This window comes from Diabrotica virgifera, chromosome 8 (genome assembly GCF_917563875.1).
Source record: "Diabrotica virgifera virgifera chromosome 8, PGI_DIABVI_V3a".
Taxonomy (NCBI): Eukaryota; Metazoa; Arthropoda; class Insecta; order Coleoptera; family Chrysomelidae; genus Diabrotica; species Diabrotica virgifera.
The window spans coordinates 207,038,891-207,110,979 of NC_065450.1; the positions used below are offsets into that span (position 1 = coordinate 207,038,891).

Genomic DNA, 72,089 nt, shown 5'->3' on the forward strand with positions numbered 1-72,089 from the left:
GAAAAATCGCTCTAAAGCATGCATTTTCTTTCCAAAAATTAAAATATTTGATCTTTAATAACTCAAAAAGTATTGATTTATTTTAATCACATTATATAACAAATTTTGCTTACAATTTGTCCCTCTCTCGATTTGTGGGGTTATTTTTAATAAAGTAATTTTCACTCCCGAGAAGGGGTGACATATACCCCAGGCTAAAACCCCAAGTTGTTATTGCCAATTCGTGAAAATAAATGGAGATTTACCGAAATCGAAGGTACTAGTTGATTTTTACCTTCAGTGACTGCACTATAGAAAGAAAATGGCAATTCAATAATTGAGATGCGTATATTTTGCAAGCTCATAAATTATTAAACGATATGTAGTCGCCAAATAATTAATTTAAATTATTTTCAGAACAACTTTCTCTTAAGTCGGGAATATGGGGTCGTTTTCTTGCGAAGGGGTTGTAGCTCTATAATCGAAAGACGCGTGATTTAAGAGTTTATTCTTAGAATATAAGCTATACGAATTAAACTACTATTAACTTTTTTGTAAAAACTTAAAGTTTTTCAGTGATTTACAAAAAACCTTTTCAAAACATGCATTTTTTTCACAAATAATTAAAATCTTTGATCTTTAATAACTTAAAAAGTATTGACTTATTTTATTAACTTTATATAATAAATTTTGCTTTTAATTTGTTCTTTTATTGATTTGTGCATTTATTTTTTATAAAATAATTTTCACCCCCGAGAAGGGGCGGTATCCACCCTCAGGGTAAAGGCGCAAGGTGGTACCATGTCACCTTTGTTTCTTGACGTATCCTCTAACCACTGACCAATTTTCGTGAAAATCGATGAAGGTTCACCGAAATTGAAGGTAATCGTTGATTTTTACCTTCAGTGACTGCACTATACAAAATAAATTGCAATTTACTGATCTAAATGCGCGTAATTTGGAAGCTTATAAATTATTAAATAATATGTAGTCGCCAAATAATTAGTTTAACGCATTTTAAATACAACTTTCTCTTAAGCCGGGAAGATAGGGTGGTGTTCTGGCGAAGGGGTTGTAGCTCAATAATCGAAATGCTCTTGATTTAATAGTTTATTCTTAGAGTATATAAGCTATAGGAATTATATTCGCAATACGATATATTTTAAGTTTTCTCAGCATCTTTCTCTTAAGTTAAATCAATTAAAGGGTTGTTTGGGGGTGAAGGGGATGAGCTCAAAAATCGAAACTATATAATTTCAAGAGCTCATAAATAGCTCGTAATTCTGCCGCAAAAACCGATTCAATATTCCTATTTTTAAGTAGTGGGGGGGCTGACTCAGCCCCCCCCCACTAGGGTATTAAATTCCTGCTCAGTGGAACGAGCTCAAAATTTTTAGTTTGCGGAATATGAGAGCTCATAAATAGCTCATAAATCAGGGCTATTTGTTTTTTAATTTTTGCAAGTGGGGGGGGCCAGCTCAACACGGGTCTATTCCCTACCTTCTGTAAAAATTTCAACTAAATCCATGCTGGACGAAAAAATTGCGAGCCAAAATGCTTCATTTCCTCGACTATTTTGTTACTTTTGTATTTGAGTGCCGGTAATCATATCGAGAATCGTATTTCTCAGTAGGTAGGTATTTTGTATAGGTATTCCGACCCAATATAAAATTATAAACTCATATAAATCAAAGAAAATATTTAAAATGGTATGCATAATATTTATATACAGTGCTAGTCAAAAGTCCGTACCCCCCTCGTAACTTTTGAACGGTTATACCTCTAATAGTGAAATTTGGAGGGAGAAAATAAACGGACGTATGCTTCTTAACTAGTCATGACAGGTGACGTAATAGTGACAGATGACGTTACAGAGCCACTGTGACCAATAATTTTAAATGGGACCTTATGGCAAGTGATACCTCGTTTGAAAGGTATTCAAAATACCTATTCAGCTGTACTAATTTTGTTTGATTTTAAGCTCATTTTGATGAATAAATGAAATAAATATAAAATTGTAGTTTCGCATTTAATTAATAAAAATTCAAAATTTTGCCTATGGTTCCTTATCAAAAAGGTTGACGTTGACGTAAAAACTACGAGAAAAACGTCAACTTTTTTGACAAAAAAACCATAGGCGGACATTTGAATTTTTATTAATTAAATGCGAAACTACAATATTATATTTGTTTAATTTATTCACCAAAATCAAAATCAACTTAAACCCCAAAAAATTAGTATGACTGAATAGGTATTTTGAATACCTTTCAAACGAGGTATCACTTGCCATAATGTCCCATTTAAAATTATTGGTCACAGTGGCTCTGTAATGTCATCTGTCACTATTACGTCACCTGTCATGACTAGTTAAGAAGACTACGTCCGTTTATTTCCTCCCTCCAAATTTCACTACTATAGGTGTAAATGTTCAAAAGTTACGAGGGGGGGTACGGACTTTTGACTAGCACTGCATAATAATTATAATTATAATTATAACTTATAATTATAAGTTATGCATAATAATGCATAACTTATAAAATATGAATTTTTAGTATATGAATTTTTAATTATTCAATAAAAAAAATTAAAAAAAGATGCGTACAGTTGGATTCGAACCCGGGTCCTCTCGATTTGCAGTCTAATGCTCTACCACTGAGCCACCATCAATTTGTTGATATGGATTTGTTGACGTACTTTAAAATGGAATCTAAATGTCATTGCATTAATCACATTTTTAAAATAGTTTAAAATTAAAAAAAAAACTCGATTTATCCATATAATAGCAGTTAAATATTGCATTGTTAGCTAGTTAGCTATTACTTGAGCTATTTAGCTGCCTAGCTAGCCTAGAAGTATGTTTAAAATGGATTAAAAAAATGTGCGGACAGTGACATAGTAACAAAGACCAAGCCCAGTATATAAAAACGTTTTAAAATGGGGGTTCCTATTTAAGATTTTAAAGTTACCCCCCACCCCACCTCCAGAGGGTGGGTGAAGGGTCAAGTTGGATGTGATTCGATAGGTTTTTGAAAGTATTAAACATGTATTTTTTGGTTTTTTGGAAGTGTATTGCTCGAGATATTAGACCGTTTCTATAATTTACCTATGGTAATAGTTTTTTCCGATTATAGCGCCATCTGTCTGCAATTCGATAAAATGTCTCGAATAAAAGTTGCTTATTTTTACATAAGAAATCCAAATCTGTAATAAAACCTTGGGGTTTCCACTTAAGATTTTAAAGTAACCCTCCACCCCCACGGGGCTGGAATGGGGGGTCGTGTTTGGTATTATTCGATAGATTTTTGAACATTATTAGATACGTATTTTTCATTTTTAGATCCGTTGTTCATTTCGCGAAATATTCGACCGTTCCGCTACTTTTGGGGCACCCTATACATACAGGGTGTTTCATTAAGAATTGTCCATATCGTAACTGGACAAATCTTTTTCCATAATTTTTTATGACTATCTTTCACATTATAATCAAATTTAATAGTCTCACTACTCTTTATGGGTCCCGTTCATGTCACATTTCCATTATAATCTCATAAACCTCTAACACTCATCCCTCTCTCCTATGGTTGCCTATATTATATGACGGTCTGTTTTGTCGAACCCTTAGAGTTCTGATTGGGTAGCCTGCAGGGACCTTGGGAAATGGTCGCATGAATCTGAGCTTGTCTTATACATCACTTCCTGATTTTGAGACTTTTCTACATCTGTGTCTCCCCCATTGTGATCTTTTATGGTACTTCCACATACTACGGCAACTTCCAACCATTCGAATAAAATCGATAACTTGATATCAACATAAAATTGCTTTTCTAAGCCCTAGATGTCCACATAAAGGCCGTGTCCCACCATCAAATAATTTGATCAAACTGGTTTGAGCAAACTGAAAGTGACAGTTAGTGACGTCACATCCTGAGTGTTCATTGTGGATAATAATGAAAAATTTTAATTTTAAGTAAAGTACAAACAAGTTAGACAACTCAATACAAAAAAATTTGATCAAACTAGACTGATAGTGAGTGCACAGATTTTTAGAATTTCAAAAAAACTGCAATTGTGACGTCACTTTGACGTACTTCCGGATTTTGCTTAAACTGTTTGATCAAATTATTTGATGGTGGGACGCGGTCTTAAGAGGGCTTGATAACGTTTATTACGTTTTAGTTTCAACGTGTAATGTGGTTTGCCTATCTCTTTCATTACAAATATTCTAAGTTTTACATTAAGTTCATTTTCATTTTAACAGATTATTTACCACAGTGGGAGCGACTGTTTTTATTGTATATAATTTAACAAACTTTACAATAAATATCACAAAACCAACAGGGAAATTTTAACTTCCTGTGGAACTGTCATTATTATCATGTCACCATTCAGGATTTCCGCTATCAAAGTCACTTGCTTCCACACAGCCATGATGTGAACAAGTCAAATTTAGCTCAATGGTACCTCGAGCGTGAAACATTGGATATTTTGTACATCCATGTGTAAAGTCACATCATTTTTATATGTTCCTATGACGGATTAATTTTAAAGGGTTTTAACCCTAATATTTTTACTTTGGTGGTTAGCATGTTTGATTCAAGTGAGTATAACCTATAACTTTTTAAAATCATAGTCAAAATTTTAAATACTTTGCATCATTTTATCAGGTTAAACACATTTTAGGAAACACTGATGATTAGAGAGCGGAATATATGCAAAGTGCATATAGATGCATATATTGCATATTTTCAGACAACAAACACAACATTGCATATTTAAGCTACACATGATTTATTTTGCATATTTTAAAAATAAATTATATAAAAGTTTAAAATTTTCCTCTCTTAGTTGGAATTTTATAACTTCAATATGAACGAGCTCGTTATTTATCTATCTATCGCTCATTATTATCTATCTGGACTTTCCCATTACTACCTGAATTTAACAATTATGGGTGTTCCCAAAAAAATATTATTTTATTAGCGTAGCAAGTCGTAGGTACCTACCTGCTTTTAAGGGTCTAATATTTATTTTGTCAGTTTCCGGCCAACATTTGTTTTAAGTAAACGTTGTATCGTATTTAGTGTTTTTGAAGTGATTGGTATATGGTAAATTTAAATATGTCTACCTTTCAAAAAAGTGCTTGGATAAAGTGTTTTCCCAAGTTAAAGCTAAGTGGAGACAAAGTAATTTGCAAGGCCTGTTCCAAAATCGTAAGTTACATTCATTTTCACATTTCATTTTTTAAATGAGGAACTGACAAACAAAAATGTTTTAGAAAAAAATGAGGGCTTCAATTGTTTGAGGAAAGTTTTTTTGAAGGCAACTTTTCTGAAGATCTTACGACTTGGCAAATTAGTTTACTGCCTAAATTAAAATATTGTCCAATAACATCAGTAGATGTAGAACGAACTTTTTCTGTGTCCAAACACGTTTTTAGTGATAGAAGGCAAAAGTTTCTAGTTGAAAATTTTGAAAAATATTTGATTATAAATTCATACTATAATTTAGATTCTTAATTTAATTATAATATCAGTTTTTGTGTGTCATTTCATTTGTTTTTATGTGAAAAATAAATATGTATTAAACATAAATGTAGGTTGAATTTTTTAAACATAAATGTTTATATTTAATACATTGTTTTATTTTTGAGTATTTTTAATATGCATTTGCATATTTAGACAAATTTAGAAAAAATACCTGCATATTTGTAGTAAAAGTAATGCATATATATGCGCATATTTTGGTAATATTGTGTTGCATATATTCCGCTCTCTAAGTGATGATGATCGGTCAACCGATTGAAAACTAGTTCTGTTTGTTTTATGATGTAGCTCTGTATAGAGATTTTAACAAATATACCTTTTATAAAGGATTTCATGGTTTTTTGTAATAAATGGTATACAGCCAACTACAGGAAATTTTTTTCCTCGTGGATTTTTTCAAATTGTATTTCTTTCAATTTAAAACCCACTCAACTTACAATCGTATTAAATTTGAAATAACTGAATAATGCAAGCAAAGGCAATACGGCCGTAGCGTTGTTATAAACAGTCTCCGCGACCCAGATAGCTTCGCTTTCGCTGCAATTCCTCACATTTCTGCAATTAGTTTCCGTATTTTTCTATCGAACCCTTGTTTCACGTACTTTGATTTCTACGAATCATACATTTTTCATGACAGCGTTGCATGTTTGTATTCATCGACAAATAATTGCACGGCGGTGCATGAGGCCGTCTGCTAAATATTTGAAGAGGAAAAGAGCCTCCTGCTTTTGTGCCAGTCTACTTACTTACCCCAGTTTACCTCCCTGATGGTTTCCACGAATATTAGAGAGTAATCGCACCATTAATTCATGAATTATTAATGTCGAAGACTACTTGAGGATGTCAATAAATCGTTTAAAATGGCGCCAGCCGCTGGATTGCCTTCCGGCGTCTTGCAAGTCGCTAGACGTCGCATAATGCGACCGCAGAAAGACAGTGCGTATTTCTTTTATAGTCGCAAGAAACATTATTAGCCCAGTAAATGAACGGGAAATTCGACGATACCGTGTAATTTTCAGGGGCAACTCCCAATTGCATGAAAATTTGGATTTAGGTTCTACTTACCCTCCACTTCAAAGTTGAAATTGTGCGGTTGGTTGCTTTTACTTGGGGAGTGACAGTCACCCCTTCTCTGGGGTGAAAAAACTTACGTTCAAGATAAGACCGAAAATAGATAAATTGACTGATTTTAAGCAACTTTTGTTCTATAGAGTTTTTTACTTAAGTCAATACTTTTCGAGTTATTTGCCATTGAAAATGTTGATTTTTCGACAAAAACTACGTCTTCAGACGGTTTTTCGCAAATAACTCAAAAAGTAAATATTTTATTGAAAAAAATATCCTTAGCAAAAGTGTAGCTTATAAAAAACCCAAAAAATGGTGTATCAGTAAAGTCTATCAATCAAATAAAAACAAAGTTGTAGCTCATGAAAAATACGTTCCCATTCGTCTAATTTCAAATCGAATATTTCAAGGTGAAATCACCGAAAAATTAAGCACTTTTCGGGAAAACCCCATTTAAACTTTTTTAAAGTGTTTATAAAAAGCTTTGTTTTAATTATTAACAAAATTTTAACATTAAAAATAAGCGAGTTACGCTCAAAATAAAGTTGCCCCTCTTTTTTTTTGTAAAAAATCATGAAAATCTCGCCGTGTTTAGCTCCCCAAATGAAATTAATCGCTACCGCTTTACAAACAATTTAATTACCTATCTATTTTTTATATGATCTGTCAGTCTCATCGGTTTAAAGTGTTTATTTTGGAAAGGGTTATAATTGAGAAAGCTTGAATGGGCCACTAATCACGAGTGTATGCAAATTTTGAATAGCCATATCTTAACCAATTTTTGTGTTACGAAGAAACAAAATGAAACTAGCATATTTATAATAGCAAAACCTACATTTTTTTACCCTTTAAGATTTTTCTTATCACTAACACTTTTTAAGTTATTTTGAAAAAATGAAAATGTTCAAAAATTTTTAGAAATTTTTTTTTACTATAAAACCAAATGTTTTCAAAAATAAGCACTTCAACCAATCAAACTTACAGATCATATAAACAATACACATACAGTTAACATAGATGGTAAAGCCGAACGATTAATTTTATTTAGGGTGCTAAATAGAGGGAGGTTTTCACGATTTTTTTTTTTTTACCAAAAAAAGGGGCCAACTCTTTTTTTCAGTGTAACTCGTTTATTTTTGATGCTGTACACTTTTGTAAAAAACAAATAATAAGTTTTTTTTCGATACTTTAAAAATGTTTTCCCGAAAAACGCTTCTTTCTTCGGTGATTTCGCGTTGAATTATTCGATTTGGAATTAGACGAATAAGAACGTATTTTTCATGAGCTACAACTTTGCTTCTACTCAATTTGTGGACTTGAGTTTTTTATAGGCTACACTTTTGCTCAAAATATTTTTTTCGATAAAATATTTACTTTTTGATTTATTTGGGGAAAACGGTTTGAAAACGTAGTTTTTTTGTCGAAAAATCAACATTTTAAATCGCGAATAAATCGAAAAGTATTGACTTACGTAAAAAACTTTATACAACAAAAGGTGCTTAAAATAAGTCAATTTATCCATTTCCGACCTTATTTTAAACACGCGTTTTTCACCCCCGGAGAAGGGGTGAATGTCACCCCCCAAGTAAAAGCAACCAACGGCACAAATTCAACTTTGAAGTGGAGGGTAATTCCAAATTTTCATGCAATTCGGAGTTGCCCCTGGAAATTACACTCCAAAACGGTCATTTATTGGGCTATATAGAGCAAAGCATTTAGCACTAAAAACACCGAAATAAGTCGATTTTTAAATAGAGGACTAGAGACTTACAAGTTTTCGTATTGTTCAGGATGATGTCAGGAAAAAAGTCTACGATATAAAATATGGGTGTAAATGCCTAGATTGCATTTTAAAGTGAAGAAAATTCATCCAAAAGTGCATAAACATGTCAAGATAAGTATAATAAGGACTAGATTTTGTTACTCGGGTTTTTTGGGGTTGCTGAACACGAATACGCCATCAGAACCGACCCCAGGAGCACCTGCTGCCCAGTATCACCCAGGCACGTCATTTTCTGGACTTTGTAACGGTTAGTTCTTTCAAGGACGACAGACTCAGTAAAACACAGGTTAAAAATAAAGTAAATATATTTAAGATAATTGTATACAGTTTAAAACAAATAAAATAAAATACAATCTCATCTTCTGCAAAGGAAAAACAATATTAAACTTTATTACAGTCATCCGATCATAATAGCAACATTAAAATAATACGATAAACAATATATACAATAACAATCTCGCTACGTTTAATCAACAGCCGGAGTCACCGCATTTCAGCTCAATGCGGGACGGTTGAACAGCGACACGCGGTCGCTCGTTCCTCGCTACTACCGCCCACTGCGATAGCGGTCATGGCAAGACTGCACGTCACTACTGTGGCGTCCGCCTAGGCATAGTCCGACCTCACATACGGTGCATCTTTTGCCCATCGAGCTTATTGCTAGTTCAACTCGCTAGCAACAGCTCTCGAGCCATGGCTAGTTCAACACGCTAGGTACGACTGACTTTCTCATTCTCCTAGCTCGCCTTAAATATGCTCTCGATGCCACTACTCCTTCGATTTCCCCCAGCGGTGCTATGCGCCAACATGGATGCTCCTCCGTTCGTCTCTGGTAGATCAGCTCATCGCTTGCCGTTGGCATCATATAGTTACAACTTTCGAGGGTTTTCGGCATTAAATTGATGCAAGTAGATTTTTGGAGTTGCTTAAAACGAATACGCGATCAAGACCGATACTCAGAGCACCTGGCGTCCACGGTCAATGCTAAGGCACGTCATGCTCAGAAATTTCGAAGATTTTCGTCCTTGAATGCATGCAAATAGATTACTGGTGGTTTTTGGGGTCGCTGAATACGAATACGACATCAGAACTGACACCCGAACCACCTGGTACTAAAGGCCACTGCTAAGGCATGTTATCTTCTGGCATCTCAAGGGTTTTTGATTGCGTATTCTTGTTCAACGACACCAAAAACACCCAAATAATCTGTTTGCATCAATTTAGTGGCGAAAATCCTCGAAACTTTAAATGACGTTCCTTAGCAGTGAACCTGGGCACCAGGTGTTTAGGTGGTCAGTTCTTAGGTCGCCTTCAGAACTGACCACCACTGTTTAGGTGGTCAGTTCTGAGGGCGACCTCAGAACTGACCACCTATGCACTTTTGGATGCATTTTTTGCACTTTAAATTGCCACTATGTATTGCCACCCATGTTCCTATTAGTAGACTTTTTTCTGGCATCATTAACAAAATAAACGTCTTTTAACAGAATTAACGTTTGTTTAGAAATCTAACTTCTAAGTTAAGTGCATGGATCGGATCATATTCGGAACTTTCTTTAAGAGATGAAGAGCATTTTGGTAATTCCAAAAATGGTATTAAAATTTTAAATACTAGATATTACCGTTAATAAGGACCTGAAAATTGACCACTAAAGGGTCGATTTCTCATACCTGCGGTAATCTATGGTTCAGTTGAACCAGGTTCACCGGTGATCTACGGTTTTGTTCGGAATGCATTTCTCATTGCACGTTCATGTCAGCGCTCGTTCTACAGCTTTCGAGAAATGCCAATAGATGGCAAAAGGTAAAAAACTGTCGCCATTTTGAACTACCTTTTTTATGCTGTTTTTGAATAAAGTTAAATTTAAGTATTTATAGTCAAATAGTCATTATAATAATTATAAATAAATATTCTAAAAACAAAAATAATGTTATCGTTTATCGTTAGGCTTAATATAATAAAATAGGATATATTTATTTTATGACAGCGTTTCGTGTTAATACAACGCATGCGTAGTCCATGAAATCATCTGAACTGAGTTCTGAAATCTTTGAACGGCCGAATTCCACCGTTCAAGCATCGTTCAAGTTTAAACTGCCATCGGTTGAACGTGCGAATTGAGAAAGACGATTTTGACTTTAAACTGACGTTTACTAGAAGTTCAGGTTAAACTGGAGTTGAACTCGATATGAGAAATTGGCCCTTAGACCCGTTTGCCATTATACTAATTTCAGTACTAAAAATATTGGTTAGTTGCGCGAGTCGATTTAGTATGAAAAATGTCAGTTTGTGTCAAGTTTGTGTTTGCACCTATCCGAATTATAATCAGCATGTAGGCATGCGCTCTACTAATTTTATTATAGGTTTGTTCCAACACGACCGAGAACCGTCACGAAACGGTAATGCTCCTGCGCAGTAAACAAAATCCGTTCCAACAAAAATATGATCGTCATCGGATCGTCCTTCCCACTGTTCCAACAAGAATTGTGATCTTTCGGTGACGGTTTCGTGATGATCATTTCAGTAATCGGGCAAATGCATAATGTGCTGGTTGGACTGACTTGCGCACTAGGACTTAATTCTTTAAAGTTTTTGAGCCTTTGATCGACTAAAAGCACACAAGCTGTCACCAATAAAAATGACAAATAATAATTACCGTCATGGGACGATAACTGGGCGATACAATTACGAACATGCGCACAACAAACGGTACAAGTAGTTTCGTGACGGTTTCTGGACCGTCCAAAAGTTCATGTTGGAACAAACCTATTGATAATATTGATGTTGAAGAAGTATTTTAAACCTTTCTAATCCTATTTTTGCATCTATTCTTGAGTAAATAAAATAAAGAGCTAAAAGAGGCAAATAATGAATGCGAACAATAACAGGAAGCGAAAGCTGAAATTATCTGCAGCAGCTGTAATTACAATGATGCTAGCAATTAAGAAAAAAAACGATACACTTCTATTATGTATAAACAAAACAAAAGTAATATACAATATATCCTCACTTTTAATATTGTGTCAATTTTAGTACAAGAAATTAGAACATGTTTTAATTTTTAGTACTAAATCGGCGCGCGCATCTAATTTGTAGATACAATATTTTTAGTACTAATTTCAGTACTAAATTTAGCATAGTGGCAAGCGGACCTTAGAGAGGATATTTAGACAATTTGTCAGAATGTAATCTGAAATCTATTATGAAAATAGACCCATCGCAAAGATCTTAATATAAGCTAAACAATTTTTTTAAATACAAAACATGATGTTTTCAAATTAATTTTGAACGACAACTAAGTCAAACAATTTACTTTTTTCTTCTGTTGACAATTTCTTTCTACCGTATTTATTGACAGGTAAACACATTATTTTGCGTTTTAACGTACTGTATTGTTTCGTGGTCGATATTGTACCTAATGGCCTATTTCCAAATCCGAGTGTATATTTTTTTACCTCATAAATACCCAAATATTGTGATTACTTGGACAAAGATTTATATAACGCAGGCACGCCTAGACGAGTCATTTTAGAACTAGTCATGCCATCTGTTGGTGGTTATGGGCAATCTACAACCTCTTCATTGATTTTATCTGCAGGAATACGGAAGGATATTTAAAAATGTTTTGCTGAGATGGTGCTGGATAGAATATAAAAATAAAATACCTTAAAAATCAGGAATTTTTTACTCAATTACCGTAAATAATAATATACAGTGTTTTGTGGAAAACTGACAAATATTTGGAAAATTATCAAAATCAATGCCTTCATTCCTCCAGCTAGTAGGACCTTATGTCCACTAGGAGACGCTGATGCTGAAATTTCTCTATACTATGCATTTTTTTCAGTCCTTCCCGTCCAAATCCTTTATTTATTTCCTCTTGCTACCAATTTTGAATTTTGTTGACTCTATATTTTCCTGGGTGCAGGCTCGTTTACATCGATTTTTTGTTCTTTTTGCTACGTATAACCTTTTACCAGTCTAGTATCTTGCATTCTGCAAATATGTCCATACCAACTTAGCTGGTTACTTTCAATAATTAATTATTGTATTGAAGATGGGTTGTTTATTTCCGTAACCCTCACAAGTTTCATATAATTTAATTGTGTCCTTCGAATTATGAAACTAGGTATTTGTAATAATCCTTCTTCTTCCTTTATATAGGAAATTGCTTGTTCATTTTCGAGTTATTGATCCTATGGAAAATTGGCACTGTTGGCGGATACTTCTTTTATCACTTCGACCCGTACAACGAAGACTATCGTAACTCAATAAACGTTACATTTGACTTACTATTATGGTATTATTAGTTTTTTAAGCTTTATTTGGTGTCAAAGTATGGTAAATCAGGTATGAATTTTAAGGCGACCAGTAAAGCATTTGCATGTTTATAGTAAGTTTACTGACCCACACTCCTGCAGGCGAAAAAATATAGTCAGTTGAGTTACTGTAGTCTTCGTTGCAAGAAACAGCGGAAGGTATTCCAAGTTTGAGTTAAACTGTTTGACTTACTATAGTTTTCTCTAGTTAGACTCTAATTTTAATTATTCCGATTAACTATAGAAATGTTTTGTATTACAATTTTTTAAATAGTACTGTTTTGCTTCAATAAATCTGTTACTAGTAAGTCTACTCTAGAATAAGTATTTTTTCGGTAATTGTTTCGACGAAAACTATAGTAAGTCTACAAAATTTAGCAAGAAATCTGTTTTTTGTTATGTTTAATCTGTAAAATCCCTTAAAACCATTTATACATAATATAACAGAAATTCAAATTTGTAAGACGTATTTCTTCCAAAGATAACGTCATTTACTGTTACTAAGTCTAGAGTAAGTATTATTTTTTCCTTAATTGCTTCGACGAAAACTATAGTAAGTCTACAAGATTTAGCAAAAAAAATGTGTTTTTTGTTATGTTTGATTTGTGAAATCCCAAGGCTATGGGTACATAATTCGCAAATATTTTACGTGTATCCCTACTTTTTCTGTCTTTACACGGCAAATTACGTGTAGTAAAATTCACACTGGTATGAATCACGGTTCTTAGACATTACTACGGTTGCCTAAATCGACTAACCAATGAACATTAAGGGTGAGATTACGTCACGAGAGTTTACTGTCATTTGAATCGTAATATGATTTTTTTCGAATCCTGAGAAAACCAAGTATTTTAGAAAAATTTAAACGCAGGATGCAAGATTACATTATTACCGAGGGCGGAAAGCCCCTTAGAATAAATAAAAAGTTTCTTTTGAATGAAATATTTGAAATTAAATATCACACTTCTCTTTTATTTTCAGCCCTGTAACTTATTAAAATAAACATTATAGAAGTTTTCAGGGACTTTCAGCCCTCGGTAATAATGTAGTCTTTCATTCTGAGTTTAAATTTTTCAAAAATATTTATTAGTTTTCTCAGGATTCGAAAAAAATGAATACAATTCACATTGAGAATTTTGACATGCGTCAAAATTTTGCATTAACTCAATGTAAAATTCTGAACTGTTGAATTCCAGCTTCCCTAATAATTATTGTACATCAGAAGACATTGGAAACTATTTGTAGAGGATTGAAATCTGTATTGGAAATAACTGTTAAAATTGGTCTACATAATTAAGCATATTCCAAAATTTTGTAAAAATGTAATACATTTTAGTTTTCAGCCCAAACTTAGGCCACACACAATGCAATAATGTTCACATTTTTGAACTGTCAATATTTTTATTTTATCATCTATTGTTTAAAAACAATACAGTTGATAAGATACTCTCAGTTGCGGAGAAAGGATTAATAATAAAGATTTTTTTATTCAGTCAATGGTGTGAGCACTGTTAGTTAAATAGTAACGTGTGGCCTTACTTTTACGTGCATACCTATTGTGGTAAATGTATCATATTTTTTCAATATTTTGGAATGCATTTAAATCGTAGAACAATTTTAACTTTTGATTTTAATACAGATTTTAATTCTCTAAGTATTCTCTCATGACTTTTGATGTAAAATAATTAGGGAAGCAGGAATTCAACAATTCAGAATTTTACATTGAGTTTCCTATGGCCCTTTTTACGATTCACCACCCGGTATAAGAAAAAATGTGTACTATTTGTCTAATTATTTCATAATAACACAAATAATACACATATATACACAATAACACACATTCAATGATTGAAAATCATTTAAAAATATGGGAATGTAAACTCTTGTGACGTAAAGTCAAAAATATAAGTCTTCCCACCACCGTCGGACAAGACAACCGTAATAAAGTCTAATAACCGTGGGTATGAATAGGGCTTTTCATCGATTGTCATTTGTTTCGAGCTTCTGTCATGTGTCACATAATATTAATATATCTACGACATACGTCTTTGATTTGTATCATTGGTATTACCAATAACGTATGACGTAGATATATTAATATTATGTGACACATGACAGAAGCTCGAAACAAATGACTGTGAATGAAAAGCCCTATATGTAAATATTACTAGAATGTCATTCTACTTGAAAATGTCATCATTAATTTAAAGCGATGGGTTTTGAATGTTCTTGGATAACTGTTATTTTTATAATTGCAAATTATTAATTCAGTTAATAAATGTGATAATTTTTTCACTAACTATGTATTCAGTGATTGTAATAATTTATTTGTACAACAAAAACTAATACTCAATCGAGAAAAGAGGAAAAGTGTTAAGAGGATCGGTACGTATTTTCGGCTGCAATGCTATTCAAATGGGGATTCATTTTTTTCGAATCCTGAGAAAACTAATAAGTATGTTTGAAAAATTTAAACGCAGAATGAAAGATTACGTTATTAGCGAGGGCCGAAAGTCCCTGAGAACTTCTATAATGTTTATTTTAATAAGTTACAGGGGTGAAAAACTTAGAGAAAATTTAGTGTGATTTTTAATTTCAAATATATCATTCAAAATAAACTTTTTATTTATTCTAAGGGACTTTCGGCCCTCGGTAATAATTTAGTCTTTCATTCTGCGTTTAAATTTTTCAAAAATATATATTGGTTTTTTCAGGATTCGAAAAAAATGAACACAATGCCGTGGTAATATTTTCCAAATCTATCTTTGTCTTACAACGCACTCAGCCGAATATAATATTGTCAGCATATATTGTCAGTCAGACACTGACAATCAGTGACAATTTTAAATATTTGACATTGCATCGGGAATATGTTGAGTTATTCATTAAATATTATTGATATGTGTATTTGAAAAATAATTGATTTAAGACGTGAACTTCATAAAAATTTATTTATTGTGTATTATTTGTGGAAGATCCAAGCAGATAATACATTAGGATAATATATTCTGTAATCCAAGTATTTTGTTGTTAAAGATGTTCAAAATTATAAGCGTTCCATAACAATATATTATTAAAAAATCACTTTAACACTTTTCCTCTTTTCTCGATTGAGTATTATTAGTCTTTGTTGTACAAATAAATTATTACAATCACTGAATACATAGTTAGTGAAAAAATTATCACATTTATTAACTGAATTAATAATTTGCAATTATAAAAATAAGTTATCCAAGAACATTCAAAACCCATCTCTTTAAATAAATGATGACATTTTCAAGTAGAATGACATTCTAGTAATGTTTACATATCCATACCAGTGTGAATTTTACTACACGTAATTTGCCGTGTAAAGACAGAAAAAGTAGGGATACACGTAAAATATTTGCGAATTATGTACCCATAGCCTTAAAGTGATTTTTTAATAATATATTGTTATGGAACGCTGACAATTTTGAACATCTTTAACAACAAAATACTTGGATCACAGAATATATTATCCTGATGTATTCTCTGCTTGGATCTTCCACAAATAATCCACAATAAATTAATAACTTTTCATTAAGTTCACGTCTTAAATCAATTATTTATCAAATAATAATAATATATCAATAATATTTAATGAATAACTCAAAATATTCCCGATGCAATGTCAAATATTTAAAATTGTCACTGATTGTCAGTGTCTGAGTGACAATATATGCTGACAATATTATATTCGGCTGAGTGCGTTGTAAGACAAAGATAGATTTGGAAAATATTACCACGGCATTGTGTTCATTTTTTTCGAATCCTGATATTTTTCGAAACCAATAAATATTTTTGAAAAATTTAAACGCAGAATGAAAGACTAAATTATTACCGAGGGCCGAAAGTCCCTTAGAATAAATAAAAAGTTTATTTTGAATGAGATATTCGAAATTAAAAATCACACTAAATTTTCTCTTAGTTTTTTACCCCTGTAACTTATTAAAATAAACATTATAGAAGTTCTCAGGGACTTTGGGCCCTCGCTAGTAACGTAATCTTTCATTCTGCGTTTAAATTTTTTAAAAATACTTATTAGTTTTCTCAGGATTCGAAAAAAATTAATCCCCATTTGAATAGCATTGCAGCCGAAAATACGTACCGATCCTCTTAAAACCATTTAAATATATATCAGAAATTTCAGTGTGTAAGGAGTATTTGTTCCAAAGGTATCGTCATTTCTTACAGCGAACTCTTTGCGAAAAATTTTCAAACGCGATTATCTCAGTTCAACCAAAATTGACGTACCTACAATAAATAGTCTTCGTTGCATGGATCGACTTGTCCTTTGCTATTTTAACGACCCTAGTCAGCCATTCTGCTGATGTGATGGTTCCATCCCGGTGCCGCCCAAAATCCCGACAGGCACAATCCCGACGGCCAAAATCCCGACACGCCAGAATCCCGACAGGCCAAAATCCCGACATGCAACAATCCTCGCATAAGTAAAAAATTCCGACTTTTGTTTAATACTTTTAATACAAACTACTTCTGTTTAGTAACAAAAAATAAAAAACAGATGGCCATAAACAAGAAACAAGAAATAAATGTAATTATATGTTAAAAAGAAACTTATCAAACTTGTCGGGATTCTGGCCTGTCGGGATTTTGGCCTGTCGGGATTCTGGCGTGTCGGGATTTTGGCCGTCGGGATTGTGACTGTCGGGATTTTGAGGTAGACCCGTTCCATCCTAATTTTATTTAGTATCCATTCATTTATATCCTATACATTACATTTTGTTCTGATCTCGTTATAGGTCTGGATCCCGCGTATGAAAAAAAAGTTGATTAATAGCAAGCTGAAAATTTGTTAATAGCTTAAGGGTGTCTAATTGAATAAACTTTGATATATGGGGACACTGAAACAGGGGTAGTTTTAATTGTGGAACAGGTTAAAAATTTGGAACGGTTACAGCACGAAAACGGCACATTTATTTTGTCCGACAGAACAGACTTAAACTCTCTGAACAGAGATTAAACTCTCATGAAAAAATCAGACTGCTATTTATTACCTGTCATAATTCCTGTCATTTGACATATTCTACATGTTCGACTCATTAAAACGCCCATTTGGTGATAAATAGCAGTCTGATTTTTGCATGAGAGTTTAATCTCTGTTCGAAGAGTTTAAGTCTGTTCTGTCGGACAAAATAAATGTGCCGTTTTCGTGCTGTGGCCGTTCCAAATTTTTAACCTGTTCCACAATTAAAACTACCCCTGTTCCAGTGTTCACACATATCAAAGTTTATTCGACTAGACACCCTTAAGCTATTAACAAATTTTCAGCTTGCTATTAATCAACTTTTTTTTCATACGCGGGATCCAGACCTATTACTCCTTACTCGGTCTCTTAGCGTGTTTCCTGTGATTCTTCTGCTGTTTCCAGCATTCTCTATGTTTTGGCTCTGTCGGGTCTTATTTCTGATACATACGTCATTATTGGTCTTCTACTAACCTTACAGATTTTTTATTTCATCTCAGTCAATGTGTCGGCTACACCATGGTGTCAATAAGGCATCCTGCTAATCTATTTGGTCTTTATATTTAATTTGTTACTTCTTTTTCATAGCCTCCATAGCTGGACAATGTAATCCCTAAGTACTTTATTTTCATTACTCGTTCAATGCTAACTCCATCGACTTCAAGTTTGCATCTCATTGGTTCTTTACTGATTACAATTGCTGTAGTTCTCTGAGTTGATATGGTCGTTTAATTCTTTTGCTTTGTTATTAAATATGTGAACTAGTCTTTAAAGACTAGCTTTATTTTGGGTTAACAATATTATGTCGTCTGCGTAACAGAGAAATTTTATTTCATTGTTCTCGGTTCTGTATCCTCTTCCTTATGGACGCTCTTTTTTATCATCATCATTCTCTTTGCCTTATTCCTATGCGGGGTCGGCTTCCCTAATTGCATTTCTCCATACAATTCTATCTTGGGTCATATCAATGTTAATTCCCTTTACCAACATGTCCTGCCTTATCGTCTCCCCCAGGTCGTCTTTGGTCTTCCTCTCCTACTCCTTCCAGGAATCTGCACTTCAGCAATTCTTCGTATTGGGTGATTAGCGTCTCGACGTTGAACATGACCAAACCATCTCAACCTATGCTCTCTCATTTTGGCATCAATTGGTGCCACACCTAGACTTCCCCTAATATACTCATTTTTAATTTTATCCTTTTTTGTCACTCCACTCATCCATCTAAGCATTCTCATTTCCGTCACATGCATTCGTTGTTTCTCTTTCTTTTTCACTGCCCAACATTCAGTTCCGTACATCATAGCCGGTCTTATGGCTGATTTATAGATTTTCCCTTCAACTTCATTGGAATTTTCCTGTCACACAGCACACCACTCGCTTCCTTCCACTTCATCCAGCCAGCCCTAATTCTACTGCATACATCTCCATCTATTTCTAAATTACTCTGTAATACCGATCTCAGGTACTTAAAACTATAGCTTTTTACAATCAGTTCACCATCCAAAGGTACCATTTTATTTGTAGTAACTCCATCTTTAAATGAACATTGCAAATACTCTGTCTTTGTCCTACTAAGTTTAATACCTTTTTCCTCTAGAGCTTATCTCCACTCTTCCAGTTTTTGTTTACCGCTCTACCGCTTTTCCTTTCTTTATTTTTTTGAAGCGCTTGACCCACTTCCTCGTTTGTTATTTTGGTGACCATTGCTGCTACTGTCACCGTTGACGCTACAGGCTGTCTGTCAAATCCTTCATTTAATAAGCTGTCAAAGTACTTTCTCCATCTCTTTTTGACATCCTTTTCGTGAACTAGTATTTTATTCTTTTCATCTCGGATACATCTACTCTGATTAAAATCTTTTGTTTTTTTTTGCTCTGTGTTTGGCTATTTTATATAATATCTTCGTTTCGCCTTCCCTGGTATCAAGTTGATCGTATAGGTTTGAATAAGCTTCTGCTTTGGCTTTTGCTACTGCTACTTTCGCTTCCTTTTTTGCCACCATATAGTTTTGAAGATCTGTGGCGGATCTGGTTTTTTGCCACTTTTTATATAATTTTCCCTTCTCTTCTATTTTTCCTTGTACTTCGTTTGACCACCAGCACCAAGTATTTCAATAGCAGTCTCTCTAATACTACTGGCCATTTTTCTCCACATTGTATTATGGCTTCCTTTCATGTTCCAATATATTTTGTCTACTATTCCTTCCCTGAATAGACCTTCTTTCTCATCTTTTAGCATCCACCACTTGATTTTTTGTGGTCCTCTCCGATATTTTGGTTTAGCTTCACTTTTTACTTCAATGTCCAAGTGACGCTCTTTTTCATATGTATGTATATTGTTTATAACGTCCTGCGACGTTGTCCGATGCCTAAGCGCCGGTTCCCTCGTTTGTTTCAATCCTCATCGGATAATCCTCTTTCGCTCATAGATCTTCGTATACCACTAATCCAAGATTTTTTCGGTCTTCCTCTTTTTCGTTTTTCTCTTGGTACCCATCGCATAGTCTCTTTTGAGGGAGTCTCTCCTCGCTCATCCTTTGAACGTGCCCGTACCAGGTTAATTGTTTTTCCACTATGCAGTCAGTAATTGTTTTTGTTACACCCATAGTCCCTCTTATCATTTCATTTTGGATCCTCTCCAACTTTGATGTTCTGTTTGATCGTCTTAGTGCGTCCATATCCGTAGTCTCTAGTATTCTCTTTTGATGTTCTTTAATCCTCCACGTTTCAGAACCGTATATCAAAGTGATTTTTATCAACGTACTATAAATTGTTAATTTTTGGTTGTTTTCCCATGTCTTTACTCCACAATATTGCATTTAACGATTTGACTATTCTTCTGGCTTTATTTATTCTGTTTGTAATGCCATCATCATCTATTCCTTCTTTGTTGAACAGTACTCCTAAGTATATATAACTTCCGCATGTTTTTGTTGTTTCATTATTCTCCGCTCCATAATCAAATCGGCTGTTTCTTCACCATACATAAATATTGTGTTTTAGTGTTTTGTCCATATTCATGTGTAAACCACATTTTTCATATTCCTTCTTTAGTTTGCGCGCCATATATTCCAAGTCTTTCTTATCATTTGCACAAATTACTTGGTCGTCTGCGAACTGAAGCGCATCTTCATCAATGATCTTTTTCATTCATGATTAAATTAAATAGCATAGGACTTATAGACCTGTCTAGTTAGACTCAAAAATAGGAGTGGGCCTACAATATTACCATCAAGCTGAAAATTGGCAGGATTGTTCAAGATACCATCATAAATGAAATCTAAAAAGTCCTCATAAATCCGACCCCTGCTAAAAATTTTACGCGGGGTCAAAGGCCACCAAATATTGTTTTTAGCGATTTTCAGCGAAACGGCAAGTTTTATCGTGAAATTAGTTCCAACAAAAAATGTAGGTTAGATAATTATCTATAAAAAATATCTTAATAGTTTTTTCCTAAGAGCCACTGTTTTTGAGATACAACGATTCAAAGAGTTGGAAGACTTCTAATCGTCATAATATGTATTAGTTAGTACACCAGGTATATACATCACTGAAGCTGTAATACAAGTAAACATAATATTCTATCGGTCAACTTAACTTATATTACACATAATAATATAAGATTATAAATATGATAATGTTTCTACTATACAGCTTGCGGTCTACCGAGGGATGCAATGTATAAGCTGTATTATATTAGAGTGCCAACAAAAAAATCTTTACAAAGTGAATGTAACGCGAAAATAATAAGAATTATTTGAATTTTACGGCTTAATCCCAACAAAAATAGTAAATTGATATGACAAAGTATTACCTTAAGAGGAAACAGTAGCGATCAACAGGTAGCAAAAACGCGTTCCAAGATTGCGGCTGTAATTTTGAATATTTTTTCGAGATATTTGGCACACGTATTCGTAATATAATAAAGAATGGCGGTACAGAGCCCAATTTGAAAAATATATTAATATGTGGAAATTACTCTGTAATTAAATACAATATTAAAAAAACGAGCCTGTACCGCCATAAAGAAGAACAAAAAAATAAACTTTCTTCAAATAAACTTTTTTATCCAATGCCTAGATTTTGTGTCATTTTGGAACTACTAATGAAATAAAAAATTTTAGTAGTTCCAAAATGACACAAAATCTAGGCATCGGATAAAAAAGTTTATTTGAAGAAAGTGTATTTTTTTGTTTTTCTTAATGGCGGTACAGGCTCGTTTTTTTAATATTGTATTTAATTACAGAGTAATTTTCACATATTAATATATTTTTCAAATTGGGCTCTGTACCGCCATTCTTTATTATATTACGAATATGTGTGCCAAATATCTCGACAAAATATTCAAAACTACAGCCGCAATCTTGGAACGCGTTTTCGCTACTTGTTGATCGCTACTGTTTCACCTTAAAGTAATACTTTTTATTTATGCGCCTTAGTTCAATTTGTAAAGATGGGTTTTGTCGGAATAAACACATTCGTCGGCTAATCTAATCACCCTACCTATTCTTTTCTCAGAAGGGTTTGAACATAATAATGAAAGACAACTTTATTTTATGGCTATAATGATTTTACGAGAAATATTAGAGCTGCAGAACAACGTCGTAGAACTTCAGCAACATCTTCATCTTCTAATATTTTATTTGATCAATCTATGACAGTATCTACCACTCAACAGAAATTTCTTGCAAATACTCACAACAAATCTCGGTTCATTTCAATGCTGAAAGCTAAGTTTATTGCTGAAAATATATCGGTAAAACAAGCTAATAATGATGCTGACGTAATGATAATTGAAACAGCCATAGAGCAATTCAACTTAACAAATACAACTATTGTTGTAGGTGAAGATGTAGACTTGCTCGTATTACTCACTGGTAGAACTCCAATCGAAAAAACTATCTTTTTTTTAAAACCTGGAAAATCTCAAAACCAATCGGAAATATATTCATCGAAAAGTTTATCTACTTTTGCAAAATGTCAAAATCATATACATACTATTTTTACACGCAATAACTGGCTGTGATATGACATCTGCATTTTTCAGGAGGGGTTAAACGACTGTTTTGAAAATGTTTGAAAAACAAGATTTACTTGAATGTGCTGTAGTTTTTAAAAAAACTAATTCAACTCCACAAGAAGTTATTTCCAACGGAATTAGCTTTCTTCTCTCTATGTATGGAGCGCCTAAGAAAGCTAAGTGCTTAGATAAGTTTCGATATGCATGTTTTTTTAAAAGTACTCGAAACAAAAAACAAGTGCAGTTATCTTGTCTTCCTCCAACCTCAGCGGCTGCTCATCAACATCTTTGTCGGGTATATTACCAAGTTCAAATGTGGCTTGGTTATCAGCTAGATCCAAAAGACTGGGGATGGAAATTAGTCGACAGTTCATTAGAACCAATTCAAACTTTACTCCCCCCTGCGCCGGAAAAACTCCTGAACACAATTTTTTGCAACTGTAAAAAGGGATGTAGCGCTAAATCTGGTTGCAAAAAAGTTGGACTGTTTTGTTGGGTAGCATGCACTAATTGTCAAAACCGGTCGTGCTCCAATGTTGAATCACCAACAATTGAGGATTCATTTGATTCTCTCGAGGAGCCATGCGATGTGTCATTATTAGGACAATTTACTTGCACCCAGGATGAACAAGAAGAAGAAGAAGAACAAGATGAAAAAGAAGAAGAAAAACTAGAAGATGAAGAAGAGGAAGAAGAACAATGAGAAGAAGAACAAGTGAAGCAGAAGTATTAGAAAATTATGAACCAGTTTGATAAATTTCCCTTTTTTTTTAATTTATACCGCTTTATATAACTTTTATCATTTTTAACCCTTGCCAATATCAATTATTAAATAGCTTTAAATTAAACAGAATCATAATAGATCCGTGGAATAGGCCTACTGGGGAAACCACGTTAAAAAAAACGCGTTAAGTACACTACCTCAAAGGTGGTGTGGAAACGTGTTCGCATATTATGACGATTACCACGTTTTGAATCGTTATATCTCACAAACGGTGGCTCTCAGGAAAAAAAGTAATAAGACATTTTTTATAGATAATTATCTAATCTACATTTTTTGTTAGAACTAATTTTACGATAAAACTTACCGTTTCGCTGAAAATCGCTAAAAACCATATTTGGTGACCTTTGACCCCGCGTAAAATTTTTAGCATAGGTCGGATTTATGAGGACTTTTTAGATTTCATTTATGATGGTATTTTGTACAATCCTGACAATTTTCAGCTTGATGGTAATTTTTGTAGCTTCGGATGCGTAAGTTGACCGGAATATTACTGAATTCCCCTATCTTATTCCATTGCCTAGAAAAACCTATAGAGGTTCTTCAAATTGTTCATCTATACTGACTTCCACCTTATTGTTTGATAGATGTTTTGAGTGGACTAAGTCGCTTAACAGCACTGTTGCCGGTTTCAAGCCCGGATAAAGGAGGAGGGAATTTTCAGCAAGGTTAGCACCCTACTGATGGACTATACTTTGCTCATAGAGACAGGATTATAATTCGGAATAGGAATAATTAACAGAATAAAGAATTAAGATCTCAGAATATGATATTTTATTTACATCTAGTGGACCTAGAGTAGTCTTTTTTGTAAAACTTTCATCAATTATCTAACTACTGTATTTTAAATTCACTTTTTTTTAATTGTGGAGGTTCACTAAACTTATCTTGAATTGGAGTAAAATTACCAGATATATAGCTATAGTAGCAATGCTCTAAAACAGAAATAATAACTTTAACACTGCAACTTTACATTCTGTATATTGGCGTAACTTACAGATGTGACCAATCTTCTATTCACATCTGAAAATCCTCTCAAAGATACTGTTGGTGGATTTAGGCGTATAGCTGTTAAAAAGAGTTCAATCTACAAAAAAAAATGATAGGGTATAAGGAAAGGTATATTGGTGATACAAGTAATTTGGTGATAAATTTTAATCAGATTACTACACAGCTAACTAGGCAAGCACATTCATGGCACAGCGCTAGTAAGTTGTAACAAGTGTAAGCAGGACAAACATATATTACGATTTTGCAATGCTCGCACCCGCTTTTAGTAAACAGACTGTTTTGACCGTTGCGTTGTGTGACAGTCGACAGTGGAGCCATTTCTTATTGAATGTGAGAGACGATTACATATTTATTGGAATAATTGCTCTTTTCTTTATAAAACTTTATAAAACCATTCAATAAACTAATTATCAATAAAAAAAGCTGCATTGAGTTCGTGATTTAGCCAAAATCGTCATCCTTAAATTGCGGTTGTTTCACCAAATTTTCTAACCATTATCACCAATACACCTTACCGTGTCACCAACTTGCCTAACATAAGTTTGTATGTCAATTTGACATTTACTATCATTATTATTCATTTTTTGTTAAATTAACTCTTCTAAACATTTACTTCAAATAATAAGTAATATAATAAAGCAGAACTTATTTCTTGCTTACTTGTCAAATTCCTATATTATTAGTATTTTTCATTTTTATCACCAATATACCTTTCTTTACCCTACATGTTGGAATTGTTTCAAAATAGTCCAGGGTAATAAGATTTTTTTCATGACACTAGAACAGCCAGTGTACTGCAGCGTTTTTTCGACAGGTAATACCTATAAGAGCAAATTGTAACTATTTCCTGCGTAGGATCTGGCGGCCATTTTTATTTAAGTATAAACAATTAAGTGTCAAAAAATGACATTTTTCACTTTTTTTCAAATCAATGGAAAGCAGGGACACTTATGGTTTTTTTAGTACAAATATCTTCGAGATTATGGAAAAAGTTTTAAAATGACGTATTACAAAGTTTGATATACTCGTACATTGTTAATATAATTGCGAACAAAAGTCAGAATTGCAAAAAAAATTATTTTCGCAATAACTGTTGTAAAAATTAGTGTACAGCATTGAAATTTTTGTCAAATAAGGGTTCTCGAGTGCTTAATATGTGATAAAAATTTCAAAGCGATTCATTCAATTGTTTAAATTTTATTCAAATTGTTTTTTCCAGAGAGCATTTTTTTGCAATAACATAAGTCAGAAAAAAATGACGCTAGAACCATTCCACACATGTCAAATGAAAGAGCATGAGCTATATTTTCAACTTGGTTTAAAAAAAGTGAATAAAAATGCATTTATTAGTAATAAATAATTATGCAAAAGTATCTTAAATCTTTCCTTTTAAACTTTTTATTTTGTTATATAAGAAATTATATATATTTATTACAATTTTTTATCAATTATGATATAAATAACATTACTTGGTAGTTGTACACTTAAAACAGGGTAAAAAAGTTTTTTTTTGGAAAAAGTTATTCAAAAAGTTTATAAAGAAAAATTGACAATACTTTTGCATAATTATTTATTACTAATAGTTGCATTTTTTATTCACTTTTTTAAACCATGTTGAAAATGTAGCTCATGCTATTTCATTTGACGCCTGTGGAATGGTTCTAACGTCATTTTTTTCTGATTTATGTCATTGCAAAAAATGCTCTCTGGGATAAACAATTTGAATAAAATTTAATCAATTGAATGAATCGATTTGAAATTTTTACCACATATTAAGGACCAAAGAACCCTCATTTGACAAAAATTTCAAAGCTGCACACTAATTTTTACAATAGTTACTGCGAAAATATTTTTTTTTGCAATTCCGACCTTTTTTCGCAATTATATTAACAATAAATGAGTATATCAAATTTTGTAATACGTCATTTTAAAGCTTTTTCCATAATCTCGAAGATATTTGTACTAAAAAAATCACAAGTTTCAGTGTTTTCCATTGATTTGAAAAAAAAGGGGAAATGATATTTTTTGACAGTTAATTGTTTATAAATAAAAATTGCCACCAGATCCTACGCAGGAAATAGTTATAATTTGTTCCTATAGGTATTACCTGTCGAAAAAAACGCTTCAGTACCCTGGCTGCTGAAGTGTCACGAACAGGGTATGTTTTTGTCTTATTACCCTGGCCTAAAACGTTTTTAATATTCTTAATGATAATAATTCTATTCAAATTTTATCCTGTGTCTAACTGAATTTATTCAATTTTTTTAAAATGACCCTTTCGGGCTACATAACAGAACGTTTTCAAAATAAAAGTTCCTTCTTCATTGCTGCTACAAGATATACTTGGTTAAAACCACTAAATATATGGGTGAAAAGTGAAAACCCTTTAAATGTTATAAGAATTATTATTATCTTAAATTGTTTCTGATAATATTATACCTTATAGGCGCAAAATCTTGGTCCAATCCTATTTAAATGCATTCATTTTGTCGAATCCTGAGAAAAATAATAAGTATGTTTGAAAAATTGAAACGCAGAATTAAAGATTACATTATTACCGAGGGCTGAAAGCCCCAGAAAACTTCTATAATGTTTATTTTAATAAGTTACAGGGGTGAAAAACTAAGAGAAAATTTAGTGTGATTTTTAATTTTAAATATCTCATTCAAAATAAACTTTTTATTTATTCTACGGGACTTTCGGCCCTCAGTAATAATTTAGTCTTTCATTCTGCGTTTAAATTTTTCAAAAAATTTTATTGGTTTTTTTCAGGATTCGAAAAAAATGAACACAATGCCGTGGTAATATTTTCAAAATCTATCTTTGTCTTACAACGCACTCAGCCGAATATAATATTGTCAGCATATATTGTCAGTCAGACACTGACAATCAGTGACAATTTTAAATATTTGACATTGCATCGGGAATATTTTGAGTTATTGATTAAATATTATTGATATATAGTGTATTTGACAAATAACTGATTTAAGACGTGAACTTAATAAAAAGTTATTTATTGTGTATTATTTGTGGAAGATCCAAGCAGAGAATACGTCAGGATAATATATTCTGTGATCCAAGTATTTTGTTGTTAAAGATGTTCAAAATTGTAAGCGTTCCATAAGAACAATATAAATATTAAAAAATCACTTTAACACTTTTCCTCGTTTCTCGATTGAGTATTAGTTTTTGTTGTACAAATAAATTTACAATCACTGAATACATAGTGAAAAAATTATCACATTTATTAACTGAATTAATAATTTGCAATTATAAAAATAACAGTTATCCAAGAACATTCAAAAGCCATCTCTTTAAATTAATGATGACATTTTCAAGTAGAATGACATTCTAGTAATGTTTATTTTAATAAGTTACAGGGGTGAAGAAAATAGAAAATTTAGTGTGATTTTTAATTTCAAATATTTCATTAAAAAGAAACTTTATGTTTATTCTAAAGGAGCTTCTGTCCTCGGTAACAATGTAGTCTTTCATGCTGCGTTTAAATTTTTCAAAAATATTTATTAGTTTTCTCAGAATTCGAAAAAAATAGAATAAATTTAAATTTTTATTTGAATAGCATTGGACTAAGATTTTGGGGGAGAAGCACTTATAACGCGAATATGTAGCCTGTTGACGAAAATCTGGGAGCGAGAGGAAATGCTGGAAGTATGGAGAGAGGTCATAGTATGTCCCATTCATAAGAAGGGAGATAGAGCAATGTGTGAAAACTATAGGGGTATCACTCTCCTAGACGTAACATATAAGGTACTCGCCAGAGTCGTAAGAAGCAGACTGGAAAAGCACTTAAACGAGCAGATTGGTGAATACCAGGGAGGATTCAAAAAGGGCAGATCCACCATAGATCAAATATTAGTGTTGAAAATGATTCAGAGCAGTACATACGAGCAACAGTTAAAGTTAAACCTCCTCTTTATAGATTACAAACAAACTTACGATTCTATGATAAGAAGGCGTTTGTACCAGGCCCTAAGAGTACTTGGGATTCCGGAAAAGATGACCAGACTCGAAAAAATGACCTTAGTAAAGACTGACAATAGAGTAAGGATAGGAGGAAGTCTATCAGGAAAATTTGAAGTTAAAAGGGGATTAAAGCAGGGAGATCCGCTGTCCACAGTACTTTTCAATTTATTGTTAGAGGTAATATTGAGAGAGAGTGGAATACGAACGAAAGGTATGATCTTTGACAACAGAAACCAGGTTCTAGCTCTAGCCTTTGCGGACGATGTAGTGCTAATGGCAAGACCGAATAGGGAACTGCTGAGGATTTTCAAACTCTTTGAAGTAAAGGCTAAGCAGTATGGACTGAGAATCAATGAGCAAAAAACAAAGTATATGGAAATGGGACAGACCTCAGATGAAGATACACAACTGAAAACTACCACAAACAACGAGAATAAAAAAAGGTGACGGAGTTTGAGTATCTAGGAGTAACGCTAACGAGTAAAGGGGAAGAAAGCCAAGAAATTGAAAAAAGAATTTCGAGAGGAAGAAAGACAGTCGGAGCCCTACACAAACTACTAAGAGCCAAAAACATCTCCAGAGAGGCAAAATTAAGACTCTACCGAACAGTGATCTAGCCCACAGTTCTTTACGGGAGCGAAACATGGTTCATGAACAAAAATCAAGAAAATATGCTGAACATCTGGGAGCGGAGTGTTCTAAGGAAGATATTCGGGGGAGTAAAAAACGATGAAGACGTTTGGAGGAGACGAACAAATGCAGAGATCGGAGAGCTGTAAAGAAAACCAGAAATAAGCCAGATGGTCAGAACAAAGAGACTAAGTTGGTTAGGTCATCTTGCGAGAATGGCTGACGGAAGGTGGGCACAGGACTCCCTGCTAAGAGGGGAAGGAAGGAGGAGAAGAAAACGATCCAGGAAAAAGTGGCTAGAAGTATGTAAGGAAGACCTGGAAACAATCGGGATATCAAATTGGAGAACTGCGGCCATGGACAAGAGAAAATGGAGAAAAACCGTGGAGAAATTCCAAGCCATGGGCCTTTAAGGCCTGTTGAGCTATATTATAATAATAATAATTCTAGGTTATACAATCCGTCAGAATTTTTAGCATAAACTAGATCTAGTTCTTTTGAGAACGATTTTCGGAGTGGAAACCGTTACATCAAAATATAAGTTAGTTAAAAATGTTATCTTCATTAAACCGAGAATTGTGGCTCCCCTACAGGGTGTGTCATGACGAACTGTACAGGGTTATTCACTATATTTTGAGCCCCCTGTAAACTGCTTTATTTACAGAATTAGAAAAAAATGTAAAATGCAAAATTTATTCGTTTTTTAAATTATGATTTGTTGACATATATATCGTACTAGTGACGTCATCCATTTGGGCGTGATGACGTAATCGACTCTTTTTTAAATAGGAATAGGGGTCGAGTGCTAGCTCATTTGAAAGGTTATATAATTCCCTATTCAGTAATATAAACATTAACATGATTAATTATACAGGGTGTCCAAAAAAATATTTGAATTAAATTATTGACACAAGAAGAAGAATATATGTCATTTATTTAATTTAAAATACATTTAAGTGCTGTTAGAAAACAAAAATAAAAGTTTATTCCACAAATAAATATTTATTTGTGCTTAAATTCAATGTTCAAACTGCCAAAAGGCAGATGGGTGGCAGCTTGAACATTGAATTTAAGTGAAAAGTAATGTTTATTTGTTGAATAAACATTTATTTCTGTTTTCTGACAGCAGTAGAATGTATTTTGAATTAAATAAATTAAATACATTCTTCTTTTTGTGTCAATTAATTTAATTAAAAAAAATTTGGACACCCTGTACAATTAATCATGTTAATGTTTATATTACTGAATAGGGAATTGAATAACCTTTCAAATGAGCTAGCACTCGACCCCTATTCCCGTTTAAAAAAATAGTCGATTACGTCATCTCGCCCAAATGGATGACGTCACTAGTACGATATATATTATGTCAAAAAATCATAATTTAAAAATCAAATAACTTTTGTATTCTACATTTTTTTCTAATTCTGTAAATAAAGCAGTTTACAGGGGGGTCAAAATATAGTGAATAACCCTGTACATACTCCTACCTCGTATAGAGGGCCCAATGGGGAATAACAAATGTCCATTAAGAAGTGTCTGCTCCCATTGTTTAATAATATACAGGGCGAGTTTCGCATTTTGACAGAAATTTATATTCGTCATAATTTTTGAACGGTCAGATCGATGTGTCTCTTATTTTGGTCAATCGTTACACTATTACCACCTAATCAACTGATTTATTCAAGCTAGAAAAAAATCAGGTCCGGCTTAAAAAATTAGTTCGTTTGGGTCTTAGAAAAAATTTCACCCTGTATACGCTTTTTGAAAACTCTAATATGAATTTTACAAATTAGACAAATAGGCAATTAAAATGGCATATTTATTTTTTCCCCACACGATTACTTAATTTTTTATTAAAAAATCAAATTTGTCAACATCGCAATTTTACTATAAAAATAAAAAAATAAACGTTTTTCTTAAAATTAAAAGTTTCACCATTTTTTTTTTTTTTTTTTTCTATAACACGTCTAGATCTAAAACTCCCCATAACACTTCTCTTTGGACTCTATACTTTAACCGTTGATTGATAAATTATAGAGGGGTCAGTATTTATCAATCAACGGTTTAACATAGACGTGATCAAATAGATAAATTTTAAATTTTTTCACTTAATTTTTGCGATTTAACTTTGCAATTCACGAAGCTGTACCTTTTATTTTTTAAAATTCATAACTTTTACGAGAAGAAGACTGAAAGTCTACAACAATTGTCATAGTCTTCACAATGGTAAGAGATATGTGCTGTAAAAATTTCAGAAAAAAATTTTTTTAATGGATCGTCGTAGTGAGTTAAACCGTGATTTCATCTTTTTTTTTTCATTTTTAGGTTAAAATTCCGATTTTGACAAATTTGATTTTTTAATAAAAAATTAAGTAATCGTGTGGGGAAAAAATAAATATGCCATTTTAATTGCATATTTGTCTAATTTGTAAAATTCATATTAGAGTTTTCAAAAAGCGTATACAGGGTGAAATCTTTTGTAAGACCAAAACGAAATATTTTTTTAAATCCGGGCCTGATTTTTTTCTAGTTTGAATAAATCAGTTGATTGGGTGGTAACATAAATTAAATATTTGTTCAAAAAAAATTATTTATTGGAATAAAAGTAAATTTTTTTAAATCTATTTCACTTTACCAAACTTTTAATTACTATTCATAGTCAAATTTGATTTTTTTATAAAAAATTAAGTAATCATGTGGGGAAAAAATATGCCATTTTAATTGCCTATTTGTCTAATTTGTAAAATTCATATTAGAGTTTTCAAAAAGCGTATACAGGGTGAAATTTTTTCTAAGACCCAAAAGAACAAATTTTTTAAAGCCGGACCTGATTTTTTTTAGTTTGAATAAATCAGTTGATTAGGTGGTAATAGTGTAACGATTGACCAAAATAAGAGACACATCGATCTGACCGTTCAAAAATTATGACGAATATAAATTTCTGTCAAATTGCGAAACTCGCTCTGTATATTATTAAACAAGGGGAGCAGACACTTTTTAATGGTCATTTGTTATTCCCCATAGGGGCCTCTATACGAGGTAGGAGTATGTACAGTTCCTCATGACTCACCCTGTATAAGCATAATACTTCAATTTAAAAAAATGGTAAAAACCTTGCTTTATCCATGTCTGTTTGTCAGTGCACAACTCCTCCGTTATTAAAATAGATAGAATGACAAATGAGGTGTCGAATGAGAGCTTAAAATCCAAAGATGTCGCCTATTAAAGATAACAAATTTGACCTTGGACTTCCAGCCTCGAATTTCTGTTAAACCAGTATAAGCGATGTATTATTCGACGCGGCTGACTATAAGCGACAACAAAATTCAAAATCGAACATGACTTACTTCGTTCGTTGTATCTTGTTCAACGTTAAATATCCTGATGTCAAATAAAGAGGTCTGGATCCTCCCTGCTATATTTTCTGAGGCTTGATGGGAGCAGTTGCAAAATATCATCAATAGAGTGAGACAATAGAGACCAGCTACAAGCAGTCCCATTTCTTTGAAAGAAAATGTTATTCCGTGGTCCACTACCTCCGATGTAAAGCCATATATCTTGTAAAATATACGTACAAAATTATATGAAATACTCTATTGGGATACAGAAAAATAATACTATAAAAATATGAATATTACTTATAGTTAGGGAGCGGATTTTATGCTAAATGAATATTGCCTGCATATTTCGCATATTTGATAACTTTACCAAATTTTGCATATTTTTAAAAAAACTTGCATATTATGTGTCTATTTAAAAACTTTTTATCCAAACGAAAAAATTCAAAAAATTTTTAATTCGACACAAAATATTCCCCCGCAAATGCGGTCATATATTTTCGAGAACTACCTGCAGTCGGCTCATTTACTACCTTTTCGGTTTTTCTTAGAAAACACCCGATCTTCACCCACAAAGTGCGTATAGTACGCCGTCATAAAATGATTGTATGATGTTAATTACACTATTTTTAAAAGAATATTTAGATCTCTAAACATCGTTTTACGATTCTCTAACGGAAATTTAAATAAGATCCCGTAAATCAGTAAAATTAGTCACATTTGGTCGGTCAATGCGAATGTTTAGTTTTTGTGTAAAAGTACTTCTGTTTGTGAACAGTACAATATGCCGAAAGATTCTAGCCAGGTTTATTCCCAGATCAGAACCTATCCCCAGCTTCTTTGCACCAGTGGAAAATTATTTTGCAAAGCGTGTAGTAAAATGGTGAGTTTTAAGGTTGCTTTCGTCCTCTGTTTTCTTTAATAAATAATATTTCGCTGAATCCTCAACATTTTAAGTAGTTTAAACAGTTTGAAAAAGTATCCATAAGGAAAAATTTTCCTGTAGCTGGCTGTATACCATTAATTACAAAAATTGAAGAAAATTTTCTTCTGTGTAAAAGGTATATTAGTTTGAAAACCCCAATAAAGGGCTGCATTAAAATACAGAACGTTTTCGCTCTAAAGAGAGCATCATCAGTGTTCTAAGCAAGCTCTACATGCTAAGCCACCAAAAATACATGGGTTAAAACCCTTAAAATGCCGACCAAAGGTCTTACATTGGCATATTATTTATTAAACCCTGGCGATGGGTGAAATTTAAAAGGTATAGCTCAAGGCACCATATGACTTTACCACAAGCATGTGGGTGGTTGAGTTGATTTCTCTGTCTTCACAAAGAGAAAGGTGAACGCCAACTCTTTCGTATGTGATATTTTTCGTAGACACCATCTCAGCGAAAATTTTCGGTTACACAACACGTCGGGACAGAACTACATAAGTCAAAATGCAAGAAAATGAGCGAATCGAAAATTGATCAGTTACCCATGGACAGTATACAATCGTTGATGACTTCATCCAACGAACAATATAAATTTAATTCGGAATTATGCGAGGCGATGGTTTGTGCAAACATACCTTTGAAAAAACTGTAAAAACCCATGTTTAAAAGTTTTTTGGAAACATATTACAAGAAAAGTGTTCCCGATGTAATTACATTGAAAAAAAAATACGTACCTCAAATTTACAACGATACCATAAAAAAATCAAGAAGATAGTGGAAAATCTATACATTTATTTCATTGTAGATAAATATGTGATTTCTGAAAATGCGCATTTTTTGAAATTATTGTGCATATCTTGCGCATATTTCGTAATTTTTTACTGCATATGTATGCGCATATTTCATCAAAATTGCTCGCATATAAATCTGCTCCCTACTTATAGTATAAGATCCGAACGGGAGGTCGAAATGTACCCATCTGCTTGCCGGATGAAACATGAAACATTTTTTTTTATTAAATTTCATACATAGACAAACACGATCAGCATGGGTTGCCTATCAAAATCGTGTCATAGCTATCCTTAAGGGGGCGGTAGGGGTTGAAATCAATATTTCAAGCACATTTTTTTAAAGTATGGTTAATTATTTTATTTTTAAATTACATAGCCATATTCAGTACAATTCATACATTACTTAAGAAAAAATTCAAGAAAAAATGTTAAAAAATAAGTCAACGGTGGCAAATTTTTAAAAGACACCTCAAAATATAATGAATTTTGCGGTGGATATCAGAACGCATCATTGGATCATCGTAAACAACAAATTCAAAAAGATTTTATTAGCTTAAGAGTTTCTCGAGGTAATGCTGTCGAGTTTTTTTAAATCTATCTAATTTTGACTTTTTGATATCACACAGAAGTCAAAACATCGAATTTTTTTGAAAAAAAAAGGTGAAAATTAACATATTTATTATTGTTAAACAAATAATAAGCTTACAACAAAAAATATCTCGACAGCATTACCTCAAGGAATGTCTAAAGAAAATATATACAAATTTCCTGGTGGGTCGTTCAAGTAGCTTTTGAGTTACAATGTCTACAGCTTTTGAAAAAATCAGATTTGAGGAAAACGCATTTAAAGTATTGTCAAGTTTTAGCTTCAATTTCTTTGTTGTTTTTAAAATCGTAAAATGATGCAGACCGGAATATCTTTTTGAATCGCGGAGTAATTTACTAAAGAAAATGAGAACAGCTGTTGACCGTTGTTCACTACGTTCAAGCGTGCTGCCGCGAACCTGCTGCAAATCAAGTCGAAGGTAGAGCTATTCAACACTATCTCCCTACATTCGACTCGCTTTGCAGCAAGTTCGTGCCAGCGCGCTTGAACGTAGTAAACAACGGTCAACACGATCTCATTTTCTTTAGTAAATTACTCCGCGATTCAAAAAGATATTCCGGTGTGCTTCATTTTACGATTTTAAAGACAAAAAAGAAATTGAAACTAAAACTTGACAATACTTTAAACGCGTTTTCCTCAAAACTGCTTTTTTCAAAGGCTGTAGACATTGTAAATCAAAAGCAACTTGACGGACTCACCTTAAATTTTGTATATATTTTCTTTAGACATTCCTTGAGGTAACGCTGTCGAGATATTTTTTGTTGTATGCTTATTTTTTGTTTAACAATAATAAATATGTTAATTTTCACCCTTTTTTGCAAAAAAAATCGATGTTTTGACTTCTGAGTGATATCAAAAAGTCAAAATTAGGTAAAATTAAAAAAAAGCTCGGCAGCATTACCTCGAGAAACTCTTAAGCTAAAAAAATATTTTTGAATTTTTTGTTTACCATGATCCAATGATGCGTTCTGATGTCCACCGCAAAATTCATTATATTTTGACTTATTTTTTAAAAAATCCACAAGGAAAGAAAAGTTTTCCTGTAGTTGGCTGTATACCATCAATCACAAAAATTGGAATAAATCCTTTTTAAAAGGTATAAATTTATTAAAATCCCTAAAGGGCTACATCAGAACAAAACGTTTTCGATTTTATTACAAAATCATCATCAGTGTAAGACCTAAAAGTCAGTATAGCCTATTTTATTAATGTAAAATTGATATTTAAATTCTGACTAAGGTTTAAAACAAGTGGTTATACTCACAGTCTGGATGCTAGCTGAGCCACCAAAGAAATATAGGGGTAATAACCCTTCAAATATAAAATGCATGCTTTACAGATGCATATTTACTTAAAATGCCTTGTGATGGGCAAAAGGCAACAGTAATAATGCCCTAAGGTAAGATATTTAAATTCCCAACATGTGGGATGCAAAAAAATTGAGTTTACATTTCGATGACTTTATAGCAACTGAATGAAAATTGAGTGATGTTTCTGAAAGGTGTCAAAGATCAAACCGAACAATGTGACAATGTGACATAATAATTACCATGTGTTACCTCAGCCAACTATTGTGATATGATATTTTTTTAAAAATTTTCCAACAGTAATAACTAACATCAACAAAGATGTGGCTATAATAAAGTTTACCCCAATTTTGTAGGTTGTATTAAATGATTTTTATAATGTGGATGGAGCAGTAGCCAGATTGTATGCAACCAACTATACATAATAATAATGAAAATAAATTAATTAGCGGAAATGGATCCATTTATGTATAGGAACATCTGGGACCCAGTAATTAAGTGGGAAATTTTTTTTTTGCTAGGATGTTTTATTTATGTGTAAAGGTTGATGATTGTGGTTCGAATTTAAAATGGAAGCGAGTCCAACTGTGTTGATGAAAGTTGAGTTTACTATGAATGAAAAATGGTTTAAATGTACTAATTGTAAGAGTAAATTAGATAGTCTATTGTGTGTGGAGGTCTGATATCAAAGTAGTGTTGAAATTATGATAAGTAGTATAATTTACAGGAGGAGGCTGATATGATAATATGTAGGTTGGTTGGCTAAAGATAGGTGTGTGTATTAAATTGAAGTGAAAACAAAGTATCAATTGAACTCGTAACTTGGGTAGAAATGAGAGGTCCTTTTATGTAACATAAACATCTAGGACTAAAAAAAGTTTCAAGAATTAGGGTATATTTTTAATTAGTTACTGAGTTAAATTGAAAAGGTTTAAAATTGGATGGATGTATGAGGGTGTTTTGGAATAAAGCTGGCATTGTTGGTAAATATCAGTTAATAACTAATGAAAAATATATGGTTTGATATCAAAATTATTTACTGTAATGAGGTGTGATGAGAAAGGCTGGGAGACCCAGAGACCAGACTTTAAACTCTCAAGGGTAAAAGAGTGGAAGTATTATGATATGAACGAATTTTTTTTGTTTCGAAGTTTGGTTGGACCTAGGGTAAAAACTTGAATCGAATGATGATATGTTGTGAGAATGGGGGGGGGAAGAAATCAAATAGTGTCAAGTTGTGACTGGCTTGTGACTTATTTTTTAGTATTTTTCCTTGATTTTTTCTTGAGTAATGTATGAATTTTACTGAATATGCCTATTTAATTTAAAAATAAAATAATTCTACCATACTTTCAAAAAAAATGTGCTTGAAATATTGATTTCAACCCCTACCGCCCCCCTTAAGGATAGCTATGACACGGTTTTGATAGGCAACCCATTCTAGAAATATTTGTCTACGTATGAAATTTAATAAAAAAAATGTTTTATCCGGCAAGCAGATGGGTATATTTCGACCTCCTATTCGGATCCCGTAGTATTAGGTCTACCAAACTAACAAGGCTAAAAGTAAAATTTTAATGGTTGCACATATAACAGAAAATAAAACTGTACTATGTTTTTAAACCAGGAGGAGTAAACTAAAAAACAGATTCACACCCAAGAAAGTCACTAGAAAAATCACCAAATACATTTTCTTTTTGGGTTGATCATGTGGGCCTTCGATGGTAATCCATAAATATTATATAAACTAATACGTGATTCTTCTTCTTCTGTGAGTGCCTCTCCTATCGGAGATTGGATATCATTAGGGCGATTCTAATTTTATTTACTGCTTTTTTGAACAATTCGTTTGTGGTACAGATAAACCACTATCTCAAATTTCTCATTTAGGTTTATAAAAGTAGACCTGGCAATTTCAATACGTCTTTTTATCTCCTGATTTTGGTCACCTGTTTCATTGATAAGGGTTCCCAAGTATTTGTATTCGTTTACTTTTTCAAGTTGGGTACCGTTTATTGTGATACTAGTGTCATTTATTGGACGTTCATCCTTATGCCGTAGTTATTACATATCTCATTCATACTTTCAACTAGATGTTGTAGATCTTCCGCTGTTCTTGCCATTATCACAGTATCGTCAGTATATCGAATGTTATTGATAACTTATCCATTGACTATTATCCCTTCGTTTGCATATGAGAGAGCTTCTTGGCATATTTGTTCGCTGTAGATATTAAACAAGAGCGGTGACAATATACAACCCTGTCGTACCCCTCTACGTATTTCTATTTCGTTCGATGTTTGGTCTTCTATTTTTATATTAGCTCGCTGATTCCAGTACAGATTTAATATTATTTTTATGTCTCTGGTGTCAATGTTCTTACTCTCCAGGATTTCTTTGAGTTTACTGTGGCGTACTTTGTCAAAGGCCTTTTCAAAGTCTATAAAGCAGGCGTGTACCTCTTGGTTAACATCTAGGCATCTCTGTGTTAGAACGTTCAAGGCAAAGAGAGCATCCCTTTTACCTAATCCTTTTCTGAATCCCATCTATGTATCGTTAATATCGATGTCTAGTTTTTGATAGATTCGTTTGTGGATGACTCTAAGAAATATTTTAAGCAGGTGACTCATCAAGGAGATTGTTCGATGATCTGAACATTGCATTGCCTTAGTTTTCTTCGGTATGGTGACAAACGTAGACAGCAACCATTCTTGCGACCATTATAGCAACCATTATACCAGTACTGTATATTGTATTGAATATAAGCAATATTATGGTTACGGATTTATCATTCAAAAGCTTCAGCAGTTCTGTAGGGATTTCATCAGGTCGTAATTAAAGAATTCTAAAAACAACTGTTTTTTGTATAAAAGCAGACTAAAAATCTAAAAATTAAAGGAATAACGCAGAAAACACAAAAAATCGCCGATATAATTTTATTGACCTATGAAATGCCAATAGTGTCACAATTTCGTAACTGTCAGTAGTGTCAAAATTTCATAAGAGTGGAGTAAACTTGCCTGCGGTTAGACCAATTACAAAAAAAAACATTACGGCGCGGTAAATTTGAATGACTCCTCCTAGTTGAAAAACAGAGCGTAGAATAGATAGACATATATAGATAGCATATAGACTTTTTTTAATCGTTAATAATTCAATAATCGTTACTAGGGAGTTTTTGTGCACACAAATACGTAAACGTAACCCATCTTTTTGACATATACGCTTGCGCATTAATGGTTGAACTCCCGTATCTCGATGCGTATTACCTAAAGTAGCGCTCTAATACGTACGTGAGAACGCATCCCTATCGAGACGAAAGTCACCGAATGCACACAAGGATCTTGCCCGATTGGCGATTACCTACCAATGGCTACCAAATGAACATTTCATCAGCGTACTACCCGTTTATAAATATTTAAGGTTATTATTGGTTATTGGTTTAGTCTAATTGAGTAAAATTATTCTGTCTTTGTAATTGGAAATTGGAACTTCATAATAGATTTAAAATTTTATTGTTTTCAAGTTGTCTATTAATAAAGCAAAACAAACAAATCTTGTATAAATTTAAGAAATACTGTGATCACCACAATTAATAACTTGATAAATAAATGACCTAATTTCTGTAAAATTTTCAAATAAATATGAACAAACTATTTACATTATACTGGAATTCTGATGTAGGTACAATAATTTACAACTAAAAAGTAGGTATAAACAAAAATAAAAAAATTTTAACCTAAGGAAAAATAATATTTTTATATTTAAATAGAAGCAATAAAAACCATACAATTTCATCATTCATTTATCTTTTTTTTTTACATTTGTATATTAATTGTATATTGTGTGAACATTGTTTTATTTTTTTAATGTCAACGGAATTTAAAAATTACTTTACGATTTGCTTTACGTTACGTTAAGGCAGTCACAAAAACTACCTATTTTAACGTTCATCCTCTACGACACGTTAGTGGCTTTACGTATACGGAGATGCGTACGTTACGTAGCAACAAAAACTCCCTAATAATAATAATAATAATATTCGCTTAATAATTTTCGCATCAACTTACTGCAACTGTGATATTGGTGATCATAAATAAAGAATATGTTGCATAGGTTCTTGCGTATGCATTACCAATAGCTTGCAGCAACTCACTCAGTTCTAGCCACAGAATCCTATAATTGGCTATCATATATGCAGAACAATTTTGTTTTATATCCTGCAAAGAAAATTCAATAGACGCTCAATATCTAAAGAAGCCATTCTTGTTATCACCTCCTGAAAACTGTCCGCCAATGCATGACTTGCGTTTCCTATAGCTCTACAATTGATGTACCACAGAGCACAATTCATATTGATCATCGTAATGATGTGATAATATGCTGAGGTATGGTATAAAGTAAATCCGTCAAGTAGAGCACTCAAAGTTAGCAGCAACATCACTGCTACTATCAGACAACCCAAGCTTATTATTACTATTAACGTGCTGAGATGTGGGAATTTCATATCCCTGCCTATAAAATGCAAAAATGATTACAATGAAAATTAGCTAGTAAAAAAGATCAATTAATGTTTCGGTAGTTTCTCCCAGATCTACTCCACCTCCTCTCCTACTAGTAATCACAAAACCTACTAACGGCCGGTTTCTCAACTCACATCATCATCATCATCATTCTCTTTGCTTTATCCCTATGCGGTTTCGGCTTCCCTAATTGCATTTCTTCACACACTTCTATCTCGGGTTATCGTCTCCCCAGGGCTTCTTCGGTCTTCCTCTCCTACTCCTTCCAGGAATCTGCACTTCAGCTATTCTTTGTATTGAGTGATTAACGTCTCGACGTTGAACATGACCAAACCATCTCAACCTATGCTCTCTCATTTTGGCATCAAATGGTGCCACACCTAGACTTCCCCTAATATACTCATTTCTAATTTTATCCTTTTTTGTCACTCCACTCATCCATCTAAGCATTCTCATTTCCGCCACATGCATTCGTTGTTCCTCTTTCTTTTTCTCTGCTTTCCGTACATCATAGCCGGTTTTATGGCTGTTTTATAGAATTTTCCCTTCAGCTTCATTGGAATTTTTCTGTCACACAACACACCACTCGCTTCTTTCCACTTCATCCATCCAGCCCCAATTCTACTGCATGCATCTCCGTCTAGTTCTCCATTGCTCTGTAACACCGACTGTAGGTACTTAAAACTATTGCTTTTCACAATTATTTCACCATCCAAAGATACCATTTTATTTGTAGTAACTCCATCTTTAAATGAACATTCCAAATACTCTGTTTTTGTCCTACTAAGTTTTAAACCTTTTTCCTCCAGAGCTTGTCTCCACTGTTCCAGTTTTTGTTCAGGTCTCTTTCACTATTTCCTATTAACACTACATCATCAGCATACATTAGGCACCATGGAATGCTACCCTGTAATTTCGCTGTTATCTGGTCCAAAACTAATGAGAATAAATAAGGACTAAGCAGCGAGCCTTGGTGCAATCCTACTTTCACCTGAAATTTATCAGTCACTCCCACACCTGTCCTAACACTAGTCGTTACCCCCTCATACATATCTCTCACAATCTTTACATATTCGCCAGGGACTCCTTTCTTATTGAGTGCCCACCACAGAAACTCTCGAGGAACTCTAGCATATGCTTTCTAAAGATCAATGAATACCATATGAGCGGTCTCTTTATTCCTGTATTTTTCCATCAGTTGCCTTAAAATGAAAATTGCATCTGTTGTTGATCTGCACTGCATAAAGCCAAATTGATTATCGGTTATTTCGGTTACTTCACGTATCCGTCTATCAATTACTCTCGCTCCCATATTTTCATGGTGTGGCTAAGTAGTTTTATAGCCCTGTAGTTTGTACATTGTTGTATGTCTCCCTTGTTTTTGTAGACAGGTACTAATATACCTACTGCTTCTCCATTCGTCTGGCATTTGTCCAACTTCCATAATTCTATTAAATAGACCTGCTAGCCAACTTATTCCTGTCTCTCCCAATGCTCTCCATACTTCCCCAGGAATATCATCTGGTCCGACTGCTTTTCCTTTCTTTATTTTTTGAAGCGCTTGAGCCACTTACTTCCTCGTTTGTTATTCCGATAAACATTGCTGTTACAGTCTCCATTAACTCCACAGGCTGTCTGACAAATTCTTCATTTAATAAACTGTCAAAATACTTTCTCCATCTCTCTTTGACATCCTTTTCGTGAATTAGTATTTTATTATTTTCATTTCGGATTCATCTAATCTGATTAAAATCTTTTGCTTTCTTTGCTCTCTGTTTGGCTATTTTATATATCTTTGCTTCGCCTTCCCTGGTATCAAGTTGATCGTATAGGTTTGAATACGCTTCTGCTTTAGCTTATGCTCCTGCTACTTTCGCTTCCTTTTTGGCGACCATATAGTTTTGAGAATCCATGTCCGATCTGGTTTCTTGCCACTTTTTATATAATTTTTCCTTCTCTTGTATTTTTCCTTGTACTTCATTTGACCACCACCAAGTCTCTTTATCCTCAAACTTCTTTCCTGACGTTTTCCCAAGTATTTCAATAGCCGTCTCTCTCATAATATTGGTCATTTTTCTCCAAATTGTGTTAGGGCTTCCTTTTATGTTCCAACATATTTTTTCTACTAATAAAAAATTGAAATGAGCTCTTTCTATCTTTGCCTTAGAAATATCTTCCTAAAATTGTTTTATATATTTATCTGTTGACTAGCTAGTGGGAGCATATACTTGAATGATTTTGATGCTATACCTATATAAAACAAATACTAAAATCGTGTTTCCTAAAAAGATCAAACTGCTAATCTTTAAACAGTCTAAATCCACCTGGAATCTCTTCATGTCACCTCCGGCTTCGGCTTGGGACTAGGTTGGCACCATTATTTTGCTACTTTGAACACTAAGTTATAAATAGATAGATATACTTTACCAACGATTTTATAGTAATGGAGCTGGTAAAATCCCCATCCGTTTTTGTAATCACAAACTTCTTTAGCAACTCCCCAACCTACAAACGGAATCCAGAAATGAGGCACCAAAAAAATAATAAAGATAATGGAGTAGATGTATTCGTCGAATTTTTTGCTCTTGTTCAGTAAAATGTCGACTCGCTCATAGCCCACTAGCAGGACTATAACAGTAGTTATAACATAAAAAACGTAAGCATAGATCATCGGTCCACTCAACCACCCGAAGGTTATTGTGCCGATTTTTCCTCTCTGAATTGGCATGACACCTAAGATCTAGAAGAACAAAAAAATTACAATAGAAGTTTTTGTGATGGAGTCCATTGAAATGTTACATTTTTTAGGCCATACCTTGCATTTGTTAGAGGAGTCAATTTTTTTTTGAATATGTAGGAAGGATTAGTAGAAGCTTAAGTTCAAGTTTTTGGGGTCGCCACCCTAGTTCCCCGGCTGTCATCTTGGAAAAGGGGTGCAAGTGGGTTTCGCGCTATATCTCGTAAACTACCAACCCTACAGAAAATATAATATAACATAAAATGTTACAAATCAAATTTTCTACAATTTTGTTTTTATTACTTTTTATCGTCAAGTGACCAACAAAAAAGATATAAACAAAAATAAGTAAAAAATTTTTAACAAGTTTCCTTTTGGATGTTATAACCTTTTTTCAGTTTATTTTACAATAAAATAACATTATAGCAATTTTGTAGAGGGTTTTTCAGCTAACAATTTCCACTATAAAGTTTTTTAATTCTATTTATTTATCTAGGTTTTACAGCGCTCCAAACTTGACCAGTGGACCGATTCTATAAGATCAACGCGAAACAATTACGTTCGTTATCCGACGGTTTGCTATTCTGTAAGCTCATTCGGGAAGAATCGGAGAAGCAGATCACGAAGCCGATTACAAAGCGAAAGCGATAACTTTTGACTTGCGTTTCGTTTCGCTTTCGATAGTGATTGGTCGATCATTTTCACGTGGTAAACAAGCGCAGGCGCTAAGCAGGTTGTTCGTTGTTCGTTGTGTTGATTTCACAAGAATTCTGTGTTCTTTGTTTTGTTGATAATGAATTATGAATTAGTGATGCTCTTACACCACCTTCCCAATCTTCCGTAAGTTCCTGTAGCTCATCAAAAAGGAATCAAACTAGTTCTTTGCTTAAGCGAAAAATATCAATAAACCTTATATCTGTTAAACCAAATGGGTCACTTCTATCTCGAAGGAACCTACTATCCTCTGGCGTTAACCGCAGATCGCAGATGGTTTCTTCGCTCGAGTTCTCCTTCTCCATATAGAACAAATTGCACCGGCAACATTTTTATTAAAATATAATAAAAATTTAATCAAACTTGTGATTATAAGGTTATATAGGTACGTCATGTAACTCTCTAGTTACTCTTCTTCTTTCTTTACTTCTTCTTTTTTTACTTCCTGCACATATATTTGCAATGTTGCCGTAATTATTTATTCATAGATCGTTTAAACTCGTATATTATCGTATGCCGCTATGATAACGAAGCGAAAGCGAAAACTAACCTTATAGAATATGAACATAAATCAACTTCGCTATCGTTTAGCTTAGCTTTCGCGGTAATAACGAAAATTATAGAATTCGCCTACAGATTCTTGAATGCTTATAGGGATACAATAAAAACAAAACGTTAGGCTTACTTCTTTATCTTAATATTTGTTTATTCATACAATTTTTTATAATTTTAACATTCCTATGCTATTATTAATCTATTTTTGACCTTTCTGCCCACTATAAAACTTAGATCCCTAAGCATATATAGAAAAGTCCCAAGAAGTTGTTTGAGGAAAAATTCGCCTGTCCCGAAGACGAATGACACAACCGCAAAATGCAAAATTCTTCAGAATGCAAAAAACCATTTTTAAATGTTGTTCTGAAGCTATTTTCTTGTGGCATTTTTACAATTTTAACTATTTAGAATGGGAAATAAGCCACAATATTATTAAAAAATGATTTTTATTAAAAATAAGATTAATAAGTATTATTAATAAATTTTTATAAATAAGGAATTGTCAAGATTGGATCGAATGGAACAGAACAACATAGAACGGGATCCTACAACATTCACAAGAAATAATACGAGGAAAATATCAATACCATACATAAAAGGACTATCCGAGAAACTTAAAACAATAGGAAATAAATTCAACATTTCAACAACATTCAAAACAACCAACACATTGAGATCTATTCTATCTAAAACTAAACCTAACAATGAACAAGAAAGGACAAAGAATTGTATTTATAAAATACCTTGTGAATGCGAACAGTTTTATATAGGTGAAACATCAAGACCATTAAACGTTAGAATAAGTGAACATCAATCTTATATTAAAAATAGAGAATTTGATAGATCTCAAATATGTCAACACGCATGGGATAATGAACATAGAGTTCAGTGGAGAGATTCAAGTATAGTCCTGAAAGAAACAGATAGTAAAAAGAGAAAAATCAAAGAAGCGGCTCTAATTATGCTAAACGAAACCAATTGTGTCGCAAATTCCTCGGTGGAATGCAGTAGGATGTGGATACCCATACTGAAAGGGGAAGTCAATAGAAAGAAAATACCACAATTAGTAAGTCAATAGTCGAGTTAGTACATATTTTATATTTTAGTATTACTTATATACCCATGTATTATTGATATTATTTATAATTTAAACAAAATTATAGTAAAGTCAGAATTTGGTATTAATTTTGAGAGTAAATTAAATGTAAGACCAAATACTTACGAAGTCGGGATAGTATCACGAGGTTTTTCCTGGTTTTCCCTCGTGATTTACTATGAGATCTCTAACGCGAGAATTTTAATGTCACCGTTGCATGTGGTTGTCTTTTTAAAAACAGATCACATGCTATGATTTTTTTGTGACGGATATTCTTGAGTTGGGGTTGATTTCATGTAATCGAATGAACTATCTTTCAGTAAAGTCGTCCCAGGAACGCAACTCATAAATATTGGCAATATCATTTTAAAGTCTTCTACTTTAAAATGTATCATATGTATCTGAATTGCCGATATAAATGAGTCAAATTAAATAAATTATTAGAAGAATTTTTTACTAAGCAACAACATTTTTGTTTATATTAATAGTATTTTGTATTTTGACAACGGCACCCGATTTGGGCGTCGAAACGTTAATAAAAATCATTTTTTAATAATATTGTGGCTTATTTCCCATTCTAAATAGTTAAAACCATTTTTAAATATTTAAAATAGGGATTAAATGAAGAGTAATCGTCCAGGAGCATCGATATGGCGTTTGTTTTTTGACAACGATGGCTTTTATTTTCATCAATGTTGGTGCGAATTTCATTATCTTAATTTAATCGCCCCATTTTCAACCCTATTTACAATTGCGTCATTATGCATCTGCAACAAGGTCAAAGCGTCGTTTAAACACAACGATAAGTCACAGCAACTAGTTGTGATGACAAGTTGAAACGCTGTTTAGACGCTGCGATTCAATGCGATACCACCTTCAACCCAACTCCAACTTTGATAAGTTGTGCGATGCACCGTTTACACACAATGATAAGTTGCAACAACTCGATTGACCTTGATAAGTTGTTTGATTTATCGCTGTGTTTAAACGACCCTTGCGCGTTAGGCTCAGCACATTTTTACAGTTCGGTATTTTTATATAATCTTTACATATAGTATTTTAGAAGTTAATTGCGCAATAAACAGGAATTGAAAAAATTTGCAGTTTCGTCATTTTTCTTCCGTACCGGACTGAATATCTGCCTGCTATTGTTTTTATTATTATAATTTATCCTAGGTGGTACAGCAGTCGGTCCCCCTCTACTTCACTTATTCTTACAGTTCTGCTACCTATTTGACCATGTGCAGTCGTAATAAAATTTGTGAAAAGTAGGTATTTTAAGTTTTATAGATAATACTATTAAGAGTCTTGTGTGTAAAATTTATATTTTTGTGATTAGATAAGCATTTTGTGTTCTTTGTAAGATCGCATTATGAGTGGTGGTTATTTTATTTGTAAGAAGCCTCTGGGGAAAATTATTTGCCAGTGGGAAAGTCGAGCCATCTTTACTCACTGTTGTCGGCGAACGTTTTTCGTCTCTTTATATGGCACAAATAAAGACGATTCTCTGGAAACCCTAAGATACAAACGATTCGCTAAAAGAGTGACAAAAAATGCATTTAATCTCTTCTCACTTTCTCCAACACAAGATGCAGCCCGTTTCCACAGACTTCGAGTGTATCACCAGATTCAGTCATGGCTCGGTAAACATTGTGATGCAGAAAATTGTGGCTGGAAATCCAAATTCAATCCAAACTTCCAAGCATCCAGTACCCCCGAGCTTATGAACTTCATCTTTAGCAGATGCAATGAAAACTGAAAGTGCATGTGATTGCCGAAAAGCAGACCTCAAATGTTCACCAGTGTGCCTCTATTGTGTTAGTGAAAGTTGCAGCAACATCGTGGACATATCATCATTAATTATTGAAGAAAATGAATTGGTAGATGAATTACCGACAATGACGCCAACTCTAACTCTCATTATACCACAAAAACTCACCTCGGATACTGATTCAGATCTTGACTCGTAGCCTGGACCATCGAAAAAAAAATGAAAAAATAACTATGATAGATCTTTTTCCACATGCAGGGTGTCCCAGACTAATTTAGCCACGCTATATCTCTTAAACGAATAGAGATTTTCGAATGGGACAAAAAGTGGTCTATTCTACTTGTAATACACTTTAATATGACGTAGAAAAAAACATCCCCTAAATATTCATCCCTTAGTTACAACCCCTAACTTTAATTTTTTTAATAGCACCCTGTATATTTTTTATAGTTTTGGAAGTGGTCTTTTATCGTCTATTCAACAGATTTATTAAAATTAAATCAATTCGTAAATAATCAAGACATCAATTTATTTTTATTTTTGTTAAGTGTTCCAGACTAATTTATCCAGGCTATATTTCTTAACAAAATAGAAATTGTTTAAAACTGGACAAAAACTGATCTATTCCATTTTAATATTAAACTATTTTCACTTTAATATGGCGAAGAAAAAATCATTCCCTAAATATTTCTTTAGTTACAACCCCTAACTTATTTTTTTTAATAGCATCCTGTACATTTTTTTATAATTTTGGTTGGAGTCTTCTATCATCTATTCAACAGATTTTTTAGAAATAAAATCGGTTTGTAAGTAATCAAGAAAATATCAGTTTATTTTTTATTTTTGTCAATTATGTGTCCCACACTAATTTTCTAGGCTATATCTCTTAAACGAATAGAGATTTTAGAATGAGACTAAAACTGATCTATTCCATTTGTAATACACCTTAACATATGGCGCAGAAAAAAATAATTCCCTAAATATTCATCCCTTAGTTACAACCCCTGACCTAAATTTTTTTAATAGCACCTTGTACATTTTTTATAGTTGTGAATATTGTCTTTTGTCGTATAGTCAACAGATTGTTTAAAATAAAATGGGTTTGTAAGGTATCAAGAAAATATCAGTTTATTTTTTATTTTTGTTAAATTAATCAAGATAGCCTTAAAAAATAGAGTAGAAAAGGAATATAATGCTTTATTGTCACTGAAATTAGATAAATCAATCGTCAATATTACAAAATAAAAGAATGAAAGTAAAACAAAAACAATTTTCATTCGAAAATCTCTATTCGTTTAAGAGATATATCCCGGAAAAGTCAGTCTGGACCACATAATTATCGATAAAAATAAAAAATATACTGATATTTTCTTGATTACTTACAAACAGATTTTATTTCTAAAAGATCTGTTGAATAGACGATAGAAGACCCCAACCAAAACTATAAAAAAATGTACAGGGTGCTACTAAAAAAATTTAAGTTAGGGGATGAATATTTAGGGGATGATTTTTTCTTCGCCATATTAAAGTGGAAATAGTTTAATATTATAATGGAATAGATCAGTTTTTGACCATTTAAAAAATCTCTATTTTGTTAAGAAATATAGCCTGGATAAATTAGTCTGGAAACTTAATTAACAAAAATAAAAAATAAATTGATTTCTTGATTATTTAAAAACCGATTTTATATAATTCTGTTGAATAGACGATAGAAAACCATATCCAAAACTATAAAAAGATATATAGGGTGCTATTAAAAAAATTAAAGTTAGGGGTTGTAACTAAGGAATGAATGTTTAGGGGATGATTTCTTTCTACGCCATATTAAAGTGTATTACAAGTAGAATAGATAACTTTTTGTCCCATTCGAAAATCTCTATTCGTTTAAGAGATATAGCGTGGCTAAATTAGTCTGGGACACCCTGTATAATAATTAATAATATTATTTTGTCTAGAAATTGTCCGTGGAGTAGGCCTATTGGGGATAGGTACCACACAAAAAACGCGCCTCCAGACTCTACCTCATAGGTGGCCGAGAAAAGGGTCAAAAATAGCTTAATAATAGTATAGGAATGTTAAAATTATAATAAATAAATATATGCATAGAAAAGAAAGCCAAGGTTTTGTTTTTATTGTATTCCTATGAGAATTCGAGAGTCTAGTCAAGTTTGGAGCGCTGTAAAACCTAGATCTTCTTCTTCTTCAGGTGCCGTCCTCGTTCCGAAGTTTGGCTATCATCAAGGCTATGCGTATTTTTGATACCGTAGATCTAAATAATTGGCAGCTGCTGCACTTGTACCAATCTCTTAAATTCTTCAACCATGAATGTTTTCTTCTGCCAATGGATCTTTTACCTATTATTTTTCCCTGAATAATTAATTGTAGTAGCTGGTACTTTTGTCCCCTCATTATATGTCCCAAGTATTGCAGTTTGCGCTTTTTAATAGTAAGCGCAAGTTCTTTTTCTTTCTGCATCCTTCGCAACACTTCCATGTTTGTCACTCTCTCTGTCCACGATATTCTCAGTATCCTGCGGTACATCCACATCTCGAATGCTTCTATTTTCCTTGTATCGATCTTTTTCAGTGTCCAAGCTTCCATTCCATAGAAAAGAACTGACAGCACGTAACATCTCATCAGACGAATTTTAAGATTTAAACTTAGCTCTCTTCCGCATAAAACTGTTTTCATTTTGGTAAAAGTAGCTCTAGCTTTTTCTATTCTGATCTTGATTTCTTCAGAGTTGTCGTTGTTTTCATTAGTCACAGTTCCCAGGTAATTATATTTTCTAACACGCGTGTTAGAGCGTGTTAGAAAACCTAGATAAATATAAAAAATTAAGCAACTTTATAGTGGAAATGGTTCGCTGATAAATCCTCTATAAAATCGCTATGATGTTATTTTTTGTTGGTCCCTTGACGATAAAAAGTAATAAATATAAAATTGTGTAAAATTTAATTTGCTACATTTTATGTGTTATTATTTTTTTATTTATTTAGAAATAACCGCATTAACCACGAAGGTCATCAGCGGGGTAACGAGAATACAATTAATAAGTTTACAAAAGTATGAAATTGTGTACAATTAAATCTTACTTGCTAGGTTACATTTATTAAGGAATTGGAAAAGAGGTTTACAGTCGGTTTGCAGGTTAAGAATGTCTTTCATATTGTTTGAATAACCAGATATAGATTGTTTGTAAGCGGCAAATTCATCACATTCTGTTAGCACATGTTTTACTGATAATGGTATATTACACCTTCTGCATTTTGGTGCTTCGGTATGGGTAATGAGATGCTCTTGAGTAAGTTGACAGTGTCCTAACCGAAGACGAGATAAGATGACTTGGTTCGATCTGTTGATTGTATGTGGATTCCATGGACCAGTATCTTCTTTAACGTCTCTTAACTTGCTCGTAGATGTTTTCCATTTTTCATTCCATAAATTGAGAGTCATTAATTTTAGTAGTTGTTTTGTATCTGCGGCTGGAATTGATTGTTCTGCCAATGAAGGTAATTGCGCAGCTGTGTAAGCCCAACGATCAGCGTTTTCATTTCCCTCGATTCCAGAATGAGAGGGAACCCATAGAAAAACTATTTTTGAGTCTGTTTGATGCAGACTGTGCAATATTTCTTTGATTAATATGACTATAGGATTTTTCGTGAAGGTTTGTTGTATTATTAAAGAGTGTTTGGTTTGTGCATTGGAAATGTGTTTTAACGCTTGTAATATGGCATAAAGTTCACCATTTAAGATAATGTAGGAGCTGGGAAGCTTAAATAAGTATTTGGTTTCGTTGTTTATATATACTGCTGCTCCTACGCCTTGGGAAGACTTAGACGAATCAGTAAATAAGTGGGTGTAATTTTTATATTTTGAGACTATTTGTTTATAATTTTGATATATAAGACGTGGATTGGTATCGTATTTATTATATTTCGTCAATTGGGTGTTTACCTGTGGGGTTTTGATAGTCCATGGAGGAATGCTGTGTTCATTCATTAACCACGTTCTGGGAAAATTTTGGAGATTTAACGTTGATATATACCGGTGAATTCTAACATAAAAGGGTGGTGGAGAGGTGCTATGTTGAAAAGTTGATTTGAAACGATTATGTGTTATTATTAAAATTAAATTAAATTATATTATATTAAATTGTCTGTGTAGTTGCTAGTTTAGGAGATACAGCGCGAAAGCCCTTTGCACCCCTTTTTCCAAGATGGCGGTCGGGGGACAAGGGCGGCGACCCCAAAAACTTGAACTTAAGCTTCTACTGAACCCCCTACACATTAAAAAAATAAAATTGACTCCTCTAAGAAATGCAACCCTAAATGTAACATTTCAATGTACCAATACAGTTGTTGTACTTACGCGAAATAACGCAAGCAAGAGCTTGTGATCCCTGTAGAACTGATCATGATCATCGCGCACCTGTCCATCAGAAGAATCCAAATGAGCTCTCTTTGCTATACCTTGAGCTCTAGCACTTCTAATAAACTTTTTGAAGCCAATATTCTTCAGCTCATCTTCGTATAGGTCTTGAAATGTTGATATCTCCATGTTTAAATTTCTCAGAGCTGCATTTGGGGAATGCACTTTATAGAAACAAGTAGTTCCTTCTTATGTGCGTTTGTCTATGAAAAAGTAATCAATATGCACGAGTTTTTCCTGTTGAGTGTTAAAATATTTAATTGTAAAATGACCTTGACCATGCAATGGCTCAGTGTGTGTACTTTAATATTAATACAACAAATAGAGCAAAAAAAATATTCATTAGCTGCACTATGTAATTACATATGTGGATATATTTAATACGTATGCTGAGAAGAGGTTGGGAGAACCTCAAGTTGTTTTCAGGAAGATATGTATCAAATGTCTGCTCTGAAAAAGTTGCAGATAGTTGCTATAAACACATTCATTTATGAATCTGTAAAAAATCCCGATATATAAAAAATATATTTGTGCTTTGTTGACTATTCCAATGCCTTCAATAATGTCAAATTGTATACAGTCCAGAAAGCCACTGCCCATCCGCTAGAAAAAATATTCAGATTCGGATTTTTTGCACAATCTTACTCAAAAAGGATCACTTTTAACAAATTTGCATGTTGTCAGGACCAAAAGTGGGTCAAAAATTTTTTAAACGTTTTTTGTTTTGTTTTTTTCCTATTTTTTTTTGCATGGAACAAAGTTTTTTTTGGGTTTTTTGGATTATTCCAAACAGAAAAGGTCTTTAGTGACTTTTCTCTAAAGTTGATAGTTTTTGACGTCTGTGATTATGAAGTGATTAAAAATTGAAAAATTGCGAAATCGGCCATTTTTAACTTTCAAAAACTATGTGAAAAACTTAAAACTTGAATGTTGCCAAGGTAGGTAGATATTCTATAAACATCGATTGATGAAATCCCGAAGAGTTTTTTGCAATACAGTATTCAAAACTCCTTTGTTTTTTAATTTCTAATCACGCGTGCGCGACACTATTTTCCACCGTTGCGTTGCATGTGTATACAGTATGGTGCAAATTAAAGGAATAAATTCGATATTTCGTAAACCGACGACTTTAAGGAAAAAACCCGAAACAGGTCGATATTTATTTTTAAGTTATGATATTGTGGGATATATGGTATACTAGTGACGTCATCCGTCTGGGCGTGATGACTTATTCGATGATTTTTTTAAATGAGAATAGGGTCGTGTGGTAGCTCATTTGAAAGATTTTTAATTCTCTATTCAGTAATGTAAACATTTACATAATTATTTATACAGGGTGTCCAAAAAATTTTTATAAAATTAAATTATTTGACAAAAAAAGAAGTAGAAGGACACCCTGTATAAATAATTATATAAATGTTTATATTACTGAATAGAGAATTGAAGAACCTTTCAAATGAGCTAACACACGACCCCTATTCTCATTTAACAAAATCATCGATTACGTCATCACGCCCAGATGGATGACGTCACTAGTATACCATATATGCCACAATATCATAACTTAAAAATAAAAATCGACCTGTTTCGGGATTTTTCCTTAAAGTCGCCGATTTACGAAATAACGAATTTATTCCTTTCATTTGCACCATACTGTCGGTGGAAAATAGTGTCGCGCACGCTTGATTAGCAATTAAAAACAAAGGAGTTTTGAATATTGTATTGCAAAAAGCTTTTCGGGATTTCATCAACCGATGTTTAAAGAATATCCACCTACCTTGGCAACATTCAAATTTTCAGTTTTTCACATAGTGTTTAAGGGTTAAAAATGGCCAATTTCGCAATTTTTCAATTTTTAATCGCTTATATGTCAAAAACTATTAACTTTAGAGAAATGTCACTAAAGACCTTTTCTGTTTGGAATGATCCAAAAAATCTAAAAAAAACTTTGCTCCATGCAAAAAAAATAATTATAGGAAAAAAACAAAAAAAAAACGTTTAAAAAATGTTTGACCCACTTTTGGTCCTGGCAACATGCAAATTTGTTAAAAGGGGTCCTTTTTGAGTAAGATTGTGCAAAAAAGCCGAATCGGAATATTTTTCCTAGCGGATGCGCAGTGGCTTTCTGGGCTAAAAAAAATATGGTATATCCTTAGGGAAATGGGTACACCAGAATATCTAATATATTTATTACAAGAACTGTATGTAAATATTGCCGTTAATATAAGAGTTAATAACCTGTATTTAAACAAATTAAAATTGGAACTCACCAGAAATGTATAATTTCCCCCATTCTCCGAAGCAAAACAATACGCACAGAAGACATTATGTGAGAAAGATATAGATATATATTATTTTAGCTAATGCCTCGACAACTAATGGCCATTGGCATGGTAGGTACGCTAAATTTTTGCAGTTAGGTACCTAGTGTCATGTGTAGTGTGTGTGTTGAGTAAGTGTCTTGTTACTTTGCAAAGTCGACGTCATTGTCTTTGCAAAGAGACGCTAATTGTATCCGAATTGGACAGAAATAACCAAACGAATTACAAGCGTGACGCCACTACAGTCTTACGAAGGAGAAAATATACAAGAGGAGGATAGAGCTGTATAGAGGGGTTGTGTAAGAATAATAAGAAAAGATGAATCAAGCATTAACAGATCTAGTTATACCAGAAAATCGATTATGATTGAGCAAGATAACCTTAACCAAGATTCGAACAAAGTTACATGGAAGAAATAAACGCAGAGGACTTTAAAATAAAGAAAGTATAAGACAAGGTAACCCACACTATACTACCCATTTTAACATCGTTCAGGAAAATAATATTAAAAATTGCACTTAGATTTTCGACATATAGAAAAAAGGTAGCTTTTTATAGTACAATACACAACAGACAAAATAGGCATGCCACCACTAAATCCGGAACGGAAGAAATAATTTAGTCAGAAAAATAAAAAGGGGATACAAGAAGGGCTTATCCAGATAGAAAATGACTTTCTCTGGAACACAAAGAGAAATATAGAAAAACAGTAGTACAATATTAAGGGAATAGAGTAAAGAGAGCCGCAGGGTGCTTGAAAACTACCGTTGACTACCTGTCATATCTGTAATTACCTACTGTTTTTTACTATAGTCGGCATTGTCCACGTTGGTTTTTCTTGTACAAACACTGGATTCAATTTGATTTGATTTCAAGAAATTTGGTAGGTTTTAGGAAGTAGTTATTGGGCATTTTTTGACATACAATTAAGATTTTTATATTCACCATTGGCGTGCATACAGGTAATATTTGGCGTGCATACGGGTAATATGACCGGGTAATATTACCCGTATGCACGCCAATGGTGAATATAAAATTCTTAATTGTATGTCAAAAATGCTCAATAACTACCTTTTAAAGCTTACCAAATTTTATTTGCATATCTCAACCAGTTTTAGAGCAATAAATAAATCGTCAGTTTGTAAGAAAAAATTTAACATCCCGTATCTCGGAAACGAAGCATTTGCGGACATATATTTATAAAGCAAACGGTTCTTATTTTTTCATGCAGAATTACCCCTTAAAGTTTGTCGCACTCATTTAGAAACACCCTGTATTGATGAAGAACATGGCTAGTTGTTAAAGTACCTAACTTTTTTATTACCCAACATAATGAAATGAATCATACAGCAGAATGTTAAGAAAAATTGAGGCTATAGTTGGGTTTTAATTTCAGTATTTTAGAAATGCCAGAATATTCCACAGGGTGTGGTGAACTTGTACACAAAAACAGTTTGATAGTTTCACCCGGTATACAATGATAATTTACCTGTCTAGCAACAATATTATTGCAGCGATATTGTTAATTTTAGGCTACAACATATTAAAAAAATCACTTAAATCGGACAACAGGTTTAGGAAATACAGTAGACTCCCTCTATAACGAGAACTTAAATGGAGGCCTAATTACCTCGCTATAAGCGGATCTCGTTGTATCAGACAACAATAATATTGAAATGTTTTGATGCCTTTTACGTAGTTTATTAGGGGTCGATGGTGAACAATGAGACCTCTCCATCGTAAATTGTAAATTTTCTACAATATTCAATGTAGGTCGATACACAGCAATAAGTTTATTGCAGGCGGCGAAGCATATTACAGCACTTTCCTCGATAATAACACAGATGTTGGAAATTTCTATGTATTGTTATGATCTGCTTCTTATTAATTTTATATTAATTATTATTTATTTGATTAATTATTTAATTGTCGCAAATCATACATAAAAAATGAATAAAAAATCTCAGGGTGCCTTTTTATAATATCAAGAATATGTCTAAATTATCTCACGTTATACATATCTTCTCTCGTGGGTTCAGTATCTCTTAGTTGATCCTAATCGGGATAAAATAGGGAAAAGAAATAAAGCAAAATATAAAATAAACATACAGAATTGTCTTTTATTTATCAAAATCGATACTCTAAAAATCTATCAAATCTAAAACCTGTGGACACAGATGTCCGAATGAAATTTCTACCATTTAAATTTATTCCAGTTAAAAAAAAACAATTTATCGGTTTGTTCCCGATGACTTTGGTACAACAAAATAAACAAAACCAAATTATGTATTCGCAAGATTAGCTATACTCCCTATTTACTTTCTGAAATATTGGAATTTTAATTCCTGAGCTTTTTACTCAAAATTTTAGTTTCCGAACATAAAAATATCTTTCACATAAGTTGACTGACCTTTTGCTTCACTCACTCTGATGTCTTCTCGTGACCCAAAACAGCTCTCCCTCGTTGACTATGTTAAAGGCTACTCATCAAAGCCCTCTCCGTTCTCCAGCTTCGAAACCATCAGCATACCAGCACCAATTCTCCAACAAGCCAGGCCTCTTTTGACCAGTACTCGATTCAAACAAAACTCCAAAAATTCTCTGCTCTCCTTCTCACAATAATACAGAATCAAAGAGGTATTTCGTCTCAATTTGATCTGTCTCTCGTTCCACTTTTCAGCACTATTCTCCACTATCAAACAACCACTGGTACTTGCTAACTATCTATCCACGAAAACGTCGAACTGCTCTTCAGCGATGCCAATAACATAATGACTTCTTTTTCAAACTTACTCAACATTCAAAACACTTTTCCCCTTCCAAATTGACAAGAATCCGAAACATTTCTCTTTTCCATTCGACAAACAAACAGTCATTTTCAAAATTATTCCGACCATCCTAATTACTTTCGGGGAACCCTACAATATTTACTTGGGGTGAAACAAAGATATTAAAATTCCAAACTTTCTTTTAAACCATTTTTCTAGAAAATTATAATTACATCTACCTGTGGATTCTATAGTTCCCGTAGTAAACAATCTTTTTCCATTTTAAACTTAAATACATCGTCCTTTCCACTTTAATTATTCACAAAAGTCTTTAATGGTTCATCGGAAAGCTCATTAAAAAAGAAATCCACTTACATCCAAACTAAATTCTAATAAATATTTACAGATCAATATACAGGGTGTATCAAATTTATGTGCCCGCGTTATTTTAAAAAAATTTAATTTAATTTTTATTTTGCCTTTGATTGATAAAATTGAAAACACAATAGTATATACAGGCAGTTGGAGTATTGATTTATAGCCATTACTGCCCTAAAAACAGGTAAAAAACATATTCTTCGATTTCATTTTTCCTCGTTATAACCAAATATTCCTCGTTATAGAGGGTTATAGTTCAATAGGAATTTCATGGAACACCTAATGTACCTCGTTATAAGCGAAACCTCGTAATATCCATGTTCGTTATAGAGAGAGTCCACTGTACGAGCCATTAAAAATGACCTATTTTGTGGGGTGCCCGTTTTCTCTGACGCGTAGGGTAGTTGTGATAAAAAGGTTTTTAGAAACTACAAACACCAAAATACTCTATCTCTTATTTATATTATAGAAGACAGATCGAGTAAATCAAAAACCATGTGACATGTGTCCGCGCTAGCTGTAACGTTCGAATTGCTATGTTGATAACTTTATTAGATCAACCTGTAACAAAAATAACATTTAACTTGTGCCTACATACTTATTTTAATCTATAATCTAGCATTTTAATCTAGAAATATATCATTTAAGCTTTATTCTATAGATTTCATGTTGAGTAAACTTATCTTGAATTGTAGCAGGACAATTAGGTAGATCGCTATGGTGGAAACACTCTGAAAAGATAAAGGGGAAGGTATTTAGGAAAGAAATAAAATACTTACAGTAGATTTAGAACAAATAAATATTTGATAGTTATTCAGTGGCCCATTTCTTTTTAAAACATTAGTAGATAGCGACAAAAAATTTGTATATGTCGTGATTCTATCAAAAAAAAAATCAACATGTTATAATATTCTTTTTCTCATAGGCATCTTTCAGTGCGTCACAGTTTTTCGATTTCTTTCTAACGCATTAAATTGTACGTGGCAGAAAAAAAAGGCACGTCCGTAATTACAGACATTTATAACATTTATTCTAGTTGTCGATAGATGGCGCTATAATTGAAAAAAAATTATTTACGAATTATAGAGTGCTAGTCAAAAGTCCGTACCCCCCCCCCTCGTATCTTTTAAACGGTTATACCTATAATAGTGAAGTTTGTAGGGAGGAAATAAACGGACGTACGCTTCCCAGCTAGCAATATAACGTTACCTTAACGTTAAATTTAGGTTTTTTTGTATTGTTACGTAACATCTATCAAAAAATGACGTTACTGATACGATATTTTAATACGTATATTATACGTATGAATTTATTCGTTTCTGAAACGTGGCTCTTTGGTAGGTATAATACGTATGAATTTATTCGTCCCTAAAACGTGGCTTTTTGGTAGGTAAGGCTACGTAAGGCAATCTCGTTTAAGACTGCAGCGCCATCGCGTGTTTATTTCGAACCTTTCAAATAGACATTAATACATAACCTTACATTTGCGTGCTTAAAATGTGTTTGTTTTAATTGAGTTATGGCAAAAAATCAAATTATTATTGTTCCTCAATGTGATTCTTGTATAAAGCGTAATAGTAATTTATTGTTTCATTCTTTCCCTAAAAAGAATAAACAAGATAGAATTATATTTAATGGCAGTTTAGTTGAAAAACGAAATGTATGGAAATAGGTATTTTCTAAAACTGGGGCAAGAGCCTAGTCCTTATATGAAAGTTTGCAGTTTACACTTTAAGAATGAAGATTACTTTAAGGGTATGTTTATATATTATATAAAGTAGCTATTAATAATTTTATATCTTCCTCTCACATAAAAGTCAAATATATAATAAATGTTTATTTCAAATATTTAAAAAATGTGTCAGCATCATGTATGTGTTTTATTTACACAATAATTTTAAGTCCTTTTTATAATATATTATTTATACCGAAAATTCAACTAGAAAGTGACGTTTTTCTGACGTTGAAAACGTTACGTAGAAATAACGTTAAACTGTTGCGTAACTTCGCTGTGACTTTTACACGTATATTTTAGGTACAATTTGACGTAACTTTTGACGTAACTTCTCCCAAAATGTGGACGTTTGTTTGACGTCATATATACGAACACTGTTAGCTGGGTTCTTAACTAGTCATGACACGTGACGTAATAGTGACAGATGACGTTACAGAGCCACTGTGACCCACGGTTATTAGACTTTATTACGGTTGTCTTGTCCGACGGTGGTGGGGAGACTTATATTTTTGACTTTACGTCACAAGAGTTTACATTCCCATATTTTTAAATGATTTTCGATCATTGAATGTGTGTTATTGTGTATATATGTGTATTATTTGTGTTATTATGAAATAATTAGACAAATAGTACACATTTTATCTTATACCGGGTGGTAAATCGTAAAAAGGGCCATAGGAAACTCAATGTAAAATTCTGAATCGTTGAATTCCTGCTTCCCTAATTATTTTACATCAAAAGTCATGAGAGAATACGTGTAGAGAATTAAAATCTGTATTAAAATCAAAAGTTAAAATTGTTCTACGATTTAAATGCATTCCAAAATTTTGAAAAATATGATACATTTGCCACAATAGGTATGCGTGTAAAAGTAAGGCCACACGTTACTATTTAACTGACAGTGCTCACACCATTGACTGAATAAAAAAATCTTTATTATTAATCCTTTCTCCGCAACTGAGGGTATCTTATCAACTGTATTGTTTTTAAACAATAGATGATAAAATAAAAATATTGACAGTTCAAAAATGTGAACATTATTGCATTGTGTGTGGCCTAAGTTTGGGCTGAAAACTAAAATGTATTACATTTTTACAAAATTTTGGAATATGTTTAATTACGTCATTGATTATAAACTTACTGTGTTTATTAATCAATGATTACGTAGACCAATTTTAACAGTTATTTCCAATACAGATTTCAATCCTCTACAAATAGTTTCTAATGTCTTTTGATGTACAATAATTATTAGGGAAGCTGGAATAGGGCTTTTCATTCACAGTCATTTGTTTCGAGCTTCTGTCATGTGTCACATAATATTAATATATCTACGTCATACGTAATTGATATAACCAATGATACAAACCAAAGACGTATGACGTAGATATATTAATATTATGTGACACATGACAGAAGCTCGAAACAAATGACAATCGATGAAAAGCCCTATTCTTCAGAATTTTACATTGAGTTAATGCAAAATTTTGACGCATGTCAAAATTCTCAATGTGTTTTAATTGCATTCATTTTTTTCGAATCCTGAGAAAACTAATAAATATTTTTGAAAAATTTAAACTCAGAATGAAAGACTACATTATTACCGAGGACTGAAAGTCCCTGAAAACTTCTATAATGTTTATTTTAATAAGTTACAGGGCTGAAAATAAAAGAGAAGTCAACGTAGAATGAAGTAAACACTTCTGTTGTATATAGGTATATTATAAATTTATTAAAAAATTTTAAAATTCATCCACAAGGGAGTGGTTGTACAAAACGTTTTCGGTCAAACTGACCATCCTCAGTGTAAACCTGGAAATAAGTGAACCACTTAGATTGAAATGCAAAAGGGTGAAATTTTGACAGTTAAAAAAGAAAATGTGGTTACTTACGTCCAGTGTACAAGTAATTGAAACTAGCCACTTGAATAGGTGTAAAACCTCAAAATAACATTATTGCTACATTATGAGCTGTATAGTAATCGACAATAAGTCGATGTCTTAAGATTAAAAATGTATCACATGTGGATGTATGTCATCCTTGCTCGGAATTAGCACAAGGTTGTGATCAGGTGAGAGGTTAACAACCAACTGATTAGACAGATTGGTGCCTGAAAATTCATGACAAGATGTCAAAGAAGATAGGTGGATTTCTCAAATGTCAACCGAAAAATTTTTGACAATGTGCATTAATATTTAACTTAATTATTCAATTGTGAATATGCAACTATTAAATTTGTTTGATATGAATTCTAAATTGTAAATAAAGGTTAATAAGCTATAATGATATATTCATTAGTGCACCGTAAACAAAAGCAAAATTCTACTCATATGCTGTGACGTCATAGACTGTTTGTCTACTGTATAGGACTGATAATAATTATATTAATTTGAGCAAAGTTATAATGAATGAATATTATTGAAAATTATATAGAAAATTTTTAAAATTTTTTTATCAAAATATGATATTTTAATAGAGTAGCAGCTGTAGAATTGGAAGTAATGCCAATAGTGAATGGTCGGTTGCATATGTTTCAGGGAACCAACGAATATAATGAGAAAATACCAATCTATAGATCTGTAATGTGAATTATTGGAGGTATTAAAGGAAATGATATTAAAAAAGGGAAGTGGAATTGAAAAAATGTATGTACATATCTTAATCAAGAAATCTTCTCTAAAAATATTTTGTTATGACTGAATGTAAAGAGTTTGTCCCATATAGAACTATTGAAAATCTAAATTTAGAAAAATTATTAAAAAGGTGATAAGGTAAGTTGCCTATGTTCAGTGGACAAATAAATGAAATATAATTACTGTTTTGAAATTAAATTGTGTGAATTGTTAAATGGATAAAGACTGATATTAAATTAGGAAAACTGCGCTGAAAGAAATGTACATGTTTTGATCAAAGAAGAAAATTAATTTTGATTGTAAGCTCTAAATGTAAAAAGAATATGTCACATATTAAACTATTGAAATTCTAGATTGAATATTGTATTGACCAAAGTTGATATTAAGTAAATTTATTAAATGTTGATAGCTGAGATTTATTTTTTATTTTAATCTAAATGAAAAATAGAGTGAATCAATTAAAATGTTGGAAATTCAACAAAATTTTTGGTTATTGTCTATATTAGAATGTCATATCCGAAAAGATCAAGGGTTCCATGGTGTGATTTTGATATAATGAGAAAATGATTTTGTTAAGTGAAAATAATTAAAGAATGAGATGGAAGAGATAGAGTCTTGACAGGAGCACAGAGTGAAAGAAACTGGAAGTACTAAAAGAATATTTGATTAGGTATAATGTTTGGGTTTTTTGTTTATTTTGGGTTTGTCGTGGTATGTATAGGAAAGAAGGCCAATGTGAAGGTGAATAAAAATATAGAATTATGGAAATAATTGTCTATGAATGGGGGTGAAATCACGGTTAAGAGAAAGTTGACGGTTAACACAGTTTGGACTTGTCCTTGCGTCCCTGACAATCTCTAAATCCTCATATAGGTCTAAACGAAGGGAGATTGTCAGGGACAATAGAGATTGTCAGGGACGCAAGGACAAGTCCAAACTGTGTTAACCGTCAACTTTCTCTTAACCGTGATTTCACCCCCATTCATAGACAATTATTTCCATAATTCTATATTTTTATTCACCTTCACATTGGCCTTCTTTCCTATACATACCACGACAAACCCAAAATAAACAAAAAACCCAAACATTATACCTAATCAAATATTCTTTTAGTACTTCCAGTTTCTTTCACTCTGTGCTCCTGTCAAGACTCTATCTCTTCCATCTCATTCTTTAATTATTTTCACTTAACAAAATCATTTTCTCATTATATCAAAATCACACCATGGAACCCTTGATCTTTTCGGATATGACATTCTAATATAGACAATAACCAAAAATTTTGTTGAATTTCCAACATTTTAATTGATTCACTCTATTTTTCATTTAGATTAAAATAAAAAATAAATCTCAGCTATCAACATTTAATAAATTTACTTAATATCAACTTTGGTCAATACAATATTCAATCTAGAATTTCAATAGTTTAATATGTGACATATTCTTTTTACATTTAGAGCTTACAATCAAAATTAATTTTCTTCTTTGATCAAAACATGTACATTTCTTTCAGCGCAGTTTTCCTAATTTAATATCAGTCTTTATCCATTTAACAATTCACACAATTTAATTTCAAAACAGTAATTATATTTCATTTATTTGTCCACTGAACATAGGCAACTTACCTTATCACCTTTTTAATAATTTTTCTAAATTTAGATTTTCAATAGTTCTATATGGGACAAACTCTTTACATTCAGTCATAACAAAATATTTTTAGAGAAGATTTCTTGATTAAGATATGTACATACATTTTTTCAATTCCACTTCCCTTTTTTAATATCATTTCCTTTAATACCTCCAATAATTCACATTACAGATCTATAGATTGGTATTTTCTCATTATATTCGTTGGTTCCCTGAAACATATGCAACCGACCATTCACTATTGGCATTACTTCCAATTCTACAGCTGCTACTCTATTAAAATATCATATTTTGATAAAAAAATTTTAAAAATTTTCTATATAATTTTCAATAATATTCATTCATTATAACTTTGCTCAAATTAATATAATTATTATCAGTCCTATACAGTAGACAAACAGTCTATGACGTCACAGCATATGAGTAGAATTTTGCTTTTGTTTACGGTGCACTAATGAATATATCATTATAGCTTATTAACCTTTATTTACAATTTAGAATTCATATCAAACAAATTTAATAGTTGCATATTCACAATTGAATAATTAAGTTAAATATTAATGCACATTGTCAAAAATTTTTCGGTTGACATTTGAGAAATCCACCTATCTTCTTTGACATCTTGTCATGAATTTTCAGGCACCAATCTGTCTAATCAGTTGGTTGTTAACCTCTCACCTGATCACAACCTTGTGCTAATTCCGAGCAAGGATGACATACATCCACATGTGATACATTTTTAATCTTAAGACATCGACTTATTGTCGATTACTATACAGCTCATAATGTAGCAATAATGTTATTTTGAGGTTTTACACCTATTCAAGTGGCTAGTTTCAATTACTTGTACACTGGACGTAAGTAACCACATTTTCTTTTTTAACTGTCAAAATTTCACCCTTTTGCATTTCAATCTAAGTGGTTCACTTATTTCCAGGTTTACACTGAGGATGGTCAGTTTGACCGAAAACGTTTTGTACAACCACTCCCTTGTGGATGAATTTTAAAATTTTTTAATAAATTTATAATATACCTATATACAACAGAAGTGTTTACTTCATTCTACGTTGTCTTAACAAAGGTATACAGCCAACTACAGGGTTTACCCTTTTAATGTTTTAAAAGAGAAGTGTGATATTTAATTTTAAATATTTCATTCAATAGAATCTGCTTGTTTATTCTAAGGGGCTTTCCGCCCTCGGTAATAATGTAATCTTGCATCCAGCGTTTAAATTTTTCTAAAATACTTGGTTTTCTCAGGATTCGAAAAAATCATATTACGATTTAAATGACAGTAAACTCTCGTGACGTAATCTCACCCTTAATGTTCATTGGTTAGTCGATTTAGGCAACCGTAGTAATGTCTGAGAACCGTGACTGTGACCTATAATTTTAAATGGGACCTTATGGCAAGTGATACCTCATTTGAAAGGTATTAAAATACATATTCAGTCATACTAATTTTTTGGGTTTTAGTTGATTTTGATTTTGGTGAATAAATTAAATAAATATAATATTGTAGTTTCGAATTTAATACATAAAAATTCAAATGTCCGCCTATGGTTTTTTTTTTGTCAAAAAGTTGACGTTTCTCAATTCTCTAGTAGTTTCTACGTCAACGTCAACCTTTTTGACAAGTAATCATAGGGGGAATTTTTAATTTTTATTAATTAAATGCGAAACTACAATTTTATATTGATTTCATTTATTTATCAAAATTAGCTTAAACTCAAACAAAATTAGTATGATTGAATCGGTATTTTCAATACCTTTCAAACAAGGTATCACTTGCAATAAGGTCCCATTTAAAATTATCTGTCACAGTGGCGCTGTAAAGTCATCTGTCATAATTACGTCACCTTTCATGACTAGTTAAGAAGCTTACGTCCGTTTATTTCCTCCCTCTAAATTTCACTGTTATAGGTATAACCGTTCAAAAGATACGAGGGGGGTACGGACTTTTGACTAGCACTGTATAATATATCTACGAATATAATCTGTACAATTTATAAGGCTATGCAAATCAAAGAAAACACCATTTTATAAATTGAATAAACACAATTGTTTTGTTTTTATGCCAAATTGCAAATAAAATGTGACAACTGTCAGATTTAACTAAAATGTCATGTTGGAATAAATGTTATAAATGTGTATTATCACGGACTTACCTTTTTTTCTATCATTTGTGACGCACTGAAAAATGCCCATGAAAAGGTCCATATCATCCTAATATACAGGCAAAACAGGGTGTTCGAAAAGTAGCGGAATGGTCGAATATTTTGCGAAATGAACATCTAATCGAAAAACTGAAAAATACATGTTTAATAATTTTCAAAAATGTATCGAATGACATCAAACACTATTCCCCACTCTACCCCCTGGAGGTGGGGTGGGGGTAACTTTAAAATTTTAAATATAAACCCCCAGTTTAATTACAGATGTGGATTCCTTACGTAAAAGTAAGCAACTTTTATTTTAGACATTTTTTCGATTTGTGTATAGATGGTGCTATAATCGGAAAAAACGATTAATCGTGATACGCATAGGTAAATTATAGAAACGGTATATATCGAGAAATATACTTCCAAATAAAAAACCAAAAATAAGTGTTTAATATTTTTCAAAAGCCTATCTAATAACATCAAACATGACCATCCACCCCACCCTCCGGAGATGTGGTGGGGAGGGGGAGGTAAGTTTAAAATCTTAAAAAGGAATCACCATTTTTTACTACAGATTTGGATTTCCTATGAAAAAATAAGTGAAATTTATTCGAAACATTTTTTAGAATTGTTGGCAGATGGCGCTATTAACAATTCTAAAAAATGTTTCGAATAAATGTTACTTATTCTTTCATGAGGAATCCAAAACTTCAATAAAAAACGAGGATTCCTATTTAAGATTTTAGAGTTACCCCCACCCCACCTCCAGGGTATGAAGTGGGGAAGTTGAGAATGACTTCCTCTTGTATGGCTCATTGGTTGGTATTTGCTATCTGCAACAATTTCATCATTTATCATTCATTATTCTGTAGGTATCTAAGTTTACTTTAGTTTTTCAAAAACAATTTATATTAAAGACCATTTCTTTCTCAAATTATTGTTTTCAACCATGTTTGACGGTTAAATTTTGCTACATGATAAACAATTGAAACGAAGAAAGTAGTATATAAAGTGTACCTGTCATAAACTGTTACCACTGGCATTACACTTCATTTTTCTACAACCACTATTCAAAGTGCACTTTTCTGCACGGTTTTATGTTAGCAAACTTGATATTTTCTCACAGTATAAGATATTTGACATTAGTGTGCAGAAAAGTGACGTTTCTGTGCCGCAAAGTGACGTTTCTGTGCCGCAAAGTTCTTTTCTGCACAGTTGACTACCTCAATCTGAGTAACGTTATATTCTGTTTCCATCCGTGGACTACCGCATTCTGAGTAACGTTATATTCTGTTTACATCCGTGGTTAAACTTTAGACAAATATATAACCTATAAGACAATTATTATATTTAACTATAGCATAGAAACTAAATTATGGATGTTACAACTGTTTTATTTTACAATTTTATTCTTATTAAACATTTTATAATTATCAAATAACCAATAAGGATATAGCAACCTGTGCAAGAGACGTCGAATGAAGTAGGTTTTGTGTAAATCCGTGACTGCATAAATATAATGTCAATAATGTGTAATAATTGTTTAAATTTAAACAAATTAAGGCGGTGCATTAATTTTTTAACTGATTTCTGTGCAATTTATTTAGGTATAAGGAATTTAAATTGATTAGTAGGTATTAATTAAATACAGTTTAAAATTTATCACATAGGTACCTATTATAATTAATCGTCGTTTGGAAATTGTGATTTTTATTTTTAGGAAAAACTGTGCTTGTAGAAAAAGTATAGTGTGAAACACGTGCAGAAAGGTAATTTCTCACTCGTTTGAATTGCGGCACTCGCTTGCGCTCGTACCGCAACTTTTCAAACTCGTGAGAAATTAGTACCTTTCTGCACTTGTTGCACAATATACTATTTCACTTTCAAATAGTTATTTTCCTAACAAGTGCAGAAAGTCATACTTTTCCGCACGCGATTGCAGTTTGCCGAACGAAGCGAAGCGGAGTTCGGCAAGCAGTCGAGTGCGGAAAAGGAACTTTCTGCAAGAGTTAGGAACAATATTTTTTCTACGAGCATTTAAAAATGACCAAATCTTAATCAATTAATTGAATTAATATAAAAATACATACACAAATTAAATCTTTGACAAGGTTGTCAAAACCAAACTTTCTATATAATTGGTTAGCATGACGACGATCTAATAACACCGAATTAAATTCAATGCGGTGCCTAAATACCTAGGTCTGGATCCCGCGTATGAAAAAAAAGTTGATTAATAGCAAGCTGAAAATTTGTCAATAGCTTAAGGGTGTCTAGTCGGATAAACTTTGATATATGGGAACACTGGAACAGGGGCAGTTTTAATTGTGGAACAGGTTATAAATTTGGAACGGTCAGACCACGAAAACGGCACATTTATTTTGTCCGGCAGAATAGACTTAAACTCTCCGAATAGAGATTAAATTCTCATGCAAAAATCAGACTGCTATTTATCACCAAATGAGCGTTTTAATGAGTGGAACATGTAGAATATCTCAAATGACAGGAAATATGACAGGTGATAGATAGCAGTCTGATTTTTTGCATGAGAGTTTAATCTCTGTTCGGAGAGTTTAAGTCTATTCTGTCGGACAAAATAAATGTGCCGTTTTCGTGGTCTGACCATTCCAAATTTTTAACCTGTTCCACAATTAAAACTGCCCCTGTTCCAGTGTTACCATATATCAAAGTTTATCCGAATAGACACCCTTAAGCTATTAATAAATTTTCAGCTTGCTATTAATCAACTTTTTTTTTCATACGCGGGATCCAGACCTAACCTGTTATGTACAGGTTTTAATATTTTATAGGCATAGCAACGATGTCAAACAAAGCAATTATTGTCAAGAAGCACGTCACACACTTTAAAATTTATCTTTACTTACGAATTAAAAAATAATTCAGTGATTTAGATGGTATCAAGTGACGAAGAACTACCTCCATCTATCCTCGACGTTGTCAATTATCTTAATTTGTTACCGGAAAAATCAGCAGACAGGTACAAGAAAGAATACAATATTTTTGTTAGTTGGTGTAAAGAAAAAAGTGTAAATAGCTTAAAAGAAGAAGTGTTTTTGGCTTATTTTATTAGTCTATCCAAAATCTGCAAACCAAATACTTTGTGGTCCCGCTATTCCATGCTCAAGTCAGTATTAAAAATTGAAAAAAATGTCAATATAGGCAGCATATTTGAAGAAAAAAGCGTAGGATTCAGTTGTACGTTCAATATAAACATTGTAAATAATAAATAAATATAATTAAAATTACATATTTTGTATTTGATAATAATAAAATTGTTAAAAAGTTGACTTAATTCTTTGACAATGTTGTCAAAACCAAACTTTCAATATAATTAGTTAGCATGACGACGATCTTGGTTTCCATGACGGTGGATACGCGTGCGGAAAAGTAAAAACCGCGTGCGGAAAAGTAAACCGCGTGCGGAAAAGTAACACGCGTGCGGAAAAGTAAAACTTTCTAAACTAAAATACGTGCGCGAAAGTAGACATTTTTGCACGCTCGTAGAAAAATATTATTTTATGATTGCTGTCATTTTCTGACCGCTTGTTTCTGTTGAGTTTCCCATCTTTTACTTCGCACGTCTTTAAAACGATTATTTATAAATAATACCAAAAATAAAAAGTAAACAATACAAACCACTTACTGAAGTTATAAGTTTTCTATCAACATCAGAATAGCCTTGTAAAGACACTGTTGGAGGATTTAGACGAATTGCTGTCAAAAACATATCAATCTGTAAAAGAATAGATTAGGTCAAAATAAAAATAAACTCGTGCTTAGTACAATAATATAAATAAAAATAAACTAAAACCATGATTTATTTAAAATTTCTTGTATGAATTCTGTTTGTTTCACGATTAGTTTACCGTGAATATACGTTGCTATAAAATATTACTTTATCAAATTAAAATAATTTTCGACGACACTTTTCTATAGAACCCTTTATTGCTATACTTGCTTACAGATCTAAGTTTTGCTCGCTACTTTTACTACTGAAAATACAAAACGACTCCCCACCAGAAATACCTGATGGTGGGAACACAAAAATGTCTATTTGTCCTAAAGTCGGGTCCATCGATATTTCGCCCGTCGGCAAATTCAAAGAGATAATATTTGTATGTTATGAAATTCGAGTAAACCGATGTCCCTTTATCTAGGCACATGCCGGTATTTTTACAACCCGGTTACTCATCGTAAATCAATCAGTTTAGCACTTAAAAATTTATACTTGGGGATTAGTACAGTTAAAACTGTTAGACAATTATACTATTAAGCAATATAATTGAAACTTTTTTCTACTTTGAAGGACAAAAAAGCGAGTTCATTAGCGGAACGTAATTCAAAATTATTCTGCAAATTACATTTGATACAATATTTGATTAAAATATCTCATTTTTGATGGTAAAAAATATATTAAATACATATATTAATTTGTCTGGACTAAAGGTGGTAACAGATGGTCTGGAGTTATATTTTTGTTTGAATTTGCCGACGGGCGATACATAGATGGTGTCAACTTTACACAATTTCACTTTGGAAAAAACTTAATTTAAAAATCGTCATCACTGTCCTTCTCAGAAGCTGAAAATATCGCTTGCCTCGCATAACTTTCCAAATACCTACTTTCTAAAGAGGATTATGAATACAATTGACAAATGTTACCCAGAAATATGGGTAAGAATGAATGTATTTACCCAATTTACCCAAACTTTAAGAATGGTCTGATATGAATTTACATCGTAAAATAAAATCGAAAAAACTAAAATCAACTGAACTATAAGGAGGCCGAACAAATTCCATTTTTTTATAAAAAACTACCTCATAAAATTCGAATAAAAGCATTTAATTCTTGTATCCTCCCTGTTCTAATATATGGAGGTAAGACATTGTTATTCACCCAAGCAAATTTGAAGAAAAGTTTAGAAAATCTCAAAGAGCCATGGAATAACAGATTAATGGAATTGGATTAAATAATGAATAACAAGGAATTACAGCATTTCACTTTGGGAACATCAAACTATTTTATCAATTAGAGACAGAAAAAAATAAAAGATGTTATTAAACAAGCAGTGTCATTGAAGTACAGGGTGTAACAAAAATACATGTCATAAATTACACCACATATTTTGGGACCAAAAATAGTTCTATTGAACCTAACTTTCCTTAGTTCAAATGTGCACATAAAAGAAGTTACAGCTCTTTGAAGTTACAAAATGAAAATCGATTTTTTCCAATATATCGAAAACTATTCGAGATTTTTTATTGAAAATGGACTTGTGGTATTCCTATAACAGGAAAATCTTAAAAAAAATTATAGTGAAATTTGTGCACCTCATAAAAAATTTATGGGGGTTCTGTTTTCTCAAACCCCCCCCCCTAAACTTTTGCGTACGTTCCAAATAAATTATTATTAGTACTTTTTCGTAAAGCCGGTTTTTATCGAGACATTTTGAATATTTTTGTACCACTTTTTTTAGGTATGTTTTGAACTAATTTAAAAAAGAAGCCACATCTCGATAAAAGATCCCTTATCGAAAAAATACTAAGAGGCAAAAAAGTTTTAAAAATACTGTGTTTAACTAATAGTATTACAATAATAGTTTAATTGGAACGTACGCAATAGTTTGAGAGGGTTTAAGGGAACAAAACCCGCATAAAATTTTTATGGGGTGCAGAAATTTCACTATTATTTTTTTTAAGATTTTCCTGCCATAACAATGCCACTTGTCAATTTTCAATAAAAATGTCTAAGAGTTTTCGATATATGAAAAAAAATCGATTTTCATTTTGTAACTTCAAAGGGCTGTAACTTTTTTTATGTGCGTATTTGTACTAAGGTAAGTTAGGTTAAATCGATCTATTTTTTTGGTCCCAGAATATGTGATTTAATTTATGACCTGTATTTTTGTTACACCCTGTAGAAGTGGGCTAGATACAACGAACCCCTTAAAGATGTAAGATGGAACAGAGATATTGGGAGTTGGAGACCTTATGGGGCAAAGGGATAACAAAAAATACCCATATGTGGTGGAACGATAGCGTTAAAATTATTGCAGGACCAACATGGAAACGTCTGGCACAGGCAGAGTAGCATGGAAGGAAATGAAAGAGGCATATATTCGAAGTGTCGGATAGAAAAAATATAGAACAAAATAATTAACATTCCAATCTTGCCGTATTTTTATAATTTTACACTGATTTACAGAACTAGTTTATCCTGAATTTATATTTTCCTGAAAGCCTAGCAGATATTATCAAATAATTTGCCTATCAATAAAGAGATTAGACTTTAAATAAATAGTGAAAGGGTTTGACTTTCTTTCGAACGCCATATATATCTTCTAGGAAAAAAAATCGAAGCTTACCTCTTTTCCTGTGTCTAGATTAATCGTAGTTAGATCAATTTCTATTAGCGATCTCTGGATCCTCAGAGCTATATTATCTGAGGCTTTATGTGAGCAATCGCAGTAGATGTACAGAAGCACCATGCAATA

General features: G+C 32.5%; 2 protein-coding genes across 2 annotated transcripts in view; both read right to left on the reverse strand.

Annotated features, from left to right (window-relative positions):
* Positions 1-24,323: 24,323 nt before the first annotated feature.
* On the reverse strand, positions 24,324-43,369 carry LOC114331048 (gustatory and odorant receptor 22-like). The gene is made up of 6 exons (XM_028280522.2): positions 43,057-43,369; positions 40,383-40,621; positions 40,177-40,326; positions 32,471-32,680; positions 24,496-24,585; positions 24,324-24,433 (listed from the first exon to the last, which is right to left on the reverse strand). The coding sequence occupies exons 1-6, from the start codon at positions 43,355-43,357 to the stop codon at positions 24,359-24,361; spliced, it is 1,065 nt and encodes a 354-aa protein (XP_028136323.1). The 5' UTR covers positions 43,358-43,369; the 3' UTR covers positions 24,324-24,358.
* Positions 43,370-57,912: 14,543 nt separating this feature from the next.
* Positions 57,913-72,089, reverse strand: part of LOC114331046 (gustatory and odorant receptor 22-like) — a 39,556-nt gene continuing 25,379 nt past the window's right edge. The window contains exons 5-7 of the mRNA XM_050659202.1: positions 71,961-72,089; positions 69,239-69,328; positions 57,913-58,131 (exon numbers count right to left, since the gene is read on the reverse strand). The exon at positions 71,961-72,089 is cut by the window's right edge and continues 81 nt beyond it. Of these exons, the coding sequence (XP_050515159.1) occupies positions 58,051-58,131; positions 69,239-69,328; positions 71,961-72,089 (300 nt within the window). The 3' untranslated portion in view covers positions 57,913-58,050. The remainder of the gene's footprint in view (positions 58,132-69,238; positions 69,329-71,960) is intronic.

Excerpts from the sequence above, each read along its gene's own strand:
- LOC114331048 (XM_028280522.2), bottom strand. The coding sequence starts at position 43,357 with ATGCCAATTCAGAGAGGAAAAATCGGCACAATAACCTTCGGGTGGTTG. Across the intron at positions 40,622-43,056 it reads CCATTACTATAAAATCGTTG|GCAGGGATATGAAATTCCCA; the intron begins GTAAAGTATATC and ends TGCATTTTATAG. Across the intron at positions 24,586-32,470 it reads AACAAGATACAACGAACGAA|ATTGAACTCTTTTTAACAGC; the intron begins GTAAGTCATGTT and ends TTTTTTTTGTAG.